Source organism: Bacillus rossius, chromosome 11, assembly GCF_032445375.1.
Source record: "Bacillus rossius redtenbacheri isolate Brsri chromosome 11, Brsri_v3, whole genome shotgun sequence".
Taxonomy (NCBI): Eukaryota; Metazoa; Arthropoda; class Insecta; order Phasmatodea; family Bacillidae; genus Bacillus; species Bacillus rossius.
The window spans coordinates 39775848-39832119 of NC_086338.1; the positions used below are offsets into that span (position 1 = coordinate 39775848).

At 35.8% G+C, this 56272-nt stretch overlaps 1 protein-coding gene across 4 annotated transcripts; it reads left to right on the forward strand.

Moving 5' to 3' along the window:
• Window positions 1-1092: 1092 nt before the first annotated feature.
• Window positions 1093-55076, forward strand: LOC134536846 (FHIP family protein AAEL005291-like). Of its 4 annotated transcripts, none has more exons than XM_063376859.1 (14): window positions 1093-1314; window positions 1539-1721; window positions 7643-7824; window positions 11022-11285; window positions 13053-13203; window positions 13803-14048; window positions 31807-31854; window positions 36101-36268; window positions 38518-39589; window positions 46629-46807; window positions 47542-47743; window positions 48430-48544; window positions 49239-49385; window positions 51639-55076. In XM_063376859.1, the coding sequence occupies exons 2-14, from the start codon at window positions 1572-1574 to the stop codon at window positions 51712-51714; spliced, it is 3000 nt and encodes a 999-aa protein (XP_063232929.1). In that variant the 5' UTR covers window positions 1093-1314; window positions 1539-1571; the 3' UTR covers window positions 51715-55076. The 4 variants fall into 4 exon arrangements, with proteins under 4 accessions (XP_063232929.1, XP_063232931.1, XP_063232932.1 ...); XM_063376862.1 differs by having other exon boundaries at window positions 1125-1314; window positions 49239-49401; window positions 51639-51837; XM_063376860.1 differs by lacking the exon at window positions 1093-1314 and adding an exon at window positions 1322-1425.
• Window positions 55077-56272: the final 1196 nt, after the last annotated feature.

A 56272-nucleotide genomic window follows, 5' to 3' on the forward strand; every position in this document is an offset into this window, starting at 1 on the left:
TAGTTGTGATAAGTTAGTTACATTTTATATTACTAATTTCGAACTAATTGTTTAGATGATTTTACTGTATTTTTAATGTAGTTAACCTAACTAACCAACTGTAAACATTATTTTAAAGTAGGTATCTTAAATATTGCAAACTTAACCTAAAAAACCATTCACACTTTTATAAAGTATTTTTAACGAAGCTTACATAACCTAAATGACAATTTTCACAATACAACTGTAGCCACGAGGCTCCTAATTACTTTGAGGGCAAGTAAGTCCTGTTAAAGTGGGATATTATAATCCCCTCTGCATCTGGGCCAATGGAATTCCTAAAGAGTGTGTTGCATTCTTCGCTCAGAGGTGTATACACATACTCAGACATGACAACTCCTTCTGATCGCCACACGGAGGATGCAGCAAAGTATATGTGGTGGCGATGTACCACCACCAAGGCAGTGACTTTCTTACAAGTCTCGAGAAACCACATTGGAGTTAGTTAGAGGAGCGGATGTAGCGGCTGTATCGTGTTGTAGACTGGGGAGGCATGATGTCAATATCCTTTTGAAAACAAAGGTCTTCCGCCTATTGTGTATTCTGCTACCAACAGGTCAGAGTTCACTTTAATACTGTCATAGTTCTTGGAATCTGGCCTGGGGCCTCCAGCTTTCGTGCATCGGGATGGGCGACGAGACACTCGCCATGGTATTTCAGTTTGCCATTATTTTAATTTTAATCGGGTTGTTATGTAGTTACACAAATGAAAAAAAATAACTTGATGGTTTTAAGCCGCGTGCCAAACAAGAGCGAGGCATTTTCTCTTACTACTTTAACTTAAATAACAAATGCGGAAAAAAAATTAAGTCATTGATAGATATTAGGCATTTACCAAGCACCCAAACGAATGTAAATATAGTAATCTGGGAATAAATTTAAAAAAATTGAGACGGATTTAAGAATTATATATGTAATATTTTTTTTACGAAACTCAAGATTAATGAAGGGTTCTACTACTCCTAGCGCTGTTAGTTTTTAGAGTTCTGCTGGAAACAAAAAAACTTCGTGAGAGTTGGATCCAACTATATGGCTTTATCTATGTTTGTGCAATTTTATTTTTATTATTGAGTTGTAAAGTTAAGGAATTTGTGTAAAACAATTTTAGTTAAATTAAATACTTAACATTTGTTCACTTAACAAAATTTATCATTTATAGATTAAAAGCGAATGTAATTAATTTTTACTGTTCAAAGCAATTAATGTTCTGCTGTCAAGAATGAGGGCATCTTCTTCTTAAGATGTTAAATATCTAGAAGAAAAAAATTGTCAAAGGCACGTAGTTCAAATACATGTACCATGGATGAATTTAGCAATCATTTGGTGTTGATTTTGTATGTTTACATATTAAATTACGTAACTATTTTTTGTGGAGTGTGGTAAGATGTAAGCGTAGTTTCTCTTTGTTGTCAAATGAACCTAGATAGGTGACTTCTGTTTGACTTAGTAGCTTACGTACTAGATTATACATTTGAGTGCCTATGTAATTGCTTTTACAGGATGATAATCTACGACGATAGAAGATAACGAAAATGAGTTGGTTAAAGAACAGCCCGTTGAGGGCTAGTTTTGGGAAACTGAGGCCGTCCACTTCGCCACCCAAGGATTGCGATCCAGTAGCATGTTACGAAAGTTTCAAGAAACATTGGCAACAAACACATGATATAATTCAAAGGACTCAGGTAATATTCATTTTATTTTTATTTTATTGGCTAAGTATAGTCATTGGTAACACTCAGATACCACGGCTTTTTAGAACGGGAAAAAAAAATTGGAAAACATATTTTTTCTCACACAATACACACGTATTTACGTTTACCCTGAAAGGATGGTCTCTTAATTCCTACTGGTTCGTGAAAAATAACAGTTTAAAGCTTACATTACAGTACCTGTGTTTTCACACTGCCACCACCATTAATTGTTTACCCGCGATCGTATTTCTCTCTGATTAGCACAACTGTAGCCAACTCTAGAGCATTAAAAATACACTAATTCGGTAAATATGTAGTTGGGCGGTATTTGCGAGAAAAAAAATGTTAAAAATCCGAAAATACCTTTATTATATGCTCTTCAACTTCCTCTTTTCATTAAAAGTGGCGGAGGTAATAAATTCCAAATACTTTAGGAGATATCAATATTTTAATTTTGCAATGCAAGACTTGTGGAACCATTTGAGCGTCGCCATTTTTGTTATTTTGCCGTGTGTTCGTGAATACGTGAATCGTGAATGTGTAATTAATAAAATGGTTGATTAGGTCAGGTCAGTTACATTATTAATACTTTCAAACTAAGCCGACATTAAAAATTATTTTGTGAATTAATTTTAATGGCTGTTTAGTTTTAAAATATTTATAATGTAACTGACCTGACCAAACAAACCCGGACAGAGGGTGAACAGTAAACTAAAATGGTCGATTAGGTCAGGTCAGTTACATTATAAATACTTTCAAACTAAGGTGATATTAAAAATAATGTGAATTAATTTAATTATTCTTTAGTTTTAAATTATTTATAATGTAACTGACCTTACCTAACAAACCCGTAACAAAGGATGCACAGTAACAACTCACGTAAATTTTTTTGTTACTTATTACTTGCGCAACAATATCAAAATAACAAATAAGACTTCAAAATTAGAAACGTTAAAAACTCACCTAAGTTGGAGGCGGAAATTAAACACAGTTTTAAACAATAATTGAACTAAATAATCACATATTAGTTCATTTGAATTCTGGCCTATCACGAACAATCACGTGACATCATTATCTAATAAAAAAATAGATACTCGTACGTAAACAAGAAACAATGGTGCACGCACGCCACAGGAATGCGCTGGTATTGTGCTGAAATTTAAAAATTCGATATCTCCTAAAGTATTTGGAATTTCAGATCTCCGCCACTTTAAATGAAAAGAGGAAGTTGAAGAGCATATAATAAAGGTATTTTCGGATTTTTAACATTTTTTTTCGCAAATACCGCTCAACTACATATGAAGAAATTTAAAAATTCGATATCTCCTAAAGTATTTGCAATTTCTTACCTCCGCCACTTTTAATGAAAAGAGGAAGTTGAAGAGCATATAATAAAGGTATTTTCGGATTTTTTACATTTTCTTTCGCAAATATTGCCCAACTACATATTTACCACTAATTCTTCCGTTTAATATATTGAAGTTCATCTCTGGATCATGAAGGCTTGATCCTGATGGTATGATCCTGTTGACTTGATACTGTGGTACATGATGCTTTCTGTTTTGTTCAGTATGTCGGAAGATTCTGTACATTAAAAAAAAATTGTCATAATAAATTATGGTTGTAAATTGAATAGAAAGGATTTTATTTTCAACTTAGAATCATAATTATTTATTTTATAATTTCTTTAACGTGCAGGATTTTCCGACGTTATGTACTAAAACAGCAAGCATCATATACCACAGGTTCAAGCCAACAGGATCATTGCATCAGAATCAAGCCTTCAGGATCCAGGATAAACTGGAATACATGAAACACCAGCCATATCAAACACAGCTGTAATTAAAGAATTACTTGGAAAGACTGCAAAATTCAATGTGTCAGCTACTTCAGTTCACAGCACGTATTCCTCAGAAAATGAACGACGTTAACAATTCTATTCAAATTTTTGCCTCCCATTAGACTTGTCCGTTACGTCACTCAATATAGTACATGGGTACCTCGTGCATGAGCCAGTCACTTTAAGCATCCTGCTCGTTTAGAGCTAGATTAAATATCTGCAAGAACTGTGGAGAGCATAGCAAAGTACATGAAACAGTAAAATATTCATCTTGGACTGTGTCATTTCTTTTCATGTGTTTTTTTTTTGATAGTTGTGGATTATTACAAGATTTGTGTGCAGATGCAAGATTAACTTAAACTAGCCCTACCTTGTCAGCAAATCTTTATAAAAACCAATTACAAACTAGCAAAGTATGTGAGAAGAAATCTTACACAAGAATATGTTTCTTTCCAGAGGTATTTTTTAAACAGATAGACTTGATTGCAACAGGACTACATTTGGTTTGCAGTTTCCATGAAAGGGTTCTCAGTGCTGATTGGCTAGTCGTTTCAGTTATAGTTTATATCATTGTTTTTTTTTTTATATTCCTATAGCCAGTATTGTACGATTTTGCGATCATTAGTTTTCGATCTCACTGGATGTATATGGATGTCGTATATATACGTATAACACAGATTGTGCACATTGTTTGCAGCTTTTTCCGACACGATTGTGCAGAGTTTGTAGAGGTACCTCAGCGAGAACCATGGAGTACCCTATTGTTTTTAGATACTTATCCATTGAGATAGAAATCATCCTCATCTTCAAATAAAAGAATGCAGGAATTTAAAACAATTGGAAAGAGAGAAGATAAACCAAGTGAATTTGATCACATTTGGGACTTTTTATGAAATGAACCTAAGTGCAGGGTGTCTACTGACCCTGGAAAACCTAGAAAACCTGGAAAAATCAGGGAATATTGTAATCAGGGAATAATCAGGAAAAAATCAGGGAATTTTTTTAAAAATCGGGGAATTTTTGTTTGGTAGGTTGTAGTTGGCAATACGTTTTTGTTTATTGATCTGCTTGCATTGACGTAGCATCAAGTGTATCGCGTCCCATTTTTTTATGTACCGTCGGATTCGGAAGTAGCGTTAAATCACGTGATACAGACTGGTTCAAGCTGGTCTGTTATCCTGCTGACGTACGTACTGCAGCATGTGCTTCCCACGTTCGGATTATACCGACAGGTGCATTTAATTTTAAGTGTCTATGGATGCCCTCAACGTAAACTGGGCATTTTTGTTAGCTTTGAAAATACATATCACCGACACTTTTCGTGAAGATTCGCCATCGTTGCTAGAAGTTGGTAGCTGTGGGCTTCATACGGTCCATGGTGCTTTCAAAACTGGAATTTCTGCTATACAATTGGACGTTGTTAGTTTTTTCAGGCACAGTTACTATTTGTTTATGCATGTACCTGCAAGGAGGGCAGATTACATTAGAATAACTGGATCAGAGCTTTTTTTCCAAGAAATTTTGTGCAATCAGATGGAATACTTCAGTTGCTGAGCGTGCCATGAAAACGTTACCCCACCTAATGAAATTTGTTAGTGAAGTTTCTATTTAATCTGTGTCTTTCAGTGTAGTGAAAAGTGCTCTTGAAGATAATCTTCTAGAAGTAAAATTGACATTCTTCTACTCTTTGATTAACTTGTAGACATTTTATTAGCTTTGGCAGGAAAGTTTTTGAAACCAGAGGTACTAAAGAGCTTTAGGGAGAAAGGCAATGTACCTCGAATGGATGTAGATAACCAGGAAAATCTATTGACTGCTAACAATATCAAGTTCGGTTATGCAGTACGCCATGCCATCAAGTAAGAGAAAGTACCAGTAAAGTCTGTCCTGTTACTGAAAAATGATGTTAGGACTTGTCTAAAGGTTATGGTAAAAAAACTTCAAGACAAAAGTCCCCTGAAGTACAAACTTACCAAGGGAATTTCCTGCTTAAGTCCGTCTGTGGCTTTAAATTCGGGTGTGAGGAAACAGCATGTGAATTACAGTTTAGAATGTTGTCTTCAAAACAAGTGGCTATAAGGACAAGAAGCTGATAAGATTGAGTGATCATATCAGTTGGTATGTTCCTCGCAAGATTCTGAAGCACTGTTCTCGTCTTTTTCTCGAGAAGACTGGCGCTTTGATCACTTGTGGATGCTCATTCTTAAGGCACATACAGTAGCTGCCAAAACAGGCCTTCTAAAGTTTGTGAGGATGATGTTGGTACTTTCCCATGGAAATGCATCATTGGAAAGAGGATTTTCAGTGAATTCTAATCTGCTGACTGAAAACTTGCAGGAAGAAATACTGATCGCACAAAGACAGATGTACGACTTTGTTCAACGTTCTGGAGGTGTAGAGCATGTTGATATCACCAAGTCCATGTTACAGTATGTAAGAAATGCTAGTTGTAGGCCTAAGGAAGCCCTGCAAACAAAACAAAAAGAAAAGGAAGCTACAGACAAGAAGAAGGCAGATAAAGAAGAGTTGAAGAGGAGATCAAGGCATTGCAGTTGAAGAAGGCTCGAGTGTTGGATTTGGCTCGTTCTGAAGCAAGTGCAATAGACGCAAAAGTTGAGTCACTGCGAAATTGATGGGAGCTTCCTTTTACTTATGTTTTTGCAAAAGTAAGTGTGTGAAATATCTGTAGCAGCATATTTTATTTGCCATCAATTGAGTCACTTTGGCCACGTCTGGAAGAAGGTATTTTTTTTTACTAATTTAAGTGAGTTGAAATACTTTGAAACCCGTCAATGTACTGTTATGCAGATTTTTCAGTTTTGTGGAATGTCGTAATTGTGTTACAGAAAACCTGGAAAAGTTCAGTTTTAGACCTGGAAAACCTGGAAAAATCAGGGAATTTCATTTACTAGATCTGGTAGACACCCTGTAAGTGGTTTTAGGTTATTTATGCCTGACAAAAAAAATTAATCTATGATTGCAAGTCATACTTTAAAATCTCAACATGGGGATTGTGTTGGAGGTCTGATCTGCACACATGTATACAGATCACTAACTTCTATACAGCCTTTCAGCGGCTGGGAATCATTCGTACATCGTTTGAACAGGATTTTGTGGGAATCGTTCGTACATAGTTGGGCATCTTTGAACAACAGGATTCTATGCTAATTGACATCCAGTGAAAGAGAGGCCTAAGATTTGTTTTTACTGGGGTTGATTGAAAAGTAATGCCTGCATTGCCATTACTTTTTTTTATTTGTTACCAGGTTTTCACAATTTTAGCTGTACCTGAAACCTTCATGTGTCTTCTGTGTAAAGCAATAGATTTACGTTTTGACATAGTCACCATCCCCTTCCAAGCGCTTGTGCCGCAAACCAGTCGTAGAACAATTCCGGGGGTGGTTGTTGACGTCAGGCTTGTATAACAGCTTTAACCTCGTCAGAACGAAAGTGATGTCCCTGAAACTGCTGTCTCGACTTTGGGAAGAGGTGAAAGCCGCAAGAAGGTCGGGCTGTACCGTGGGTGCAGGGGTTGTTGCAATCCTTCTTGTGTTTCTCGGCTCGTGTGCGGGCGGGCTTTGTCTCGATGTAGGGAAGTGTTCAACTGCTTCTAAACGTGCAGGGAGGAAACATGTGGTTTTAAGGTCCAACAGAAATCTGGAAAATCTTGCGGTTGAACCTGAAATAGAGTAAGAAACTTAGATTTTATGTGCTTTTTTAAAACTCATTCTTTTATTTTCTCCATAGACTAGGCCTACTTATTAGCTAGGGGGCAGGCATATTTCGCGAAAAAAATCTGAACGCTTGTTAGATTGCAACAAGCTATGCCGGCACCATCGGTTTCTTCCTTGTGATTGGCGGGCGTCTGCGAGAGAAGTCGCTGCCTCGCTTCACCGAGCCGCTCGGGACGCTTTTGCTTCCGCACCGAATCGCTGTGATCGGAGTTGAGACGATCGACACGCACCTGGGAGAAACTCACCCAATCACGAAACGCAGACGACGCCACAGTGTTTTAACTTTCAGCTAGTCCCGGGATCCTTTCCGCGAAAGGCGGTCGGGGTGAATGTTGCAGCCGCCGGCGGGCTACCCCATCCAGGACGACGTGCTGGGGGTGGTGAACCACCTGGACCAGATGGCGAACCTGCTCCTGTTGGACCTGCGGGCGGGCAGCGAGGGGCAGGCCCCCTGCCTCGAGTTCCTGCTCAGCGAGAACCTGCTGGACTGCCTGTTCCGCTGGAGCGTGCACACCGGCAGGTGACTGCCACGCCCGCCCCTCCGGCCCGGGTCGTGGGGACCAGTAGCGAGGATCACAAATGCGGGAAATGCGAAATACATTTGGCTCAGGAGTGTACGCGGGATTTCACTTGCTGGAATGTTGGAGGTTGTATGGAACCTCATTGATCATGGTTTGCTTTTAAATTTTTTTCTTTTTTGTGGGTGGGCGTGATGGATTTTTTTTTAGAATTTGAGGTGGGCAGTGGCGTAGCCAGGATTTGTGTATGGGGGGTGTTAAGAAGCATGGCCCCCCCCATATTAAAGTGGGGGGTCCGGAAAAATTTGGATTTTAAGGTGTAAAATAGTGCTATTATAGCAGTTTTCGGTTCTTAAATTTAAATATTGCAATGGAAAATTTTTTATTAATTTTAATATGAAATCTGTTTGAGTGATGAATAATAAATTAAAGATTTGGTGCTAAATGGGGGGGGGGGGGGTGGGTAGAACCCCTAAAACCCCCCCTGGATACGCCCCTGGAGGTGGGAATACATCTCCCTTCCCCTACGTACCCCCAATTCTGCTAGAAAACAGAACACTCCCCTGACATGAAAACTTGCAGTTACGATAAACTCCTGACTGTACTAGAAATGCTGGCAGCGAAATATTATAATGACTTGGCAGCCAAGTTCAACAGTAGGAATCCACCCAAAAATAATCTAAACGTGAGTGGCTCAATTGGTGCCAGATTACTATTACTGAACGTGCCATCCACAAAATGCTGGATTAAAGACCTTTCACAGTACTTATGACCCAGTGCCGCTGTACTGTGTTGCATAATGTCGCCTCTCGAGGTAACGAGCGACAGTAACACACAACTACGCTGAACAGGGGTTTCGGGAATGGAATCAGCCACACATTTGCTTGGAACAATCTCGCAGAACTGTGGAAAACTGATGTCAGGATGGTTGCACCATTGGGCCTCTAATGAATTCTTTATATTTCAGCATAGGATATGCATGATAAATAGGTTGTGGAAATTACCACTGGAAAAAACTCCGTGAATACGAACACAAGATTTTCCATTAAACTTTGAACAGGTTATGGTGGTACCTACTATATACCATAACCTTTGATTATAAACATACATTATGAATTTTATTTATTACACCAATGATACGTTACATTCCAAATGTGTATCATTTGGTAGTGTGAGCGAATAAAAGTTAGTGATTTAATTTAACTATAATAATTATGAAATAGTAGTGTCAAATTTTCTTTTAACATACGTATTTTATTGTGTTAGTAAACCAAAACAGTAGAAACCAAAGTGTAACATATAACAGTAATTGAGGTTAGGAACTGTCAAAAGTAGTTTTATTTGGTCATTATATTGCACCATGTTGACTTCAGCAATATCTGTTGCCAGAAATACCCAAAGAGCACAAAAGATTTAGACCCAACTTTAGATAAAAATCATAATTTTAAAAAATATATGTAATAAAATTATCGTAATATAATCATGATTATATTTAATAAAATTATCATCTGATGGTAATAAATTTTTACTTGGTTTCAACAGTTTGTCTTATTAATTTTGTAAAAATCTTTTAACATAATTTTTTTTTTTTTGCTCTGTTTGACCATAGCACATAATTAATGGAATACCTTGTTATTTATTAATAGTGATCAACTGCTACAAACAGTTTCTCCAGTGAAATAATAAATTGGTGTTAAGAATTTATATTTTTATAATTTTGTTATTTCAGAGTGTAGACAATTGTAATAATACTGTCAATAGGTACTGTTTTATGGTCTTAGAAAAATCAACAAATAGTAAACTAATATAACTTATTGTAATTATTGATATAATTTTTAGGGGTGTGCGGGTACCCAAATTTTCGATTTCGGTTCGGTTCCATGAATACCCGAACTTGCCCCGATTAATTTTAATGGATTCGAAATGCTTCGAGTAAAAAAAAAATTTAAAAAAGGCCTATATTTTTAGCTTTTTGTGAAAGAAATAAGTAGCTTTAACACGTAGGTCAACGTAATTCTTATTTTTGTAAAACCATTTGTTTCAATGTATGTATATACAGCCTACCATAAATCTTATGTCAAAGTGTTTTATTTTGTATGCAAACTGTAGCAGTGTAGCCTATATATAAATCTGTGAATGTTGAATATGAAAGTAACAAATAGCATTTAAAGAAGTTCTTACATTCAAGTTAATTATTATTTAACTACAACTGCCAGCTGGAAATTGTATGTAATAAAATAATACATTGTCCACTCTTTTGTTTTTGAAACTATTTATATTTTAGTACTATGAGTATAAAAACCCAATGCAAATTATTATGATGATAAAACTTAAAAAAAAATGAAAGAGAAGATTCGAAATTGGAATCGAATTTCAGATGGTTGGTAGGGATTCGACTCGGAATCGAATCGAACTGAAAATGGAGGGTTCTCACAGCCCTAATAATTTTGATAGTTTTAACAATCCGGCCACGAAGGTACTGCAGTCTGTAAGTGTGAGACGGAACGTAGCGGGTGCCCGGAGCAGACCTGCCAACTCTCACGATTTTGGTGTGAGGCTCACGATTTTAAGGTCCAGTTCACGTCCTCACGCCAAAATAGTGTTTCCTAACGATTTTTCGGGGCCCCAAGATTTTGTTTGTAAATGTTACAAAACAAGTTTTACGAAAGCTTACAGTAACGAGTTTCCATCAATACTCGAGTCACGTAAATTAAGCAATTTTGCATTTTGTAGCGTGTGCCGTGCTGATTTTTCTATCTCGCATAGTGGAAGAGGAGACATTGTGAAACATGTCGCTACAAAAAAACACAACTAACACGTGAAGTGTATTACTTCCAAAAAAAAAAAATTAATTTTGCTGTGAACAGTGATAACAGTGTTACACGAGCAGAATGTTATTTTATATCTTTTTTAGTTGCGGCCCTGCATGATCACTACACAATAGCGCTAAATTATGTTCAACTAAATTAAATCTGCAACCTATAATTTGTTGAAATAAATTTTGAAGCAGAGACCGTGTAACATGTGTACAGGTATATCACTTAAATTTAAAGATTCTCATTTGTTTTTTTATATCTAACCTGTATTTATGGGCCCGAAAATTTTTATAGAGGACCTCATGATTTTTTAAATTTGAATGTTGGCAAGTCTGCCGGAGGTGGTCTGACCGGCGGCGTGGCGTGGCGTGGCGTGGCGGCAGGTACGCGAACGCGGTGCGGCTGCAGCAGCTGAAGCTGTACGAGCTGCTGCTGGCCAGCTGCCGGAGCCAGCTGCTGTCGCACGAGCCCTTGGTGCGGCCGCTGCTGAAGCTGCTGGCGTCCTGCGAGGGGGAGTGCCTCCCGGTCGAGCTGGAGCGGAGGCTGGTGGTGCTGCTGAACCAGCTGTGCGTCTCGCTCGCGCACAACGTCGAGCTGCTGGACCTCTTCTTCTGCGCGCCCGCCGGCCCCGGCCCCGGCCCCGCCAGGTGAGGGGCCCCTCACTCGCCCCTCTTCCCTTCCGGCGATCATCGCGGGAACACAACCAGATAATAACAGCAACAACTAGGGACCAGATTTTATTGGTTTCATTTTTACGTTAATTTGCATTTAAAATGTGAAAATTTTTTTTTTGGTTTTTATAATTGTCCGTATTCATAAAAATTGTTTTTTGTTCAACAATACCTATTTCAACAAAGTAGTCACATTTTGAATTATTCACGATTTCCTTTTACAATTAAAATAATTTGTGATGAGCGTGTTTTGGGAAAGAAATACTCAGAAAAAATGAAAAATGTTTTTGGCCAATTTTTATTTCTTTGAAATATGTACTAACGTCATTATGTAGAAAGTGTTAACAGAGATACAATTTCAAACAAAACAAAAAAATTTCTGCAGTTATATTACCTAGTTTATACAGGAAAGCTTCACTATAAAGAACATGAAGGGAAAATACAGTGGAACCCTGTTATAATGTTCCTGCATATAATGTTTTCCTGCTTATAATGTCATATTTTTAAAAGTCCCAATATTTCCCCCCATAAGGACAATGTATTTATCTCCTGCATATTAACGTTCATAAATAGTGCAATTTCCTGCTTACAATGTTTGCTTTCTAACATTCAATAAATGGGGGGAAAAAAATTGTTTTTAAAACCAAATTATTCCAACACTTACGTTAAAAACGTTTTCCTTTACGTGTTTTTATGTTTACGATCTCTGCCACACGATACGTGAAGTTTGTTTAAAATACAATTTTATGCAATATACTGAAGGCACACAATGTTCATAGTTACGTGTCAGTTGGCACCCTTAGTCAAACTCTTCTCTTCTCTTGCCATTCCAGTGGGTATTCAGATGCACGTGCATAGTCCTACGATATTTAAGTTGCCAACCATTGAGCGAGGGCATAACTAAAAGTGTTTTCTATTGCTTACAAATATATATATATTTTTTCATTCATACGTAGGAATCCCAAAATTAAACATTTTCAGGTGGCGAAGGTGTAGACGTTCTCACTCTTAATGTTTTCATCATGAATCGTGAGACAATTTTACAAAAAATGTGGCAGTGTATCTTTAAAGACAAACAAAATTTAACCAGGGAACAAGACGAAGTTGAAAAATTGTTGGCTTGTTCTACTGTAACAGCAATTATAAGGCAATAACTAGGGACAAGATTTTATGGTTTTATTTTTACGTTAATTTATATTTAAAATGTGTAATTTTTTTTTGTTTTTATTCATTGTCCGTATTCATAAAAAATTGTTTTTTTGTTCAACAACTATGAATATAAATATTTCTCAATACCTATTTCAACAAAATAGTTCACATTTTGAATGATTCCTGATTTCCTTTTACAATTAAAATAATTTGTGATAAGCATGTTTGGGAAAGAAATACTCAGAAAAATGAAAATTATTCGGCCAATTTTGTATGTCTTTGAAATATGTACCAACCTCATTATGTAGAAAGTTTTAACAAACAGAGATACAATTTCAAACAAAAAAAAAAATTTTCTGCAGTTAAATTAGTTTATACTTTTTCATACAAATTTCATAACTTTTCATAACATAAGTTTTCTTGGGTAGTCAAGTCAGAACTGTATTGGCGTTCGATAATCTAGCTAAAGTCGCTAATCTGGCCGGCACTGCCGTGGTCTCTTGACGTCTTGGATTGAAGAGTCGGACAGTAACTGAGTAGACGAAGCGTCAGCTTGTGTGATCTCACAGCGGACGTGTTTTGTCCTTCTCGAAGGTTTGTGATCTTCACGCTGCTGATCCCCTTCGTCCACCGGGAAGGGGCCATCGGGCAGCAGGCGCGAGACGCTCTCCTGCTCTGCATGGCCCTGTCCAAGAAGAACGGGACCGTGGGCGCCTACATCGCCGATCGATCCAACGTCTGCCCGGTTAGTGCACTCCGCTCTCCGGGGTCGTGCTGTTGTTTCGGTGGGGGCCGCTCGTTTCAAACGTTCATTTTCGGATTTCACCGAGAAATTTCCTTGTAACGACACAATAACATCCCGAGTTAAATCAGTGTCCATGCACCTTACAAAGTGTTGCCCAGTTGATACTGCATTATTACATTGTTACTACTGCATTGTTAATGCCTCAATTATGCTAGGTTCTTAATCCAATCTTTCTGTAATCATCTTTGCAATCATACTGATCATACAAATATTTGGTTAAATGAATAAAAAAAAATTTGAAGGCCCTTAAAAAAAGAGGGGGCATCTTTTCTTTTTCTTTTTTTCCTGTTTATCTTTGTTCTGATGATTTTTTTTTTATCCGTAAGTTGATTTTCAACAGTAGACACAGTTTTTTTTTCCATTCGAGGTACGGCAGTGGCATGTGCTCCGAGGAGAGGTAGTGTGTAGGGCCTAATGAGCTGTGCGAGAGTGTTCTGCCTGTAGACCCGGGAAGCGAAGCTGGTGTATCGTCTGGAGTCTGTGAACGGGTGACCTCACGAGTGCCAGGGATTGTGAGATGTGTGGTGGTGGGGGGGCAGGTGCTGGCGACCGGGCTCAGCGGGCTGTACTCGGTGCTGCCTCGCAAGCTGCGGGCGGAGGCGGACGACTGGCACCGGCTCACGCCAGACGACGTGGCCGCCGTCCCCGAGCTGGCGGCCTTCATGAACTCCCTGGAGTTCTGCAACGCGGTAGTGCAGGTGGCCCACCCCCGGGTCACCGCCCAGCTGCTGGAGTTCCTGCACCAGGGCTTCCTGGTGCCCGTCGTGGGCCCCGCGCTCCTGCAGGTGTGACCTCTCTCTGCCACGGTCTGCCTACCGTGTTTACTCGCACGTGGGATGCGTCTGTATTTCAATCAACTCTAACTAGAGATGGACGAGTTGAGGTTTTTTGGCTTCGAGTCGAGTCGAGTCGAGCCGAGTTTAGCAATTCATATGTCGAGTCGAGTTCGAGCCACAAAATTTTTGAAGAGGTCGAGTCAGTTCGAGTTTCATAATTTTATATTTTTTTTGCATCAAATATGAAAAATAAAATATTACTACACATCCATTGATATAAGAATTGTGTATCCAAGATGCATCTGCATTATTTAAATATTTTAAATGATTAATTAGCAAATCATTATGTTGTTTAAATATAAAAAACTAAGCTACCGTGTTCCGATTTTTTCTCCATTTAAAATCCACTTAATATTTGTATCAGTATTTACTTTTGCCAAAATTCGTATGCCGTTTTGGGCTTTTCACTAGTTAGTGTTGCAAACGTCGAGTTACCTACGTAACTTCTCAATGTAAATACATTTTCCACGGCAAGATTATTCGCCCGGAACTGTTACAACTACAAGAATATCAATATGTTTAATAAATAAATATTTCATGCATTTGATTTGGCGATCAGTAACTGATTGCCTAATAAAATGCATGAGCGTTTTTATTATTATATTTTATTCAAACAAAAAGAAAGTAATTTTATTTTAAACGTTATTGACACGCAGCGCTGCGTAGCGGAGCACAGCTAAATTTAGTTCCAAAATGCAAGGCTGGCTGGCCTAACACGCAGCCATTTTCACGCTTCACGGCTTGGATGTTATTTACTAAATATTATAATATAATTATTTAGTAGACACCTGCGAGTACTCGAAATTCGAGTTTCGAGTCGAGTTTTTTAGTAATACTCGAACTTGAGCTCGTGGCTTTTCAACAACTCGAAATTCGAGCGAGCTTTTCTTGCACTCTACCTATAGAAAAAAAAAGACTCTCATTATAAGGGAATAAAAGTCTTACAACACTATTATCCTTTACTTTATAATGTAACATGATCGACCGTATACATGAACACATCATTTTTACGTACCTGGGATTTACGAATTTCCGTGATGAATTTTTTTTACTTCTATAATTTTCCGCATAGTTTTAATGTATCACTTTCCTGCTTTATGCGGAAGTATTTCCCGCTTTATGCGGAAACATTTCCCGCATTTTACTGTAAAAAGCGTTTAAATTGTCCGGGGTCTCATCATTTACGCCATAAAATGTGTGATATAAAGTCCCGTTTAAAATTTTTATGAAAGTTCCTGCCAGTAATGGCGCACGTAATAAATATAAATATGAAGAAAAGACAAATGAACAACAACTTACGAAGAAATATGGATGATGTACCATAACTACAGTACAATTCCAATAGTTATCTTAAGATAATTACCATAAAAAGAACTAACGATTCTTTGTGGATACCATAACTACTGCAGAAGCATGATAGTTACCACATTTGCACTATAGTTGCCGTAATAACCGAGATGTGTATTTACCGTGATGGTAATGTATTTATTTAGGACATATTAAAAAAAAAGGATGTTAAATCTTGATATGTACGGTTGGCACATGTTGCTAAGAAATAATGCGATCTGAAAGAATGCAGTACTACTACGAAAAGTGAAAAGGGTACTAGTGGATTTTTAGGTTATGGCAGTCTCTTTCGTTTTTCAGTAATATCGGCCGAAAATTAACAAGAGTATTGGAAGTTGGCAGAAATGCCGATTCAACTAAATATTGGCAAAATCGGCTTCTTCAGTACAGCTCTACATTTGATGACATGAGTAAACATATTTCAGACTACAGGACATTGAAAAAGACTTTAATTTCCATGTAGGTTTATTGTGCGTAAGTTTTTTTTGCAAGTGTAAATTGAATTAAGTAAAATGCTTCTATTTTTATTACTTTAAATTGATTAAACTTAATGACAAGTTACAGATATTTGACACTAATTTTGAGGTTAAACAATTTGGTAAATATGTAGAGTAACGGTATATGCGAAAAAAAATGCTAAAAATCCGAAAATACTTTTATTCTATGCTCTTTCACTTCCTCTTTTCAAATCAACCGGCGGAGATAAGAAATTCCAAATACTTTAGGAGATATAGAATTTTTTAATTTTGCAATACAACACCTGTACAACCATTAGACCGACGCCATTTTTGTTATTTTGCCGTGTGTTCGTGAATGCGTAATAAATAAAATGGTCGATTAGGTCAGGTCAGTTACATTATTATAACTTTCAAACTAAGCGGACATAAAAAATAATGTGAATTAATTTCAATGGTTCTTTAGTTTTAAAGTATTTATAATGTAACTGACCTGACCTAACAAACCCGGACAATATCAAAATAAAAAATAAGACTTTAAAATTAGAAACGTTAAAAACCCACCTAAGTTGGAGGCGGGTACATTTCCTTTGCCATTAGAAGGAAATGATGTAGTCGTTCACCTACGTCGCGATACCTCCGACGGATTAATAAATAAATAAATAATCACGTATTGGTTCATTTGAATACTGGCCAATCACGGAACTGTCACGTGACAAAATTGTCCAATAAGAAACATAATAGATACTCGTAAACCAGAAACAATGGTGATCGCCGCATGAATACCCAGGTATTGTGATGAAAATTAAAAAATTCGATATTCATAAAGTATTTGGAATTTCTTATCTCCGCCGGTTGATTTGAAAAGAGGAAGTGAAAGAGCATAGAATAAAAGTATTTTCGGAATTTTAGCATTTTTTTTCCGCATATACCGCGACTCTACATATTTACCAACAATTTTACTAAAGCATTCCAGCCACACAGGTTGCCAGCGAGAGATGCTTCTCATCTGCTGTAAACACCATCTCCAATCGTAGAGCTAATTTAACTCCTGAACGTGCAGAACAAATTATTTTTCTGCATGATAGATTGAAGAACAGAATTTAATACTCTATGACAATCTCTCTCAGAATTTTTGTGCCGAAAAGTGGAAATGTTGAAACAATGTGAATGTACTTTTCAAACAACATGATTTTTGGTGCTCAGTTAGTTGAAGCTCAGTAAGGACTCCAGAAAAATTGACAAGGATGAAATTATTCCAAAGTTATGTTACATTTACACAAACATATACGTACTTGTAAACTGTGGTTATGTTAGTTGGATGATATCAGTTACTAATGAACCAATGGAAACAGGTTAGATTCAATGGAAAACATGTTTTTTTTCCTAGCAGTGCAAATTATAAAAGCACTCTGTAAATAGTTACCCAAAATTAATAAGCCCACTTCATTTTAATACTTTATTCAAACATTATACCTACTAAGTTTAAGGTAAAAATAATTTCCCAAAAGTGTAACTGTATCACAAAAGCTCAAGCTTCGAGAACTTTCAAGTAGGCTCGCTCGAGCTTGGCTCAAAGTAAAATTCTTAGGCTCGCAGACCTCTAATGTAGGTCTATCTATTTAGTAGGCTAACAATGATAATGGTTTCTTTTTTTATTTCCATATTTTTCTCAAAAGTTCTCACATTTTATTACTCCATCACAGTAAATTTATGTGCAATAAACTGAAAAAAAAAACTCGAACTCGACTCGATACTCGCGAGTATTTTAGCAAACTCGCTCGAGCTCGACTCGAAGTGAAAATCTTCTGCTCGCAGAAGCCTATTATTTAGTGTTTTTATTTTTTGGTTACGGAAATATCTTGTTTATACAAGTTATTATAAACGGGGCACGATAAACGTTATGATTATTAATACATGTGCGTTTTGGTACAAATGTTTCTTCAGTGAAAATCCATTGACGTATCTTGTAAACAAATGCGGTACCATATTTGAAGTAAACACAGGATGTAAAACAAAATAAAAACAGTGCATGCTGTTTTTCAAGTTTTTTTAAATATAAAATGGTCATGTGACATAATTTTGTCCTATAAACTGTCGCCACTATCGAAAAAATCACGTTACGACGTCACGTTCATAAATGAAGGTAGGCCTAGGTTTGGTTGCACTTGGATTATAGTGCCGTAGCACGGTAGCGGGCAAGGTTAGGTTTGCACGGGATTTGTTTTGTTTGAAGGTCATTATCAATTCTTTTGGCGAAAACGTTAAGACAACCTATAATAAAGTGCTATGTCACGATGCTGGTACTTAACTCGAAACGTGTTTCGAGTCTCGAACTTGATAAAATATGTGACTCGGTTTTTGAGTCGAGTCAATCTGACCCAACTCGGCTCGGCTCGGCTCGACTCGATAAACCAAGACTCGACCCATCTCTAACTCTAACGTATTTCTTACTTTCCCCTTTATTCACACTTTCCCTCTTTTTACACTTTTTTTTACTTTGTCCCCATGAAAAGTGCAAATAAGGGGGTTTGCTGTAAATTTTCTTTTTCAAATTTTAAAGCAAAATATTGCAAAAAAATTTTTACAATTTTTTCTTCACACGTAAGTCACACTTCATTCCCCCCCCCCCCCCCCCCCAACAAATCTGGTAAAATTGCCGCGACCTATATGCGAGTAAATACAGTATTTATTTATTTATTGCACTTTCTGTCAAAAGCCCTACCGACAGCTGAAAAGCCTTAAACAGTTTGGCAGCATGCAGAACACTTAATAAAGTGATTAATACAAATCACAAACAATTTCAAATACAAGGGCATACTGCTAGATAACATTACGAGGCTAAACACAATGGCGAACCCTGCTTCAGATTTTGAGTAGGACAGATAACTGTAGGGGTTTTGGGTAGGTCATGTGCAAATACTAGTTTTTTTTGTTGTGAAGCGACAATCAGATTAATGTTTAAAATATTTGCGAAGTCTAATAGAATTGTGAATATTGTTCTCAGCAAGGCTCTATTATACTTAAAAAAAAAAAAAAAAAAAATACTGGATGGAAGTAAAAAAAAAAAGACATTATTTTAACGTTTGTAATGCTTGAACTGACTAAGAGATTAATCAATTGTGCCCTTTATATAACACAATTCAACAAAAATTATTAACTAACCATGCATAGCATTAATAGTGAGTATTCCTAAAAGCAAACCTGATTGTCACGTTTATTTTTTTTTTAAGTAACCAACTTTATTTTGGCAAAAGGTATACAACGAACAAGAAAATTTTATATTTTCATGGGGGAATCTTAGGCTTCCATGTTTTAGATCTTCGCAACAAACATTTAGCTTTACATCACAAAGCTTCAAGTAAAATTAATAGAAAATTTCCTGGCTTCGATTGATTCGCTTAGTTGAAGCTTCGCTTGGAACTGGTTTTGGGTGGTGTTGAATACCTCCCAGTTAAATGGGAAACCCGCAATTTCAAAAAATTGTACATTTACAAGGCATCAAACTTTGCAAAGGTGTTATAAAAACCATGGTTATTTGTTTTTTTTTTAAGAGTACTGAAGTTTAATAAATTACAGACAGTACAGTAGTGTAGTACCAAACAGGAAAAATAAATACATTTAGACAAAAAGATTGAACCCACTTCAAATTCAGGTGGGACTGGAGTATTTTATTTTTGCTGTATCTCAGTGTTGTGCAAAATTCACAGGTAAATACGGTATAAGTTTGGCCAAAAGTGGAAATCCTAGCAAGAGGAATAAATTAAAATGTTCATCATTACGTCCACCATATAAAATTTGTTACCAGAGTGCTCAACAAGCAATGAAACTGTGATTAGTTGCTCAAGTTTCTGTACCAGTTGCATCACGTGTCACGCAAACAGGTCAACGAGTGGCTAGTGGTTGGTTGCGTATTCGTCAGACTGGTGTCTCAAATGAGGGAAATCGCGTACAGATGGAACAGCCTCACAAAAGATACGAATGGAATCAGATGATTGATCAAAAAGTATATATGTAGTAACTGTTGACGGTCATGTTTGACATTGTTTTAAACCGATTGTTTAAAATTTTAATAATAAATATAGTTTAAGTTTGTAAAGATAAACTTTATTACATCATTTTATTCCTTAAATAATTTTGGTTATATGCGGGAAGCATCTATAAATGCAAATGTTTTGAACGGAAAAAATTTCATAGGAATATATGGAAGTGATCAAAGAAATAATTACTTAAACTTTATAAACAAGAAAATGTATTATGCGGAAACTTCTTAAGCGAGTTTTACTGTGTGTAAGATGCATACATGCATTTTGCATGCTTTTATTGTTTGTTATTCAAGTAGCTGTTGCTATGCATTGATAGTAGCCTGTTTGAATATGTTTAGTAAACTGTTTGCCACAAAAATTTTTCATTTTTTAGTTTGTTTAGATTACTACTTAAATTTTGTAAACATTGTTTAGTGAGTTCAGTTTTAAAAAAATTGGATTGATTATTCAATATAAACTGCATATTTTAAATTTAGCCACATGAAAACTGGATTTAATATGGCTCACAAATGATATGATGCCTTTTGACTATCATATCATTGTGGCTTTAGTACCTACCGATTTTTTTAAAATATATATTTGTTTATTAGCTATGTGAACATGGTGTTTTTTGTATTTTATTATTTTATTGGATGAGTAATTTTACTTTTGTAGCAGTTAATATTTATTTAATTTTTGAGGAATGCATGTTTATTTCCACAAACTTAAAAGATCTCAACTGGTCTATCCACAGCTGAAACCTTTAATGGATGATGAACTAATTATGTTGTTATTAATGAATATTGAGACATGTTAAAAAAAAGGATCACAAGCAGAATAAAGTAAGGTAAAGAGATAAGTATTTATGTATGTAAGTTGGTTTAGTGAAGATATTTCTGTGGGGAATTGTTCAACAACGTAAAAGTTGTGGACTTGTTGATGAAATTATTTTTATTTTTCATATATATATATATATAAATTGAAATTTAAACTACACTTTAATAACTATGAGATATCTTTCTGTATGTATCTGAATAACCAAAATTTCCGGTAAGGTAAAATATTACTGATCTAACATTATTAATTTAGTTGTATCTACCGAAATCTTCCAAAGGGGTCGTCCATTAATCACGTGATGTTTTTTTAGCAAATTTTTAACCCCCCCTCCCCCCTAGTGATTTGTGGTGAGGTTTCAGACTACCCCCCTCCCCCCCCCCCCAATAAATCACGTGTATTTTTTTGGTACAAAATATATTTTAAAAATTTAAGAATATTATCTTTAAATATAGGTATAATCTAATTTAATTCTGGAAAATTAAGCACAGTGATAAAAATGTCCAGACACACATTAAGGTTGCAGGTTTATTCTCACTGGCATAAAAATAATAAAGGAAAGGCTTATATGTGATTTACGCATGTATTCGGCGCCAAAATCACAGTCTTACTGGCGACTGGCAAGCCGAGCCGGGTGGTTCATGTTGCGGCGGGCGGGGATATTGTTGCCTGGCTACGGCGAGTCAAGGTCACGAGTCTCTTTTCGGTTTAGTAGAAATCGCGCGAAAAAATAAATACACGTGATATCTCTCTACACCCCCCCTCCCCCCTTGTGATATTTCGTGATTTTTCCCGACACCCCCCCCCCCCCCCCCCCCCCTTTAGAGCCTCACGTGATTAATGGACGATCCCAAATGAATAATACAATATTAAAAGTAAAATATTTCTAGAAAAATAAACAAATGTTAAACAATTTACAACTAATTAATTAATTGTATCCAAATTTAATGGTTGATACTTAAATAATATGAAAATTAAAAATATAAATTAAATTTGCCAAACAGTAATTAACCTCAGTAAACAAAACTAGCTCATTAAAAATAGCACTAAGAATAATTAAACAAAATTTGTGAGGTATTCTGAGGGAAAATACTAAGTTTATCAGAAATAGTTGTGCAATATACAAAGTTAATCAAAGTTAAATTTAAATTAGGAATTATACAAATGTTAACAGAAATCAATGATAATATGAATAATTTTGGATACAACTAACTTATTTCTCAAATTTTAATCTATTACTAACTAAACACACATAGACCTGAAGCAACAACACATCATCACCATACATACAATTGTAGAAATATCCAATCAATACAAAATCTTCCAAATATTAATTTCTGTAGTCTTTCATAGCAGTGAACAGAAGCTGCTGAACTTGAAGAATGATGATTCAGTCCTGTAGTAGTATACGTTAGAGTTATTTTAAAAGCAGCGAATCTTCATCTAGCTAATCTTCTATTAATGTTTTTTTTACAAGTATTAAATTCACATTCTTCAATCTTCATCCGTAGATATTCCTTTGAATTCGGTGTAGCACTTTAATTAATAAACTATATTATCACATTTAAAATGACAGTCCTTTTCAGCCTTCTAAATTCATTATTTTTGTTCCAAAACTCAACGTTCTTAATAATCACTTTCATTTCTTTTTCCCTGCTCTTGTTTTAAAACTAACATTTAATTACAAAGAGTATTTAACATACAAATTTCCACACAGATTTTATGCACAAGCATAGAGTAATGCTGTAATCTTATAATATAAAAATGAATCGCATAATGTGTTGGTAAGCACATAACTCAACAACGCCTGGACCAATTTGGCCAATTTTTTTTTTTTAAATGTTCGTTGAAGTTCAAAGATAGTTTTTACGGCGAGAAAAATTCGAATAATTGCCGGAAAAACCCTAAAACCAGCCCTTTTCTTTTTCCCATACAAACGTTTTCTAACTAAAACGAGCACTCATTGTTGTTTAAACAATGTAGGTATGTTCCTAACGTCAAAGAGTCAATTTGCACTTTATTACCTCTGTACAAAGTTCAATCATATCTATCAAAACAGTGTGCGTTGGAGCACAGATTGTAGCATTGCATAATGAGGATTTGTTATATACATATATATTTTTTTTGGTGTCATAAGAATATTAAGAATCACTTTGATATGAAAGATAGTAATTATTTAATATGTAGATAAGGATAGTTCAGAGTTGTTAAGAATTGTTATTAATTACTTTGGTTAAATTTCATGGAAAGCCTTAAAATACTTATTTCCTTGAGATACTTAATTATTAATTTGAGGGTTAACTCCAGTTCGTAATAATTAATTTTGATATTTGATAATTAATGTCAGTAATTGTTTTGTTTAAAGCAGTATAGATTATAATTTTACAGGACATCATTTTTAAACAAAAGTTTTTATATGAATTTCAACTTTGTTTACTAAATTTGTAACATTGTATTGGAATTTTTTGGGTAATTTTATATTCTATTGGATATTGCTAGTGTAATATTTTGAGAATAGTCTGGAAGGTACAGAAGGAAGAGCGGACAGGCGCGACACTCTGGCGCCAGAAAGCTATTTTTCACTTTGTAAATGCGTGTTTGGGATTTACGCGTCACGTTGTACGCACAGCTGTAGCGACCGTCTGGAAGGGTCTCTGGAGGCTACCACTAGCCAGCCAATCAGGGCGAGCCCTGGCGTCAAGAGATGTGCCAGTACAAATTTCCTTATATGGTCATGTTTTGGAATTATGTGCACTGATTGGTCAGTTGGCCCACGGGGTTGCCTCCCTTGTTTTCACCTTTACAAGGGAAGGTAATCTCGTCGACCAAGTCACTTGTTGCTCGATCGTTGTCGAACTCGGTCGTGTCGTCGGCAAGTCGCAAGACAAATGTAAAATCACTAAGAGATAATTTAACGCCTAGGGGCTGGGGCCAAGCCGTATTTTTTCAACCTAAATTCATTGTTTTCTCGGACTAATTAACTAGAAATTTAGGCCCTAGGCGTCGGCATCGGCCCGACTTCGTGAGATTACGGTCCGCGATCGACGGTACATTGAGTTATGTAATTAATTAACCAAGGGACGTTACTAAGTTTTTTTTTTTTTTTTGGCGAGTGACAAGACTCCTTAACCATCAACGGCAAGATGTATGGTGCTGTGGTATGTATTTAGACATCGTTAAAATTCGTATAAGAAAAGACAAAAACTGTGCAAGTAACGAAGTTTTTCTAACTAAATTCATTTGTAAAATTGTGTATTGAGGCCATGTAACAATGAGAAAAAACATTTTTTTTAAAGAAATAAACAAAGATAATTTAATAAACTCTTTTATTTCCAAATAACGCAGAACCATAGTAATGAAAAATTCCTCAGGAACATTGTTTGTTTTGTTTTGTTACGTTTCTATGTGTGCTTAGCCGGGCAAAAACATACAACGTAACAAGATAAACAAAACAAATAAACCGAAATCGAATAGTTCAATTTGGTCGGCTTCGCGATATTATTTCATTTGTTTTACTTTAAAATGCATAAGTTTTCAAGTCATTACATCAGTCAAACAAAACCAGCGTTACCAAAAGTATTTCATAAGTTTAAGTTTTTATTATTTCTTTTCCCTATTTTAAATACGGCTTGAAGGATGTGACTTCAAGTCATATCAAATTAAAAAAAAAGTTGAAACAACAACAAACTGTCAATGTCAGTGTTTTTTTCTTTCTTGGATTTTAGGTTACCTACCCTAATGAGTTTGCTTTTGTCAACTTATACACGAAACAAATTCTTACCTATATAGTGTTTTGTGCAGTGTTTTTTACCTATGATCGCTAATTATTGCATGTGACCAAATAATCTATAATATAGATATGCCTCCTATTAGACGAATCAATTTAGGTAGAAGAACCCGAAATGCTACAAACCAAGCTAATTACCGATCTAATCATGCACTACAATGAAAATAAAAATTATTATGTTTCACATGATTAACAATAAAGAGATTACTTATTTTTTTTATTTATCTTTTTATTTATATGTTTTATTTAATTATATTTCTTATTAAAAACACCATATCACCAGGGTGATGGTTCTGTTCAGGAGAATTTTTTGCCCCATCTATAAAATATGTAGGAACAAAAAAATGTCACATTACAAATCATTTTGACAGGACTTTATTGCAATTTAATTAGGCAGTACGAAGTCTGCCGGGTCAGCTAGTTTATAATAAAAGAGTATAACTGGTGTTATCAAAAAAAAATTACACTTATTAAATTGTCTATTGACAAAATACAGTACAATTTCATTACATTGCTTAGCACCAGTTTAGAGAGAGCACGTGTATAAAAGTGATACAGTGCTGTGTAGTTTACAGAAGGAGTTTGTGCAGTGGTTGGATTAGTGAGAAATTTTGGTATGCTCTTTTAGTAGGGACTTAAAAAACAGCTATCGTGATTAACTAAAAAAAATAACGTGAATTTTGATATTTTGAATTTAAAATGTGATTTAATAATTTTTCCTGTCTTTTTTTTTTTTTTACGAATTTCAACACAAATAAACGAGTACATTTCGTACTATCAGGGTGTCTACCGACCGGGAAAAACGGGAAAAACGGGAATTGTACAGGAATTATACGGCCCGGGAAAAATACGGGGATTGTGCGGGAATTTATCCCGATGTCCGGGAACTTTTGACTTTTCCCCGCCCGTCAATAACATTTATATATTAATATTAAAAAGCGAAGATTTTACTGCAACACAATCGTGAATCGTGTGATTATTGCTTCTCTACAATATACTGGTGCTTTATTGCAGAGTGCTGAATGCAGACGATGGGATCAACCTACACAAGTTGCCGCGTAATCGTGATAACCATTTGCGTAAGGCGCGTGGACTCGCCCAGTTTTTTTTTTTTTGTTACTGTAGTCGTTCGTTAATGGTCGTTCCCGGGTTCCCGCTCATGCTTAAATTATAATCCAGTTTATTTTTGCGTGTTGTATAGTGTGGTTATTGTTAAAGTTCGTCCGGTTGGTAAGTAATAATAATAAAATGCATCTTTTTGTGTGTGCAGAAGTTATTTGTGATAAATCTTTTTATTAAAAAATTTTTTTCGTTTCGTGAACATCGGAAGAAAGTAGACAACATACCTGCAAAATATATCGTATTTGCCGGCGTATAATGCAAGAATTTTATGCTGATTTCAGTGGTCACGAATCAAAAATCATATTATATGCTGTGTCGTATTATTTTTGTATACAAGCGACCATTATCACGTGTGTATACAAATTAAGCGCGTATGACAAAGTTAATTGCGCCGGCCGGCGACAGCTGCAAGCTAGCCTTGCTCTGTGTGAGTATACATCCACCCCTCGAAGTAACGCTGCTCGATTAGCGCCAATTAATTAGGGCTCTTTTTGAAGTAGCGTTCTTTTTGAAGTAGCGTTCTTTTTCGTCCACAAAATTTTTTAATTTACACGCGCGCATAATGGCAACGGCACTCTTGTATCAAACTCAATGCAACATAATAAATCTCGGCACTTTTAAATTTTTAATGAAAAAACGAATTAAAAAAACGTAAGTTTTCACTTTTCCGTACTAGTTATTCAATTTTTGATGCCTGTTTTCTTATGTCTAGTTAAAAGTTTTACAAGCAATAAAATTACGTTAATATATTCGTGGATCGTGTTTATACAGCCATGTTTATGCTACTACTTCCATCTGGCGAGAAAGGTCAGAAGCTTTCGAGGTCAGTTAATCTCATTCATGCCAGGTTGCGCTAGTTGAAGTGGACAGCACATTATGTTTCCAGAAAAAAAAACTTTTTGACGTGACAACGTCTAATAAATCGATGAACGCCGGCTGCACGCACGAAAAAATGTCCCGTTACGCACATTGTTCCGTTACGCTGTGTCCCGTTATGCTCATTGTACGCTTGCGCCGCATCTATCTCTCTTCCACTCGACTGTTTATAAAGTGAAGTGAAAAGTTATTATTCCTTTATTATTAAAATAAAAATTATTCAATTTTATTCATAAAAGTTTGCAATCATTTCATCAATGTTTTGTTATGACGTCACGTTAAACTATCGTCCGTAAACCGACTTTACCGACAACCAATTTTTAAACAGGATAAATTTGGAGTATGGTACAGTATACATACATATTTCAAAGGCGGTAAAACCCCTTATTTTGTTTAACATGCTCTCTTTTATGTTAAAAACGTATTTGATTAGCGCTGTTTTGATTAGTGCTCCATTTTTCTTTGGATGAATTACCGTGTTACTTCGAGGGGCGGGTGTACTGTACTCTGTTGGACAGGAACTTGGTTGGCAAAATTTGCATTTGGCAAGTGGCATATCGCGCGCAATGTCATGCAAGTCACATGCATCTTTCTAAAACAGCGCTGCTGCCACGATTGTTTTGGGTGCGTGTAGTTTATTTATTTATTTATTTATTTATTTATTTATTTTCATCCATTTGACCATACAGACATTTGTACAAATGGTATAGGACACGTCAACAAATATAAGTTAATACACAAACAGTATAAGTTAAATATACCAAAAATACAGACATGGGAAACAAAAATAACAACAACCAAACTAGTACAGGTAGCTATATATACAGCCTCTAAAGATAAAAGTCCAAAATTTGACAGTTGCCATGTGGCAAAGTTTGGCTGCAGTGCAAAGTAACCTAGAATGAGCTAAATTTTATCAACATAAAGTTAGGCCTAACTTTTCTGTGACAAATTTTCTTGAAATCCAAGTTTTTGGTAAAAATATTTTTTGTGAACATTTTTTTGTACAATTTTTTTTAACATTGCTATTATTATAATTAGTGATAGTGTAAGCTGTAAATGTACATGAATTTTTTATTAGTGTACGGGAATGTACGGGAATTGTACAGGAATTCTGTGACCAAACATGGGTAGACACCCTGTACTATGCTCTTGGTTTGAACCTCTTCTTCCCAACGCACCAAGAACCATTACCGTATCGTCACATGCTAGGCCAAGAGTTGGAACAGCCTAGTTTAAAAACTACACGCACACTGCGTCTAAACTACGTTACTTATGCCAGTTTGATCGCTGTTGTTTTCTTCATGGCTTTTGAAATTTTGACAGAGGGCTGGGCGAGCTTAGTTTAAAAAACAAACGTCCTACGTTCAAACTGAGTTTGACGGCTGTTTTTTTTTACTCCCACTGAAATGTTGCCTCAGGTGACGGATGACAGAGATAACAACACTTTGGGAACTTCTGGAAAAGGGAAGAGGAAGGTAGAGGTGCTAATGGAGCAGTCGCAGGATTCTTCTCCCCTTTTCTCCTCTCATTGTTCCCGCTGTGATGGCAGCCCCTTCCCCCTTCTCAAATGTCTACTCATGCCACCCCCTTCTATCCCCCCCCCCACTCTTTACTACTGTTTATACATGTGTTTTCTTAAGGACGTCTTTCATCTGCAGCAACCAAACTATTTTTTTTACAACTGCCTGCTTGCAGTATTAACATAGGCCATGTAAATAGCACCGTTATCAATATTTTCAGTCTTAAATGTTTATTGCCCCACATGAAAAATGCGGGAAATGTGGTTAGTGCAAGTCAGTGAACTGAAGAATCAAAATGCATCTGATGCAATTACACTAATGTGTAAATACTGCAAAATGCTGAGTTATGTTTGTAAGAAAATATTTCACTTTAAAGAGCGTAAAAAAAACCACAAACATGTTAGTTGCAAGCAAAAATACTCTAGTGGTAATGATTTTGAATAATGACCCTTCTGCACTAGCATTCAGGACTTTAAATAAGTGTCCACAAAACTTTTCGAGGGTTACGAAGTCCTTAAAGAAGATGTGCACGTTAAAGACCATATTCCAGCCAACGTAATGAGGATTACCAATTGATTAACACTGAAGGAATTTTTATTTTGATTTGCTGTTTCCATTTTAAATGTTTCTTCAACCTTAAAAGAGAGTGCAGGGCATATAATACATTATTTTTTGCTTCTTTAATATTCGTTTGTTTAGAACTACTTTTAACACACAAGATTTTAATTGAATAATTTTTTTTTCAGGAGTGGCCTTTTTTAATGTTAAGAATGGTGTTTCAAATACATAATCATTTAAGTAATTGGTTTTGCACAAATAATCTGGTTAAAAATTGAACACTATTTAGGAAAATACCTTTCCACTTGTTTCGAGAAAAGCTTTGAACTTTAATTTAGTAAAACTATTAGGAAGCATTGTAAATAAAAGTTTAAAAAATTTTGACTTTGGTTTATTTATTATCAGTTATTTTATTTCTGTAAAAGATTTTTATAAATTTTTTATTTGTTTTTAATATTGGCAGGATAATTGTTTTTCATTGGTAGTTTATTCTATAAGAAAGAAACTGTTAAAGAACTAAACAATTTCTAGGAATGGATTTTATTGAATATTTGTTGATTCAAACTGATTTCAAAATCTTCAAAGAGGCTTTTCCAGTTTTCAGAGGGTGTGAAGAGATTCATGCTCTTCAATTGAGTGATGTGAGGTTTGTGTCTCGGATCTTTCTTGGTGATTTTGAACGCTGCTTTTTTGTGCACTTGCCATGTAGTGTCCGGTGACGTGGTATGGTGTGCTTGCTTTCTGTACTCTGTTGTTTCTGGAATGCTGTGCTTATGTTATGTTTTATGTCATTTAGATTGTGTTATATTCTTGTGTTAGTTCGACGAAAACAAATTTTTTTGCTACTTTTTCAATTTCTTCATTAATGTTTTATACTACTGTATGAAAAAAAAATTGTTTTTATGTTTTTATTATTGTACTTGCTCAAAACTGGAAAACTCAGAACTGCTGGAAAATGTATCCACCTGTAATCTTATTCTGTTTTTTTTTTTTTTTTGTAGTTTTAAATTTTGTAAATATTTTCTGATAGCTAGTTTTGTTATTTCACCTATTACTTGTTTTTATCCACAATTCTTCATTTAAGCTTGTATAAGACATTTTTTAGGCAGATTCTCATGCACTGCAGATTATCACTAATTACTGTCATAAAACATTTTCTAAACTTTAATATCATACTTGGCCAAACTTTTTTTTTGTTTTAATATGTTGAAGTTTACATACACAAAAAGTTTTTTTTCTGAATAACTCATTTATTGCAAGTTAAAAATTAGTTGCAAAGAATTCCTTTGATTATCATTTTCTGAAAAGAAGTTTCATAGCTGTTTAAAAGCTTGTAATTTGTAATCACTTTGAAATGAGTAGAATTCTGAATACTAAGACAATTTAAATTTGAAAAATTAGCCTTTTGTTATTGTTTAAAAAAAATTCAACATTTTATTAGTTTATTTTCAGAATATGCCATAATGACAGATAACTGCAGCATATAATAATGTTAGGTGGGTAGCATTGCATGAATTTGGTTTTGAATATTCTATTTGTCACTTGATTTGCCTGGTAGGTGTGAGAGGAACATTCTCTCCCGTCACCAAAAATATATTTCATTTCAGTTTTGAAAACTAAAGGTGCAGCAGTTATTTAAGAGTGTAGCAAGTAAATTTAACCCAATATTTTCTGGGCTTGGAATGCTGAAAGTGGACTGTAAGCAAATATGTAGAAGCCCACATGAGACAAACTTACCATGGTAGCATCATTTTTCCAACTAGTTTTCCTAGGAAGCACCACTAACAGTATCATTGTAGTGCATAGAGCAAGACATTCAAATACAACGTAAGACTTGGCCCAGAGAATAATTATAACCATTTTACTCTATGAGTATAGTTTAAAGAAATACGTATACGTTACTGATTCTTCGAACATATATTTCAATTTTTAAACAATCAGACACCACTTACAAGGGAGAAAATATTGACAAAAGTAAATGAATTTGAAAAAAAAAATTAGTAACAGTTAATTTTTTTAAAATTTTTAACCTCATTCAAACTATTTTACATAGATTCACGATTTAGGTATCAACAACACTTCTAGGAAATAAACTATTTTCAATGCTGTGCATTTGAAATAAACTACGTAAGATGCTGAAATTGGGAGTCTTATATTCTTGGTCACATAAACATTGAAGGCATATTATATTTGAAAGTAGCTTTCATTCCCTCAGTCGAGATTATCTAGCTAGTTCTACTTTCATGTCAAATTCGCGATTGCCGATCTCCGTACTTACTCCAAATGTATCTTAGGTTTCAAGTGGTCCTGCATATCTAGGTTCTTTTGTATTTAAAGTTTTTTGGATGAATGTGATACTGAACATTAAGAAATTCAGAGTAGAGTTACTTGAAACTAGTATAAAAATTTTATGCTAACTAAACAAACATTTGTTGGGTTCATTTGTCTGATGTTTCGTTATGACACATTAACAAAACTTCTTTCTGTCATAGGGTTATCTTTTTGCTGTTTACAGAATCATAATTTTCAATATAATATTGATCTTATTTGGAAAATTATTAGAAACATTAATATCATCCTGCTTTCTGATTACTTCGTCTCAGTATTTTGGAGGGGGGGGAGGGAAGATAAATTTTAGTTGCCATCATTTTAAACACTTAGCAGAATTACTTGTGGTAAAATATTAGGCTCGGATTCGAGAGGGCTTGTGTTTGGATCTGAGTCCAGCCATCTTAAATTCGACTTTCCGTGGCTTCTCGAAATGACACGGAGAAAGTGTTTGACTGTTTATTACCACTTACCAGAGGCAGTTGTGATTCTCAGAATCAGAACTGTTATGATCTCAAGACATAAAGTGCAAAAAAAAAAAAAAAATTAAACAATTTTAAATTAATATGTATCTTCTTTTCATGGCATTATGACAAGGATGCAAAAATTTACTTTTCCCTATTTACTAAAAACTTGACTTGGAATAAGCTGGACAACAATAAAGTTTGCATTTACACAGAGAGAATTTTTAAGAGGCTAAATCCAGAAGGTTGCAGACCGCCATGTTGGCACACTACATACCACGTCACTCAGTGTGTCATTTCTAGACCTTATTTATTTTATTGTGGTGTGTGTATGTGTTGTTCTGGCTTTGCTGCGGTACACCGCTGGGGTCCCCTGGTTCGCTTGTAGGACTCTGTTGGAGTTTCGCTAGAGCAGTTAGAGTCGCCAGTCGAAGCGGTCAGTACACAGCCACACACATCAGCATGCTAGCATGCCTCCGCATGCCCACCGCATCACGCATGCCTGCTGCCCTTTGCTCGCCTGGACTTTCTTTCGCACTCTGCTCCAGTAGTTTTTATTTCAGCTGATACCGCAGACATTTTCAGTCGGGTGAATACCTGCTCTCCAAGACTTGGACAAACTGTTAAATATGTAACACTTAGGTTATTGAAGGGCAAGCAAATTTATTTATGTTGTGTGTGGGATTAATGTTAATAAGTGCAGATCAGTATTAATATTTCGTACTTTTTTATATGTCTTTAATGCTATAACTGTTCTTTTGTTGACATGCATACTGCTCTGCATAAAATTTTTGTTGTTTTTGTTATTGCTCTGTTTGACATTGCTTGTGTGTTTAGAGAAAGTTGTGAATTTTTTACAGAATAAGGGTTTTGCTTAATTTACATGTGTGTTACTTTTTTTTATTTGCAGCGTGATTGTAATGTGTTTTCACCTTTTCTTATGAATTTTGTTAAAAATGAAAGCTTATCTGTCATTGATTACTTATCAGACTTGAATTTAATGGCTAGTTAATGAACTCAAAGGTGATTTTACATATTTATTTTCCTATCCTCGATGCTTTGACATCGGCACTTTGAAGACCACTGTGATTACGGATTATAGAAAATCCATGTAGTTTCAACGGGAATACATTGTAGACAGTGCTAGTAAACTGGGCATACTACTGACAGGTGAGGGCATGACCTAGGAAATTCACTTTGGGACGAGACTTGGGCTACAGGTAGTACCCCTTTAGGGTGTTCAACACTCAAAACAAGAAAGCTCAATGGCCAGTCAATTTTTAGAAAAAAGCCTTCACACATGTGAGCTCAGCTTATGTACTAATAAGTATCACTTCGTCGGCAGCCGCTGAGCAGCTTAGTAGGTAGCGTTATTGACTATAGCCAAGTTGTTCAGGGTTCGAATCTCTGTTGCGATCACTTTTTGTGTTTATTTTATGTTTATAAGTGTGTCTTAAAATATTTTTAATTAAGGTTGTGCCCCCCCTTCCCCCCCCCCCCCCCCCCCCAATGAAAACCAACATTACTGAAAAACTCTTGAGTAAAGTAATGTGATTTGGTAGCTAAGGTCAATAGTAGCAATCCACCTGAAAATTTTTTTACACTAGTAGCTCAATTGGTGCCGATTTCTAGAATGTGCCGAACCATAAATTTCTGTATTTAATACCTTCCACTGTACTGTGTGTACTGTGACTGTAGAGTGCCTAATTGTGTTGTTCATTAATACCCAAGAGGTCCCACTTCAAGTTAAAATCAGACAGACATTCAGAGCAAATAGCCTATTTCTACCTGCCGGTATGTGGAAATCACGCAGGAACACAGTCTGTAGTACGATGTATTGAAATCCTAGGCTACTGTGATAATTCTCTGCCATTTTCCTGTGACTATCACAAATATAACTAAACACGCTTTACAAGTTGAACCCTCTAGCATGGGTTCCCATTTCTAGCAGTGCCCTTATGAAACTGTCTGCAGTGATGTCAATCCACGCACACACCTAGATAGTTACAGTGGACGAAAATGTACAAAGTACATTTGCAGTCAGACAAAATACACTTACGAAACTTGTCTAGGGTGATGTTAATCTAAGCACACACCCGGATAGTTACACAGGACAAAAACATTGAGCACATTTGCAGTCTGGCGGACATTGGTTTATGGTTTACCCTATCATGCTGGTTGGGAAGAACCTATATTCATCCCTGTATTCATAAGTCAAACAAGCCAGTGGCCACTACAACAAGTGAAGCATATTTGCAGTTTTAGCTTGCTAATTATTGAGGTCACAATTTTCCCTGAGTGCAACTGTTTTATCAGATATTCTGATCCATTTAAGAAATTTAAATGTGGTAGAGGGACATGAGTAGTCACGGACGTACACATTGCTGTTGCTTGTTTTGCCGGGCGACAAAAAATAAGCTGGTCCAACTAGTGAAATGTCACTGCACCTTTTCTCATGAATTTTATTTCGCTCCGATAGTCCCAAAGTCTCACCAGGGCCATCGAGAACCAAGAGCCCAGAAGCAAATAATATAATGTGATGTACAACTTTCATAACTCCAAATTTTCAAAACAAAAATCCAAATACTGTCCATAACTGTAAACATGTAAGGTTTCGTATAAATTCTATTAATGATAGACTTGTAATTTTCATCCAATTAAAGTAAACCCAAGTATTTTTTTTCTTTTAACTCAACCGGGGGGCGTCACCTGGTGCCCAGGTCCCAGGGTTTCCCCCCCCCCCCCCCCCTCAAATCCTGTCCCTCTCTCTTGACGGCTTGAGTCTCACAATATTTTAATTATTTTACTTTTAGAGTGATTTATTATTTGTGCACATTTATATTTGTGTGTGTGAGAGAGAAAAAGATCAAACATCCCAATTAAAAATTCTTAAAATATTTTGTTTTTACATATTTCCACCATCCAATTCCTGGCTAAAACATGAGCTATTAAGGAGATTTCTGTCTCGTATTGCTTATCTCTTAGAACCTTTCAGCACCATGTTCTGCAAGATGTGGTATGCCTGGTATGGTTGGTTGAGCTTTGAGCACAATTGAGCACATTCCTCATTCCTGTCCTTTGTGTATGCTTCTGCCATACTCATAAGTCAGAATTATAAAATAATATTAATATTATTACTACACCAAATATTCCTTTGAGGTATGTAAAATAAAAAGGAACAGTCACATTCAGCTGTCACAAATTTATTATAGTTAAGACATAAAAACTGATATTTTCCATAGTTTACTATATGTATGACTTATCACCGGATATATTTTTTTTCCGTCGAAGTTGGGATGGTTTTCAAACATTGATTTCAAAAGTGCTTAATTAAATTTAATCAGTCAAAAATGTACTTGTTTAGCCCAGAAATTAATAAGATTTACTTCGTAAATAATCAGAGGTTGATTTAGAAAGGGAGCGAGAATAAGTTTCAAAGTTTTATGCTTGTAGCTGTTTATATAATAATTTGGCAATCTAAATCAATAATTATTGACCATTCATCACTACCCACACAGCTTATTATTTGTAAGTCACTTTGAGTTTACATACTAACAGTCTTTTCATTTTTTAAAGCCACGTAATGATCATATCATTGAATGAACATAGGAATCATAGTAGAAATTTATTAATTATATATTGATTGTTTTGTCTTTTCCTAATCTATCTTAACGAAAAATTACTTGAAATTTTAAGAAGTACACTCAAGTTCAATGTGGAATTTTACCCTTGCATGTTTTTGAGTGCTGTAGTGGATAAATGTTAATTTTGTGGTTATTTCAGACTGCCTATCTGTGCAGAAGTTCCCAGACTCATTGAAAGATATATACACTAGCCATTTGAATTGCCTTATTTGTTAGACACTAATAACCTGCATCATCAAAAATAACATATACCTCTGTCTTATACAGTGCATGTAACGTACTTTTCCAATGTTGTAACTTACAGTATTGAGCTTTGCTCCCCCCCTCCCTCCCCCATCACTTTTGTGTGATTTGTGTAGTGTGCTCATCAATCATTTTGAAGGGTCAATTACTGTGCCACCACCAAACCCAAAGACAGTAGAACATAAAATCTTGCTTGCTACAAACCTTTCGTTGCTCTGGGCAGATCTCATTGAATAAGAGGAGGCACTGATAGTTACCATCACAATATTGTTGGATTTCGCGAGTTTAAACTCATTGAATGCTGTCAGTGGCCCTTTTTCAGAAGATCAGCACACACAAAGCTCTAGCAAACAGACATGCAAAAAAATGAGACACACTGATAACTAAAATACGTACTATTTCGGCAATACTCTCACATTCTAAAATAAGAATTTCTGGAACAAGTTTTAGCAATTGTGCACCTTGTTTGTAAATTGCAAGTACTGAAAATGAGTTACTTCACCCTGTAAGCGCATTTTGTAAAAGATAGTTAAAAAATGTTCTTCAAGGGTTTTACTGTATAAAATAGCTTTCTCTGTTCTGGGGCAAAGTATTCCGTTGCTGAACATCCTTCCAAGTCTGTCAAATTCTTTCCGTGCTTGCCGATGCTCTGAGAATGTTTGCTTCCGGATGCTGTGCGCGTAACTGTAGAACAAGTGTAGGAATGTTTCTGCTGCTGGTGGACCGGGTGGATCGGGTGGACTCGTCTGTGCCCGATGGCGTCTGGAGGTGAGACCGTCGTGTTCCCTGTCGCAGAACTCCGTGGAGGAGCTGGTGACGGCCACCGCGTACTTCGACCTGTTCCTCCGCAGCATCAGCGAGCCGGGACTCCTCTACTCCTTCATCAGGTTCCTCCTCGAAGACAAGTACGACGGCGAGAGGATCCTGGACTGCCTCATCAACAGGATAGACGCCAAGACCAGGGTAACGGCGCAGGCCTCTGCGAGTTCCTTTTTTTCCTTTTTCCGTTCGTTCGAATCTCATTTCGGATTGAACATTGCAATGTTCTCGAGTACTGCACGGCCAAGTTTGACGGATTTCAGGTAAATATTTTCAGATTTAGTCCATCTTCAACGAAATTACGGAGTGTTGTTTATTTGTTACGAAAACAGAGGAATTTAATTACACACCTGAAATATTGTGTGTATCAGCATTTCGTGCAATAAATCTGAAGGTAAACTTTTTAAAAATTTAACTAACATTAATCTAAATCCAAAGATTTATTTACAGAATTTTAAATGTTAAGTGTTGTGGAAACTTGTAAAGTATTTTTTAAAATTATCTAAACTAAAAAATAATTTATTTCATTATTTTAAACATAAGTGATTTGCGAACCTTTTGTATTTATTTATTTGTTTGTTTAATGCGTAGGTGAGTTGGCTAGTTACTGTATAATAGTGAGAGCTAACTATTTTGTAGTCTTAGTATTTGGAGTAATTTTTATTGCATATGTTTTACACATGTTATATTGTGTGAATGAATGAGATTACTGATGGTTGTACTGTTGTACTAATCATTTGGCAGTACTGTGAATTTTGAAAAAAATTTTGAATCTAATTTTAACATACAGTGAATTTCTTTTTCACACTTCACAGGAGCCCACGAAAAATTGATCCAAAATTGAGTAAAATAAAAATGAAAGAAATATACATAGAAACCATAAAGAAGAGGTGAAAAATAAAGAATATAAAAATGGCAATGCATTTTCTTAAACCAGTAAATTTTAAGTTATAAAGTGGTTTTGTTGATCTGATTAAATGCATAAAATAGTTGTTATTAATATTTTAAAATCATACTCACTGATTATTACTTAAAAATAAAAATCTGTAAATAATGTTGTGAAAACAAATACACATTTCTCATTAAATCAGCTTATCCTTATACGTGGTACATTTTTTAAATACATCCACCCCTCGAAGTAATGCTCTCATTCTTTCCAGGAAAACAGAGCGCTAAACAAAACAGCGTAATCTAATATGTATGTTTTTTCCCTTAAAAAGGATAAACTTAACATTTTCTATTATTAAAAAGGTTATTTAACCTGTTAAGGAGATTCCTGATCGTGTTGTTTACTCAAAGCATGTCTGCCATGATTTGCCACTAGCACATCCTAGCAAGCGCAAGATAAACTAGCCCTGAAAGCTTCTGGCTTTTCTCTCCAGAGCTGCTGCTACATGTGGGATGGCGGAATATAAATGTAGGCTGAACACTGGGGCGGTGTCGAAAATAAATACAAAATTAAAGAAGCAAATACGTACCTATTTAATGCTACACAAGTGGTACTGCCATTGTGCTCGGATGGGTTTTCTGAAGAACCAGAAGTGTTTCTAGGTTGGGTACAGAAAAAGTATTTTTAATAAATTTGAAGTTAAGTAATTACAAGTGTTACTATGTCATATGACCCATACATTCAAAGTTGTTAGCAGACATATATGTTGTGATATCTCAAAACCAAGGAAAGTGAACATGCTATGAATTTGTTCTATGCTTTTGACTTAAGCTCCCTAGTTGAAATACTTTTTTGTCATTATTTTTTAGAGGTGGGATGATACCACACTTTCGATACTCGATTCTGTATTGTTTTTTCAGTTCGATACTTTCGATACTTTCGATACTCCAGGGGAAAATATTTTCCCATAAAGTAACAATTATTGTAAATAACATAAATTAGTTTTAAACTATATAAATTCAATCTAGCATACCAGCACAATATCATATTAAAATTAATTACATAATGTGTAAATAATTGCATTATATTAATGAAAGATATGAATTCATCATTATATATACATATAATAAAACCACCAGAAATGTAAAATACAGTCCATAATCAAGAAAGCTGACATGAGAAATGGTGGCCTTACAAAATGTTATGAAGTCCTTTCTTGGAGAGGGGGAAAAGTCGCCAAACCTAAATTAGAAATAAAAAAAAAATTAGGCTATGTAAAAAGAAAATCAGAAATTTTTGCTTGTTTGTTTGATCGAAGTATCGTTAATCCCATCACTATTATTTTTTTTTAAATTTCCCTGTATCTGTTTCCATTACTATTTTAAGTTTATTTAGTTATTTAGGAGTCTAGGTTTGACTCGGTAAACTTGATGAAATGATGTAAGTTTGGTAACAGTTAGAGAAGGATGATGACACCTTGGGTTCGGGGTGGTGGTGTTGGCAGCTCTGCCTGGTGACCCTCGCGCTGTTCGAGACCCTGGTGGACCTGAACTGCGAGGACGTGATGCTGGAGCTGGTGCTCAAGTACCTGGTGCCCTGCACCCACGTGATGCTGTCCCAGCGGCGCAGGGTGCGGGACGTAGAGCCCTACTGCCGCAGCTCCGACAAGTTCCTGACCCTCTCTCCGTCCTGCTGCTCGCAGCACCACCTCCTCCCCCCTCCCCCCTCGCACGGGGTCTCCCCGTCCCCCTCCCTGCCCGCCATGCACCGCCGGGGTTCCCCTGCCGACCGCGGCCAGCCGTCCTCTCTCCCGGCGTGCGAGAGCCTGTACGGCAACTACCACGCGTACCTGTGCAGCGCGCGGCGCCAGATCAAGGACTGCGCGGCAGCCTGCTCGTCGTGGGCGTACCGCTACGACGGGGAGGATCCCTCGCCGGGGGACGCCCGGCCGAAACGAGCCGGGGAACCGGGCTCTGATGCAGCGACGAGCAACAGGTTATCTTTAGATGGCTGTGAAGATGAAAGTAGGAATGTTCCGGGAAAGAAAGAGGAGTGCAATGATGGAAAAACGTCGGAAAATACTTTGCAATCTGAAAATAGCTCTGAAATTGTTAATGTGGTTGCAGCTTCAGATGATCACAGTTTGCTGTCTGATCGAGACGATGGTTGTACCGATAGTACGGATGTCGCAGATAAGAGAAGTCGTGAACAGAAGCAAGAAAGCGGCGTAGTTGCGACGACGCGCGACGATGGCCAAGGGGCAGAGCTTCCCGGCGAAGATGTCGCCAATGCCACCGCGAACAACTACCACAGCTTGCCGTCCATTGGGGAGAGCAGCGGGTACGAGAGCTTTGCCCCGAAAGGTTCTCCGGAGTCCACGCCCGAGAACGAGCCCGTGGACGAAGACCAGGGGGTGTGTGTATCGGAGGACCACCAGCAGAAGGCCCGCGGGCGGTCGGAGAGTTCGAGCTCCCGGCACTTCTTCGCTCGGCCGGAGGATTCTTGGTCGCTGCGGAAGTTCTCGAAGGAGGGCCCGAACACATACCTGGACATCTTTAACACCACACCAGACATAGGTAACTACTCTCTGTTTATTATATGACTAGACAAAAAGACAAAAATAATTTACAAGTAACATCTCTTTTAACAGTACTTAGTAAATACTCTCAATTGTTTTCACTGTGTTTGATGCATATCACTACATACAGTCAGCAAAGCTAAACTCTCACAATGCATGATGCCAATAGACCTTTTCATGGTGGAATTGGGGAGGGGGAGGGGTGAATTGGGGAATTATATATATCCTCCTTCCCCCTTAATCCTAAAAAATTATAAATATATCTATTTTTCACACCAACAAAAGAAAGGATTTTCTCTTCCCCCCTACCCCACCCTTTCCCCATCATCCAGAATTACAGTATTTACTCGCATAATGTCTGCAGTAATTTGGCTACATTTTTGACAAAAAAAAATGGGGTGCGGACATTATGAGGTGAAGTCCGAAAAAAAATTTTTTTGCTCAAAATTTTACATGTTTTGTGTAGAGTAAAAAAATTGTTCTCTCATAATTAGTTTACTAGTACCCTGATTTTACGTTTGCTCACGGTTACGCGGATTGCATCAGTAAAATCGCTGCTTCGTAAAATTGGCACCCTTCCCTCGGCCCAGTTGAAAAATATTAACGGCGCCGGCAGCACACTACTTCACAGAGCACTGGTGACTGGCGACCCTCCGCAGCGGAGGTGAGAAATGTGACAGGTGTCGAGATAATTGGGTACCAGCGATTAGTGGAAGACGCCACTCATTTTTTTTTCTTCTCTCGCTCGCGTGTGCGCTCTTACGTTCAGAAGCCGCAGCCAGCCTACACAAAATAAATGCTTTGTGTGAAGAGATATATTTTTAATCTTTCATTGAGATGGCCACTGACGGCACGGGGCAGATGTCTAATGTCTGCATTAGCCAGCGCCGGCGAGCCTTCCTCCCTGTCCCTTGCCCACTGTGTGTATAAAAACACCGTGCGCATGTACCCCCACCACTTCTCCGCTACCACCCCTACTTTGTGACGTAGTGTGAGTTGACATATACTGGCTTGTGCTATATATAGCCCATCCCCTTGCAACTCGCGTGACGTCGCAGGCAGCTGCGCAGTAGAGTGCGAGTTTCTGAGTCCGGACGGTTTCACCACGCACCATATTTTTCAACTGGGCCGAGGGAAGGGTGCCAATTTTACGAAGCAGCGATTTTACTGATGCAATCCGCGTAACCGTGAGCAAACGTAAAATCAGGGTACTAGTAAACTAATTATGAGAGAACAATTTTTTTACTCTACACAAAACATGTAAAATTTTGAGGAAAAATTTTTTTTTTTCGGACTTCACCTCATAATGTCCGCACCCCATTTTTTTTGTCAAAAATGCTACAAACCCTCTCAGCGACCGCTCCAAAGAAATGAACAACTCAAGGTCAAAGCATTGTTGACAGCGTTGGTAAATTTCCATCCTGTTACTGTGCCTTTCAGGGGTGGCCAAGGTTGCTTTGTCTGGTGCGGACTTTATACGGATTTAAAAAAATTCCATTTCAAGTATTTAAAAAGAAATGTGCGGACATTATGCGATGGCGGACATTATGCGATTAAATACGGTAGGCCTATAATTTGAAACAATAAAAGTTTTGCCCTTATTGTGTACAGTAATAACCTTGGCAATTTTCCATTTATCAGGGTAGATGCTATGTAGAATACTGAAATTATATAGTATATGCTGTAAGAGAGGAGCAAGGATTAAGGAGAAACCTTTGATAATAAAATTTGGTATGTTATCAGGTCCTGTGGACAATGTAGATGTTATAGTTTTTATACTCTATAGGACTAGACTAATTGAGATATTAGACATAGGAATATTGTATGAACAACAAGGAGATATGTTTTGGTTATTTATGTTTTTTGTAGTAACATAGACACTTGAAAAATATTCAGCAAAGGAATTAGCAATTAAATTATTATTATCCGTAGTTCAGTTATTAATTTTAATTGAGGGATGCTGACTATAACCCTTTCTCATTATTTTAACATAATTCCAGAATTTTTTAGGGTTTTGCTTAATTTTATTGTTAATATTACAAAGCCAGTTTGTTTTATCCCTACACATAAGTGATTTAGTTTCCTTGCAGTAGTCTGAGAATAATAAATAGAAAAAAGGATTCAGATTTCGTTTATATAATTTATGATAGTGTGATTTCTTCTTAAGAGATTTTATTAGCTGGTTAGAATACCATAGGGGATATTTTGTAGCCTTTTTAATAGTAGTAGGTACATATAATTCTATAAGATCATTCATTGTACACGTTAAGTAGTCAACCATGGTATTTATATTTTTAGAATTGTATAAAATTGACCAGTCATGGTCCCTAAGAGCAATAAAATGGCCGAGATAGTCACCAATCTTATACTCGTAGTTTTTATATGAAGATGATGTATTATTGTTTATTGACATATCATCAAATTGAAAGTTTATCTCTAATGCAGGATGAAAACTATCTTCTTTAACTAGTGGTTCCAGAGCTTTGCTAACCAGACATGATTCAATATTAGTGAGACATAGGTCCAAGAGTTGGGCCGAAGGTTGAGTTTGATTAAGCTGAATTAAACCTCTTGCTGATACAAAGTAGATTAATGATCTGGCTTTTGACTTAATATTTGATTGAACTATATTTTGGGTATGCAGTTGAGGCCAGTCAATGCCTGGAACATTAAAATCACCAATTATTAATAAAGAGACATTATAATTCACAAACTTATCTTCAAGGGCTTCAAAGTATGAAGTGTAAGCTGAAGGAGTTGTTTGAGGGGGAATAAAAATATTCCCAATGATTAAAGGTTTTATCATGTGTTTTTATATTTATCCAGACAGCTTCTATTCCTGGATTGTCATATTCATGTGTAGATGTTACATTTTTGAATTTATGTTTATTAACAGCAGTCAGGACACCACCACCTCTACTCTTCAAAGTTAATACAGGGTCCCTATCAGTTCTGTAAATAAGGTAATTATTGTTTAAATAATGAGAATTCAGACTATTATCGGTGAACCATGTTTCAGTTAAACTTACTAAATCATTATCACTACGCGAGATGTTTTAAAAAAATTCAATTGCTTTGGTTCTCAAGCCTCTTACATTCTGATAAAATAAAATAAACTCCTCGTTTTTAAGTTTCACACTGAACTAGTGAGAAGCCCCTCCAGGCGCTAAGGAAGAAGTAGGAGCAGATGTAGGCTTAGAAATAGCATTAGAATTAGTTGCGAGGTTGCAGGTAGAGGTGCTTAGTTCCTCGGTAGTGGATGAGTTGCTCAAGATTTGTTTTGGGTGTAATTTACCATAGAAGGGGCTGTAGATAGAGATAAATATATATAGAGAGATGGATAGATGATTTGTATATGTGGAACTACTTCAAACATATTACAAAACAAAACTGAATGAGGCATTGCAATGCAGGCCGAGCATTAGCTAGATAATGGAATCTTTTCAATATTAGTAATCTTATTTTTCAGCTTTTTTCTATATTGCTTTATAAAGTTTAAATTACATACAGACCAGGTAAATAACTATAAACTGGTAGAACGTCTGTCGGGATCTGAAAGTGATATAAATTAATTTTCACACTTGACATTCAAATTAAGAAGACAATTACTAACTACACCCTGTGTTCATCATGGGCAATGCCGGGTATTGCAGCTAGTTTCTAATAGTTTGGGATAAATCACACTTCATATCTTCCAGTTTAAAATTTTTACATTTTCATGAGTCTTCCCCCCCTCCTCCCTTTCCCACCTAAACTCTCTTCAAATAGAAAATAGTCCTGTATCAACCTGTGGTATTTTTGTTTTGAGTGGTTTATGTGAAAGTGTAGTTTGGTTCACAAAGTTCTTTTTTGTATATATTTTACAGATTCTTACCATAACTCCCAGAAATTTTCACTATATGTTTTAAATAGAAATAATTGCTCTGCTCCATTCTATAATGACTTATTTACTCTTTGCTTGCTCCCTTCCTACTGCTCCCTTCCTTTCTGCAAATTTGGAAAATTGTTTTGTGCTACACTTGTGCAAGATTAGAGCATGATTCCCATTATGTGAACTGTAGGCTGAGCATTTTTAAGATATTTTATGTTTTTTTTTTTTTAAGTAGATGTTGGTTTGAAAAAAATTTAAAAATGGTATTTTTTTTGTTCCTCTCATTCTATTTAATGACTTAACTGTACGTAACTGCTATATTTCAAGAGTTTATCAGTTTTTACTTATTTCAACAGTTGTGAAAATTTTGTTTGCTATATTAAAAAAACTAAAATAGTTGGTTAGGTGAGCTACATTTATTATACTGTAAATTTTTTTTTAACAGTTTCTTACATTGTGTTAGCTACATTTAAGTTGCTTTAATTTTTGTACATGGTTAGGTAAAACTAGCGATATTGAGAATTCTCACTTGTTTTTGGAACAAGTATCTCTTAATTTTTTTTTGTATATTTTTAGTTTTTTTTCCAGATGAACTCTTCCTTAGGAAATTACCTGTTTTTAATTTTTTCGCGGAATATTTACGAAGTAAACGATATAGTGTATATTTAATTGTTAAATGCTATCTCATCTGTGTCCTTTAGTTTGTCTGTTATGTTTGAAATGACATCATTTTTCAGATCTTATAGTCAATAAATCTTTGTAGATTGTAAAAAACGTGTTATGGTTATGAAACACATTTTTAATACAAATACAAGGATGGTAAATTCATTTCGCGATGACAAGTTTTTAAAAGACGAGATAAAAACTGTGCCGAAATCGCCCATTATAATACACGGAAATTTGAATTTCGCGGGCGTTCTGTACGACAAGCTGCTAGGATCGCTGCAGTCGTGTCGCCAGCGCTCGCCATGTTAAATGGCCTGAGTTTCCTATATTGTTCTACAATATTTGCTGATACTTTTAACGTGTTGTATTTGTTTGTTAATGGCCCATTATTTGCTTAGCAAAACTTGAATTTACTGTGTTTAATATATAATGATTATATAAAGTAATATTTTACTTTGAAATATATTAATTCACGAAATACAAAGTTTTAAAAAAATAATTAAAAATGTGCAAAATTGCGAGAGACTGTACATGTTTACAATTGATGAACGGGAATTCAAACACCAACTTAACGGCATGTGTTGGTGAAAATTCAGGGTACCAAACATTTATACAGAAATGCGTTTCGTGAGGTCGCTTTTCACGGGAAAAAATAAACGTAATTTATGTGAAGCTCTATATTATTGCATTAATTTGTAAATTCAATTTCAAAATCTTGACTTAAATTAATTTAAAAATCTCTCCACGATATTACACAACTTTTTTTCAGTTCAAGCAGTTGGTATTTTCCATTGTTTGTAGTGGCAGCCATTCTCTGAATATTTGAAGTTTTGGTTCTTAAACTATTTTACGGTGCTGGTGGTATATTTAATATGTATGGCTGGCACATGTAGCTAAGAAATTATGCTAGTTTGAAGTATTTAGTAGTACAAAAAGTGAAAAGCATTCTGGTGGATTTTTAGGTTATGTACCTACTTTAATTTTTCAGTAATGTCGGCTGAAAATTAATAAGTGTATTGTGAATCGGCAGATACGCCGATTAAACTAAATCTGATTCGTATCGGCACAGCTCTAGAAAAATAGTAGAAGGAAAGATGACCATTCTATTTGCTGATGATTTGTGGGTGTGGGAAGAAAAATAAGATAAGGAGCAATAACAACTAACGGCATGTAGGGAGAAAACAAAATAGAGTAGGATATGCTTTCTATTATATGTTGTTCAGTTGAAACGGGTAGAAACCGTCAAGTATCTGAATTTTATTGGAAAGAGGGAGCAACAACGAGATTCTAAGGATAGGACAGCAAGGAAGGAGATATGTTCTACTGGCATGAGAGATTTGGTATGGAAGAGGGAGGTGCCATTAAAGTGCAGACAAGTGATGATACCCACTATGTGCCAATAATCACTTTGGAGCAGAAACTTGGATTGGAAAGATCAGAGTAATAGGAATGAAGTTCATGAGTAATATGTTGGCAGTTAGGAGGCGAGACAGGATCAAGAATGAGATGGTGAAAGTAAGTGTAAGTATAGGAATTAGATCATGAAAAAGCATAAATGTTATATGACCATGTCCAGAAAAATGGGAAAAAGGAGGCTGCTTAGGAAATTCGAGTAGAAGTATACATGAAGAAGACTCCCAGAAAGACTGAGGAAATGGGAAGAGCAGATAGTTAAAGGCGTGCAAGAGAGAATAGAGAGAAGAATGAGAAATGGCGGAGTGACAGGAAGATTAAAAAGCATTTTTTTTTTGCTTGAACGTTCTTAAGTCTAAAATATGTTGATGAAGGTATTGATTGATGATGATTCTATGTAATGTTTTTGTCTGATACATGATTTATTACTTTTACTGACTCGATAATATTTGAGGCTAGAATTTTTCTCTTTTGGTCAGAAAAAATCAAATCATTGTTTTATGTATGCATCTCATATTTTTATAAAATAGTATATTACACACTTTCTATCATCACATGCTAATCCAGTCTTAACACCTTTTGTTTCGGACTTGGCAGCAAACAACGCTTTGAGTATGCCCAGTGCAATTGGAAAATTTCGGGCCATGTAATTGGATTTTATCTAAAAATAAATTTGAATTTTTTTTGTAAGTTGTATCCCATCTTTAAACTAAAAAGGTGTGTTTAGTTGTCCTACTTTGAACCGGAGTAAATGGTTGGGGTATAAAATTCCAATGCACTACTTGGGTTAGATGTGTTCCAGAAATAATTGTGGGCAGTAGGGGCTTATCTTTACTAATCGAACCAACTAGCAAAATTAATTATTTGGTTGAGGTACATTTGTGATATTACAATGGTTTTCAACGTTTCGATGGTGATGAAGGCGAAGAAGTAAAGGACTCCTTGAATTCTCCTTCATTTTTTATTGTTCGAGACAGTAGTACGAACCATATTTTACGTACGTGGGGTTTTTCAAAATGCTTGGAATCAAGTATTCTGATACGGTTGTTCACGCAGGAGGCGTAGAGGCGTGTGTGGTGCGTTGCAGGGCCGTTCCTGGATGTGGTGCTGAGGCGGCTGGAGTGCATGATGCTGAACGACGTGTACGTGAACCTGCACCTGACGGGGCTGGTGTCGCGGCTGGCCGTCTACCCCCAGCCGCTGCTGCACTCGTTCCTGCTCAACCACTCCCTGGTCTTCCAGCCCAGCATTCGCTCCCTCTTCCAGGTGACCGTCCGGGGGGGTCTCTCTCGCAGTACTCCAGTACTATGATACTGCACGCGATGCTGAACCTGAAAGTAAGATTTGCATCGTGATCGCAAAATTGTATCTTGCAGGCTGGAAGATATGTGAATTTACAGCAGTGGGAACAGCTTATTTGATAAACCACAGGCTGTGCCTTGTAACTTGTCACGTAAGCCACTTTAGACCCTAGTAATTACTGCATCTTGAACCTCCGCTTAAATGGAAAAAACTACACAATCTGCCTGTGAACTGCATCGCTTATGCCACTTTAGTCCTCTCCCTTTTGTTTACGGCTTTCTGAACCTTACAACCAGGAGGGGGGGGTGGGCCAGGCGTGACAAATGAGACGAGATAACACTTTGGAATGCCGCTGTACCCAACCTTTCTGGTGATCACCAGATATAACAGCATTCTTTGCTTTCTGACAAATGGCTTCTGAACTGCAGTCATAAAATTCTTTTCCTTATAATTGCTGCCTTTTTCCCTTCTTCTGATTGAAAATCTCAGTCATCAAGGATCATTGACGAGGTCAGGCTTTAGAATTTAACCTTTTGTATTAAAATCGGAATATGTTTGAAGACTACAATTTAATACTTCATATTACTTTTGTCTTTTCATCAGGGGTAATTTTCTGGGTGTTGTCGTAGTTTTAAAGTGAGGAGCTGTATTTAGCAACCATTAAACGGTTATGAGTTTGTATTACTGATGTTTGATAGGTGCTGGGCTCCCTGAAACACAGGATAGACTCATACCTGAACCGTCAGCCCAACGTGGAAGAGCTGGTTATGAGCGCCCAGGAATTCCTGCTGGCTCGCGAAGACAAGATCGTGAACGCACGTCGTAACGCGGTGGAGGCGTCACTTGCCAACGCTCCTAATGGTCGACGTAATTCCTTGTCAACAGATTCATTTACTAGAGGTTGGTTAGCTTTTTTGTTTTTTAATTAAAATACATTAATTAGTTAATTAGTTTTAGATAATTGTATGAGAACTGTGTTTTGAACGTGACGGATAACATAATTTCACTGCCCGGAAAATGTAAAAAGTATTTTCTGTTATTTAAGTTTAAAAACACTGGAAAAGGTGCCATTTTGGAATGGCCTGCTGTATGTCAGAGATTTGTTGCACAGCAGATATTAAAGAAAATATTTTAATATCTCAAATTTACATTTTTTCTACTTTAGCAGCAATCAATAGTGTCGTTCACCACAAACACCATTTATCTTCACATCTTTGATCATCTAGTATAATGGCAGATGCCTAACCTCTTATTTTTGTGAACAACAAAAGTTATTACATATTTTTTTTATAGCAAAGCACATACTTTTATGGAGTGTCTTGTTACGTACTAATAGTGACTGACTGCTACAGATTGTTTCTCCTGTGAAGTGATAGTGTTTAGCAAATATTATTTTTGCTGTCGGAATGACTACAGCGGTAATATTACTGTCCGTGGTGTCAGTAGATACTATTAAATTTGGTTTACAAAATAAAACATGTATGTTAAAAAGTCGGGTAGTATCACCTAGCAACGGTGTTTGTCATTTACTATGTACTGCAGCCCAAACGTGAGACGGACCACAGTAACCCTCCCTGTTGTTGCAGGAGAGTCCAAGAGACGTAGCTTCACGTCGACGCTGTCGTCTGTGTTCAGGCGGGCGACGCAGCAGCCGATCCAGGAGAGCCGGCTGGAGACCGTCCCCAGCGGGGCTGGCTACAGGTACACGCGGTCCCCATGTCGGGTTAGGTTTGCCGTTGCATTCTGAAGGTCGCGAAAGTCATGAAAAAGTCCTGAAATAAACAATAATTGTGCCGGAAGCAACCAAACTTTAACTTCTGCTAATTTTAATTAATTTTTTTTTCCACCTCACTTCAGTTTATAGTCGCACATTATGTGTAAATAGTTGCAGAATGTGCACAAATTCATAAAATTAAACGGACTGCCGCCTTTTGATTTCTTTTTTTCTTTTCAAGTAACCAGCTTTATTCAAGCAATACAATGTGGGTAGATACAATAAAGTATGTTCATTGAATTAATTAATTTTATCGAAAGACTAATTTTTTACTTAGGTAAGGTTTTAATTAAATTTAAAACTGCTGATTAATTTCATGATTTTAGTTGCATTTCAGTACTTGATTGTCTATTAACTTACATTTCAGTTTTAAATGGTGTCTTTTGACATTCTTTTTGGCGTTAATTTGGTTTTGTCGCATGCACCATATAATCTTGGCTCTATCTGTTATGCATAGTATTAATTTTGCTTGTTATATGTACGAAAATTACAATGTGAAATGAAAAGTGATAAGAAAATTAATTTGAAGGTCCTGAAAAAGCATTTTGTATTCGGTTGACCGGGTGCTTGCGGACAACTGTGAGGGACGAGCGGGGGAGCGTGTGTGTGTGTGCGTGGCAGGTTCGTGGCGAGGGCGTGGCGGGCGGTGGAGGCGGGGGCCTGCGACGCGGGCAGCGTGGCCATGTGCGCCGTGCTGCTGGACGAGTGGCTCAAGGAGCTGGCGGCCGTCACCCAGGAGCAGGCCATGTTCGCGCTCACCTCCGGCTGGTGAGCCTCGGGTGAGGTGCGTGGACGCGGCCGGAAACTGTGCTAGTCAGTGCTGTAGTTAGCGTTCCTGACTACCGTATTTACCCGAATGATTGTCGCCATCGCGTAATCGTCGCACCTATTGTTTGAGGTAGTGTATTTTTTTATTTAAGATTCTCCCCATAATCGTCGCGCACCCTGATTCATTTGACGGCGACTGAGGCGCGGGGCGCGATCGGAACGGCAGTAAACACAAGTGGAACAGCCTGCTTTCGCGATGATGGTCGCACCTCACTTTTTTTTCCCCATGAAATTTGGATAATATTGCTGCGACAATCATGCGAGTAGATACAGTAGTTTTTTTTTTACCACCTGCCCAGATTAGTTCTGTTCACGCGGGCGTGAGTTAAAATGTATTCGAACGTTCAGTGCACTATGATTCCGTTGATAGATTTTTCATTTCATATAGTTTCTTATTATCTACAGTTAATTTTTGTTTTTAAGAATGTTATTTACTGATAGTGAAATTTCATTAAAACATATTTAAAAAAAAAAGACACCTTTTTGATACTTAGTTCTTTATACTGAACTGTTAACTAAATGTAAAATATCTTGTTGGTACATGAAAATATATACTTGGGAGTGAGAAACATTTATAGTGAAGTACTTTGTAATGAGATTTCACTTGAATGCGCACACAAAAGATCCCGTTGTGCACTGGAATGAAGTGACAATTTCTTTGCGTCTTCAATCTCCAATTAAGAACGGAAAAGTGTATAGCTTATTGTTGGAGAGAATTTTGAAACTTTATGACATATAAAAGAGGAAGGTATACGAGATGTATCTTGTACGTGATCAAAATTTTAACCATGAATGCAAAAATTCTGGATTTAAGTATCTCAAAATTAGAGATGGACAAGTCAAAATTTTTGGGTCGAGTCGAATGAAGTTGAGTTCAGTAATAATACCTTAAAATCAGCCAAGTGAAGTCAACATTTCATATTCGAGTGTAGTCGAGTTCCTAAAAATCAAGTTAAGCTTGAGAAATTGCAGAAATTTTAGTGAATAATTTTTTTCCTGGTGTTTACATTAATGTACTATTATCATTGTATTAAAGTTTATATACCGTGTTTTATCGCATAATCGACGCACATTTTATACTAAAATCAAGTTTGAAAAGTAGGGGTGTAATGATTATGTGGAATAAAATTTTTTTTTTGTTAGGTAAAGTTATTTATAAAACAAAACCCATTCATGGAAAGTACGTGTATTTAAATTTAAAAAAAAGTGGAGTATACAAAAGCACGCCAAACAATTTATATTAATAAGTAATGCAACAAAAACCTTTCTTCAATTTTAAATTTAAAAACAAAATCTGTTACCCGAACGCAAGCCACTTGAATCTGTGATTTGAACTAACGTATAGGTAACTATCGTCGTAGTACACACTATGAAAGAGTGCGGGCTAACAAATGTAGTTAACTCAGTTCTGACAGAGAGCGCACGTTGCATGCAATCGGCGAGATATCAGTATCGATATTCGACTACGTGTGCGCGCTCTATACGGGAAGCAACATAACCAATTATGAATGATGTCAACTAGCGCTGGCTACATTTTTATAAGCGGTACACCACAGCAATGCAGACAATCAGATAAAGGTTATAACGTTTAGAAAGTCTTTAAAAGAAAATTTACACATCAAATAACTTTGTATTTCCATTAATTTAATAAGTGGTAATGTCCGAATGAATATTAGATTTATACTAAAAATACATCTTTTTATACGGAAAAAATACCTACACAAAGAGCTCAGATTCTAATAGCGGGACCAAAAACATCATGCAGCGATTACACGAGAGGTTTTTTTTATCCAAATTTTGACGCCCTAAAATATGGGTGCGACGATTATGCGCGTGCGACGATTATGCGATAAAAGAGGGTAACTTTCAATTCTATGAGTTTATGACCCTTCATGGTTGCCAGGAAAAGGGTTATTATGGGAATTTAGACTATTTCTGACCAAACTTCAACCTAAATCCAAAAATTACATTATTGACGTAAAGTCTGTGTTACCTTCTCTAGCTCAAAAATGGCGCCCTGTTTTATTAAAATTTGCACTGTGTTTTTATTTTAACAACGGAAGTTAATTTTCAGTTGGATCACACAGTAGATGCGAAGTGTTTGTTACTAAAACGTTGAAATTTTACATCAGGTTCATTACTCAGTTTTCACGATTCGACATCTGGTGCAGTACTTGTCTTTACGTTTTTCAGGTGCGATAATGAAATGCAATTGTTCTCCTGCCATGCGGCTGTGTGTGCCGTGAGTTGCCGACCGTGTGATTCATAGTGTTCCTTCAGAGGCCCGCTGGCTACCGCTCAAAGAGGGAGGCCAGTGGGTGGATGGTAGTCTGAGTGGTAAGTGCGTGCATCCGGGTCCTCTGACAGTAAAGTCCCGCTAATCCGGACCCCACTTGTCAGGACATCCTTTTAATTGGGACTAAAAAAAAAGCTTTACTAATTTTTGTAGGTTAAAAAGTTAGGTCTACATATACATTAGTATTTACTAAAGTTAAGCTGCATTAAATTATTTGTGTTTAGGGAGGGGAAATACATAGATTTTTTTTGTTTTACCTATCTAAAACTTATATTACGTTCTTTTAAGGCCAATTCCATTTAATCCGGACTCTCTGGGATTCTGAAAAATCCCGGATTAGTGGGGCTTTACTGTATTTGGCAACCCACTTGCTGTCCATGTGTCTGCCAAAAATTAATTTTTATAATTTATAACTGTTAATATTGTAGAATATATATTACACTGTAGATATACATATTTCAATTAATTTTATATCTATATTGTAAAAATCATACATAAGTATTTATTATTTCTGCAATCTCAGATTGAATGTAAGGAAAAGGCCCTGTAGCTTACGAGATGGAGGTCAGTGTTTAAAATTCCGGTTTTTTTTTTATGTGCGCACAAAAAACAATATTTAATGCTTGCATTTATGTATTGAATGATTTATAACTGTAAATTTTAATGTGTGGCTTTAAAAAAAAATTTTGACTTTGTTTTGGTTTTGTGTAAAATTTTTCCTATATAGGTATTCTTTTGTAGCTGTCATTTCTGCTGTTTATTATGTATGACTAGAAAGGTTTTTTTTTCCACACCAATTGGCACATAACATTTACAATTAATTAATTTTGTTGATCTCTAATTGTATCATATTCAATTTGTACACAAAAGTGTGGAATGTAAAGTTTTGTAATTTGTTTCACTTTATTTAACTGATTTTATTGTTACAGTGTGTTAAGAGACTTGTGTCGAGCTTAACCAAGCTTTAAATAAATAATACTGAGCAGAGCGCAAGCAGTCGACCAAATCATTAGTGAAGCCAAGTTTGAGATCTCAAAATACTTGAGCCATTATTAAAATAATAAATATTTCCTACCCTTGACCCATTAGGAAAAAAATGGTTTCAAGAATAGATTCAACTTTAAATTGAATTCTCTCTCTTCAAGAAGTGGTCATGATAAACTCATGTGTGTGTGTGTGTGTGTGGGTTTTTTTTTTTTTTTTTTTTTTTTTTTTTAATTTATCTACTGGTAACTTTCAACACTACCAGGCAAGTTGGTTTGATTGCTGAGCTGAAGTATTACAATTGTGAATGTGTGCTCTATTTTCCAGCAGTTTCAAATAACGGAAGCATGGCTAAGCTCAATTTTTTTTTTTTAACTTTGACCAATCTCTAACTAAGCCTGTGCGAATGCTAGTTTATATATATATTTTTAATGTAAAGCGAATATTAAATTGAATGTTAAAAATATTTACAAAGTCGATTTGCATCACTAATATTGTTTTTGATGAAGCTGTATTACACTTATTTAATAAAATACTATTCGATAGAAATGATAAATAACCATGCATAGTAATAAATTGAGAATTATTTAGCAAACGGACTACCCCTTTTTATTTTTTTTTTCAAATACCCAGTTTTATTAAAGCAAAACATATAAAAAAACAAAAAAAAAATATTTTCATGAGCAAATCTTAGCCTTCCAATGTTTTAAAGCATTAATTTGCAACAAATGCAAAGATTTGCATCACAACCAAAGCTTCAAATAAAATGAATGGCAAATTTCCTGGCAAAGTCAAATATTAAAAATAGCTACAATTGATTCACTTAGTCGAAGATTCGCACAGGCCTATATCTAACAATTTGGTCTTAACTGATTGTTTTATCCTGGTCATATCATCACAAGGCAATATTATTGTTTAACATTGCCAGTTTTCTTTGCTTTTGCCGGATTTTCGGTGTGTGATTTGCTTTGATTGCTTTAGTAGTAGTAGAAGATTAGTTTAAATGATTTTAATTTTTTTAGTACTGGACTACACTTTCATATTGATGTAAGTGTCCAATAAAATACATTATAACATTTATGTACCTATTTGATAATGCCTTGTTGTTCATAACATAGGAAATAGACGTTTGTTGTAATATTAATTTTGGTTGTGAAACTTAAAGCACAACTCATATATTAAGGTACCCTTGCAACAAAGATATATAGTGCAGGAATTAAAATCAACCTGTAATTGCTTGGGGGTCTTTATATCTTAAGATTCATTAGCTGCCTAAAATTCATTGTAATTGTTATTTCAAAGAATTTAAAGCTGTATAATGATTAATTAGTCATGTTTTAATCTTTTTTAGTCAGTGTATTTAAGATTTTCTTACTTGTACACAATAATTCATATCTTCACAGTAAAAAGTTACATTTTAAAAAATCTGCAATTTAAAATTTCTTTTACTGTATAAGTTCACACAATTTATCTTTTGCAAGAATACACATAGTTTTCTTAAACATTTAAACCAATTTTAAACATTCCTTAAAATTACACTGCCTGAAAAAGTATAGCTGCTATTTTGTTTCAAAGCTTCGGAAATCGCCATTTGGATTGAAAGTACATATTTTAATACCTTGAGTGTACTTTATTTCTACTACAGCACAAGTTGATAGTATTTTTGGCTGGCACAATGATGTCATTGAAACAATTGGGGGTAGCACCCTTATTTCCCATAAATTTCTGTAATGTATCATGGCTCCCAATTATTTCAATGAAATTTTTTAAAGCAGTGATTAGTTTTGTGAGAATTTTGTTAAATTTAACACTATACAGAAGCTTAGGTTTCCATCTTAATTACTTTCTCTATTTGCAATAAACCAGCTGTTCAGCACTAACTTCAAAGGCATATACCATAAGTAGCATAAATGTTTTCAAGTTATTTTTTTTATTGTCTAACATATAATAGATCTGTGACTATGATGAAGATGGTGTAGAAAGAATTGGATTGTTCTGGCTTATACACCAATGCATTAATATGTATAATTTTTTTATAACCCTGGTACAGGATCAGTTTTACTTTTTTACACTTTGCTGTGATTTAGAAAAGTTTCCGGGTCTTAAGAAATGTAAAAAAGAAGCTTTATTGTAATAATTTTTTTTTTGTGTGGATCTAGAGGCATCAAAACTGGGTTCAGGGACTGATGGTTTAGATAAACAAGAACTTATAGTTATAGTGTAAAAATGTTTTGTGAATAATCGGTTCAAAACCTATGGCACAATGTTCACAATTGTATTTAGCGCTTATTTAGCTGACTGGCATATTTTCTTTTATTTGAAATTACAAATAAAATAATAAAAATATTTAATACAGGTGTATGTATGTTTATCACACAAAAATAATTAAGGAGGGTTTAAATTGCTGGTTTTGCAATTTTTTCCATTCCAGATGTTGGCACATTACATGGGTACCACAAGCTATCACGAACTTGATTGCGTAATGGGATTACCAGTCGTGTATTACCATAAAATAGGCGGCAAAATGTTGCCAGAAGTGTTCAAATGTTTTTAGTAGAAGTATCTGTTCTGTGTTAGGGTATATTGAGATGTGTTTGAGTAACAATCCCACCAACTTAATGGTTAAATGTGTGCAATGGTTGTTTATTTGTAACGATAAATGTATTTGTTAATTATTAATGGTGTGGAACTATAAACAGGTCAGTTCGTTCACTGGATTCTTTACTGTCATAGTTCAGGGGTTTCTGACCCTAGGCCTTCCACACATAAGAAAGAGTGGGTTTGAACAAATCTGTGAAAAAACCTTAATTGTTAAATTAATAGACAATGATATGACTATGAGATAAAATACATTAAAAATAAACTTGAAATTAACATAAATCGTACAAACATCACTGCTGCTGTTAATACTGTAGGGATGTAGCCCATTAATTATGTGCTCAGTGAGTAGTTTTTAAATTTACTTTAGAAAAAGCAATAACAATTTTAGGTACTGTATTAAAATAGTTAATATTCAATATTTTTTTACTTACTACATTTAAAATTAAGGCTGTGCAGTTCTGGGTTTTATGCGTTAGTTAGGTTCTAGTCTGCTTTTATATCGGGAACCTCTGTTCCTGTTTTTATATAGAAAAAAATAAGCTATCATGTTCCATAGAGCTTTACTACAAATATTAATGAGTTTACTGGATCATAACTTGGTTACTGAAAACAATTCAGTTACACAAAAAAATACAACACTCTTTTTACTAGCCTAAAACAGTTTTTTTTTAAAATATAACTAATCTCAAACCATGAAATGGTTAGGCCAGGTACCAGAGGTGAAGATGCATTCTCATTTACTGGTTCAGCAATTTGCACTCAATTTAAAATATTTCTTACAGTTGAAATGTAATTTTTTTTTTAGTAGTTTACAGTTTTTATGTGCTTTTATTTTATAATGCAATGTGTTTCGCTAGAGTACTTTGTTTATATTGTAGTTGGCCCTAACGTAAAAATGGCGAGAAATCTCAACATTCAAACCGCAAAAAACTAAAACCGAATTATG

What these genes read in the sequence shown, in the direction of transcription:
- LOC134536846 (XM_063376859.1), top strand. Translation starts at nt 1,572, where the DNA reads ATGAGTTGGTTAAAGAACAGCCCGTTGAGGGCTAGTTTTGGGAAACTG. An exon ending in TGGGCCCCGCGCTCCTGCAG is followed by an intron (nt 14,049 to 31,806) that starts GTGTGACCTCTC and finishes GTTCGCTTGTAG; the next exon opens with GACTCTGTTGGAGTTTCGCT. An exon ending in TTCGCGCTCACCTCCGGCTG is followed by an intron (nt 49,386 to 51,638) that starts GTGAGCCTCGGG and finishes TACGTTTTTCAG; the next exon opens with GTGCGATAATGAAATGCAAT.